Source organism: Schistocerca gregaria, chromosome 2 (assembly GCF_023897955.1).
Source record: "Schistocerca gregaria isolate iqSchGreg1 chromosome 2, iqSchGreg1.2, whole genome shotgun sequence".
NCBI lineage: Eukaryota > Metazoa > Arthropoda > Insecta > Orthoptera > Acrididae > Schistocerca > Schistocerca gregaria.
Window position 1 is genome coordinate 493,976,939 of NC_064921.1, and position 72,089 is coordinate 494,049,027.

The 72,089-nt window shown below is 42.0% G+C and overlaps 1 protein-coding gene across 2 annotated transcripts; it reads left to right on the forward strand.

Moving 5' to 3' along the window:
• Positions 1-26,516: 26,516 nt before the first annotated feature.
• Positions 26,517-58,018, forward strand: LOC126328071 (uncharacterized). Of its 2 annotated transcripts, none has more exons than XM_049995977.1 (2): positions 26,517-26,706; positions 55,492-58,018. In XM_049995977.1, exon 2 carries the CDS (start codon positions 55,559-55,561, stop codon positions 57,380-57,382), a length of 1,824 nt encoding a protein of 607 aa, XP_049851934.1. In that variant the 5' UTR covers positions 26,517-26,706; positions 55,492-55,558; the 3' UTR covers positions 57,383-58,018. The 2 variants fall into 2 exon arrangements, with proteins under 2 accessions (XP_049851934.1, XP_049851935.1); XM_049995978.1 differs by having other exon boundaries at positions 26,659-26,798.
• Positions 58,019-72,089: the final 14,071 nt, after the last annotated feature.

The window sequence follows — 72,089 nt, forward strand, 5'->3', positions numbered from 1 at the left end:
CAGGTGAAGTGCGACGGAATGAAATACGCCGGCTTCCAATGGGAATGTAGGACCAAGGAATTTTAAGTACTCTTCTGGGAGTCAAAATTTCAGAAAAAATGGTATTTTATGCAGATGCTGACCTTTATGGGTAGCCTGGGAGGAGCTACATAGCAGAAGTTGAGAGGAAGGGAAATTTTTTGAGAATTTGTTCACTTCCAGAGCAGGCATTGGCAGGGCTGGGAAGCAATACATAATTAACGCGACTTGTGCTGCAATTGGCGTAAGTGATTTTGCTGGAGGGGAAACCGAGGCGAAGAGAGGACTGGCAGAAGTCTCGGTAGGGGTGTTCCATTCCCAGATTGCGTTCTTTACGCAGCTTGCCTGAGAGAGAGTACAGTTTAGGTGTTAGCAAACGGAACGATTGAGCTTGGAGATAGAAAGTTTTCGTTCAGCTATGTACTGAGCAAGATAGCTAGGAGTGAATAGACGAGCGCAGTATTGCAGCACCACGAAGCCGGTCGACGTCCGCACAACGACACTATCCCGCTACGCTGAATTCAGTGATACTGGACTCTCTCCGGCTTGAGTTAGGCCACTAATCAATTTGATGGATCACGTTGGCAAAGTTTCCACGAGGGTTTCATGGGCCACATTACTCCTGGATCAGTTGATAGGAATTAATTTGATTTATCGCGCTTTACTCCACATAAACGCAATTTATTCCTACTGCCTATTAGGAGAGTCATATAATGTGATGATTGAATGTCATGAGTTAAAATAAATTTGTGCTAATCGACTGCATCTGTTTTCAATCAAATAGTTGGAATCCCAAGTCATTTTCTTAATTAGTTTTATGTTCAACATTTGCATCTGGTGTTCAATAGCTGAGTATAACATCAATGTGCACCCCTCTTTAATTGTAAGGGTTCAATTCTGTATCAGTTAATGTCAACACTGCCACCGCAGTTTGATCAGGAGTCACAGGGCGCTACTTTCTTTGCGTTATCAGATATTGTGGCAGTTTGGCACTCTCTGTTGAACTGTTAGTCAATTAGCTGGCGTGAACACACGCCAAAACCACATAAGTGATGGGTTGGATGTTACAATTCCATTTACGTCTAGTGGGAATCTGCTTATTATTGTTTCATTATTCATTCATTATTATTTATTTCATATTCATGCTGGTAACAGAATGTAAACTGCTGTACATTTTCCTCGAATAGAATGTTGTTAGAATAAATCTATAAGACGATAAATATAGTGACGATCTAGTTAAAACAAATGATCTGGATGTGTCTATGACAGTTTTAGCAACAATTCTTGGCTGGTTAGTGATGATGGTGCCTCTATACAACAGCAGGAAGATAATATTTTGAGGTTTTATGGCAAGTTCCAGGTTGATGTGTTAATGGAATGGGATCAAAACCAAAGAAAATAAAATTTGTTCTTATATGGGGAGCTGATTTATGAAGTTGGGGAGGCAATTTGTTAGGTTTTGTTCTGAGGACTGGAATTACTAGATAGGATCTAGGTATGCTTGTGATAGGGATTTGATATAGTAACATTACAAACGCCCTCCTGGTGGCCATGCCAGGTGGGAACGATCGCCGGTACCTGGCACGAATCTGTCGGCAGCTTTATGTCAAGGTCTGGTGAGCTGGCCAGTCTGTGGATGGTTTTAAGCAGTTTTCCATCTGCCTCGGCAAATGCAGGCTGGTTCCCCTCATCTGCTTCAGCTACACTGTGTCGGCGATTGCTGCACAAACAAGTTCTCCATGTACGCGTACATCACCATTACTCTCCCCACAAACATAGGGGGCCCAACTGCACAATAACCCTGGGTTTGGTGTGGGGCGGTGGAGGGCTGAAGTGGACTGCAGTAGTCGTTGTGGGGTTGCAGACCACTGCGGCTGTGGTGGGGACGGAGCCTCTCTGTCATTGCTAGGTCAGGAGTTTACATAACAAAAAAAAAATGAAAAAATGTGTGCTAAGGTCATCAGTCCCTAAGATTACACACTACCTAACCTAAGTTATCCTAAGGACAAACACACACACCCATGCCCAAGGGAGGACATGAACCTTTGCTGGGACCAGCAGCACAGTCTATGAGTGCAGCGCCTTAGACTGCACAGCTAATCCCACACAGCTTAACATAACATAACATAACAATATTACAAACGCTGCATGTGGTAGGCTCAAGTGGAATGAGACAAGAGTAGCTAGCTGGAAGAATGTGAAATGAGATTGTTGCTGGAAATAAGTGGCCGCAGTATTTATGTGATTTGGAGTAAGCAGTCAGTGTGGCCTGATGACCAGTATGTATCCTTCTAGGGGTAGATATGTTGGAAGGTAGTTACGATTAATTCATCACATTCATTAGACTTTTTGTGGGGTAGGGAAGGCATTACAGAGTTTGGGTCTAGTAGTTTTTCTATGGAATGTATGTGGGCAGTCATTTAATGTTGCTAAAATTATGTAAATTTGTGTCAATATTTGAAAGTAGCTTTCTAAAACCTTACTCAGAAGGTATGTTAAAAAAACATGGATAACAAAAGGGATTAAAATGTTATGTGAAATAAAAATGTAAATTTCTATAAAATGAGTTACAAGTCAGGACATGGTATTACTTGCATTCTACACCACTACAGTGTTTTAAGGAAAGTAATTAAAATGTCCAGAAGTATCCATACAATAACAGAAATTAGCTATGAAAATAAATATTCAAACTGTAAGAGATATTGTGAAATGAGAGACAGGACTATTGGCCAGCACACAAGATTCTATTACAAATAAAGTGAACAATTAAAGTTAACAAAAAAGAAACCCCTATGGTGGTAATCGAATTTGTACCGAATTCTGAAGAGTTATTCTAACTTAACAAACAACATCCTTAGTTATATCTGTGACGAATTGCTGGCATAGGGTAGTCTTCAGAGATATCAAAAGTATTATCATGCAATTTCCTTACTGATGTATCCAAAGTATTTGAAAAAAAGCACTCAAGAGCAGTTGCACATTTAAGAAGAAACCTTTTACTTATCATATCACAGACTGGATTCTGGAAGGACTGCTCAACTATCTACACATTCGCTCACCAGTTGTTAGAAACCTTCAATAATAAAATGATATTAGTTAGTATTTTCTGTGATATGTAAAGGTATCTTACTGTTTACATCATGCTGCTCTTGTAAGATATACTTCGTCTTTGAACCTTTTTCACTGATTGATTTAACTTGGAATCATATTATGTTTTTGCCTTTTTTTCAATTCTGTGGAATAATTCTGATGCCCAAAGGAAGTGTCCACGTAAACCTGCATTTTGTTTCAACTTTCAAGTGCCGTTTCTGATCAATAAATTCCAACTCTCTGATAGTTCTCTGTAGTGCATGAGGATGTAAGTTTAGGTGAGTGTTGGGATGTATTTATGCTCTTCCTTGGTGAGGGAGAACAGGGAGGTTCCAATGGCTTTTGTGGCTCAATAGCAAGATGGACTCGCTAAAAAAATGTAGGAACAACCAATTGCACAGTCCTGTGCGACCTACATAACTTGTAGCTGTGCGCCCATGCAGGAACAAATCTCCCTCCCATATTTTAGGAGGGGCAATTCATAGGCTCATCAGATTTTTCAGAAGAGGCTTCTAGAAGTTTCTGGTAGCTTTCTCTTGACAGACGAGTGCCAAATAAGGTGTATTCATATGCACTTTTCTCGGACCCTTATTTGTCTGTACTACTGTTGAGAGAATATTTAGGCCTCTGCAACTTCTATCAGATGTTTGTAAACATGAGTGTACCTACCTTCCCCCCATCTCTGCGCCTTAATGGGCAAAAACGTAGTGTAGGATTGGGACCAGGAGGCACAAGAGGAATTTAACGAGTTAAAGAATGCACTAGTCAGTGCAATCCCTTATGTCACATACTGATCTCACGAAGGAATCTTGGCTAATGATGGACACTTCTTTGCCTGGCTTAGGAGCAGTTCTCCTCTAAACAGATGGTGAGGATGACCCATCTTCTTGTAAGACAGTTACCTTGAGTGCTCTCGCGCTCGGAGAAAAGCTACTATTTCATAGAACTGGAGGCACTTGCAATCGTCTGGGCGTTCAAGAAATTTCGGTATTTTTTGTTTTTTTCGAACGACTAGAGTGTTTACAGACCACCGTTCTCTGCAATTTTTAATGAGTATAAAACTGGGGTACGGGACATTTCCCCGCTGGACTTCATTTCTACAAGAATTTGATTTCACTATCGAGTAGATTACAGGAGAAAAGACCGTGATCACAGACACGCTGTCATCCGTGCCCATAGGATTAGACTATGCACAAGAGGGCGAGCTTGGAAAAAACAGCTTCGGTGTTTTATACTTGAAGAATGTTGCTTTCTAAAACTTCGTGTCCACAACCTTGAAGAACGTCAGACAGGAGCAGGATAAGAAGAATGTATTGAAAACCAAAAAGGAGAAATGGCACAACCAAGATAATGCGGCGAATCGTCTGCATTATTTAGTTCGGAACGGGGTCTTGTATAAACGACGAGCCCCGGACGACTCCAGGTGGCTGCTGGAAATCCCGGAAGAACTCGTGGAAAAACTGGCACTTTAGCGTACGCAAATGTTTGCTAAAATTGCGGGAAACTTATTACTTTCGCGATATGCTACGTCGTATTCGGAAAGTAATTAGAGTATGCAGGCCCTGTCAACATGAAAAACCGCGCATGGAGTCGTATGCTGCATCACTTCATCTCGTTATTCCGAGTGAACTCCGAGATCGAGGTGCAGTCAATATTTTCGGTCCTCTAGTGCTCTCTAGTTCAGGTTGTAAGTATGTCTTTGTCGCAGTGGGGCTCATATTCAGATTTGTGTGCCTAACCATACTACACAAAGCCACAGGGAAGCCAGCTGCGTTCTCCAATGATTTCCTGGTAAAAGTAGGTTCAGTGAAGAAAGTCATTTCTGGTACTGGCCCACAATCCAGGTCGAAGTTCTGGGAGCATATGGTTTCCAGGAAAAATTAAAGCGGTGTATATCTCTTTATACCATGCTTCCTCTAGTCCCAGCGAATGCTGCATGAAGGAAATTGGCAAACTTTGTCGTGTATACAACATTCATGACCATCAGTTGTGGGATACACACATAAACCAGTTTCAGGATATGCTGAATGAGGTGCCGAACAGTACGACCATGCTCCCTTCTGTTTTGGTACTCAAAAACAAAGAGCCGCCAAGTAAAGTAAAGGACGTGGTTCTTGGCCTGCTGAAGTAAGGCATACTGAAATTGTGGTCTTTGCAATGCAAAACATTAAATGTGCAACCGAGAGAAGGATCAAAGATTACAAAAAGAACATTAGAAAGTGAAACTTCTTTATCTAATTCTGAAACTGCTGAGTGCAACTGAATGCAAGTGAACCTTCTTAATCTGCAGATGAAACTGAATGTACTATCTCTTTGCTATTTTTTATCATTTGATTTCTGATGTACAGAATTATTCCCTGAAAAATACAGCTCAAGTAATTCTATTCATTTATGACCCCACAATATACAAGGATAAAGCAATCTGACTATTAATTAACACAAAAGAATGCCCCTGAATTATAAGAAATCCTAACAAAACCCATACATTTCATAAGTCACTTCCCTCACAGGAAATCTTCATGACATGAAGTACAGCAAATACCGCAACTATACAGCCAGCTAAACAAAAATGTTCTAACTATTGTAGGCTCTAACTGCTAATAGGCTCGTGATTAGCAAAGGAAAGATTTTGTTGCAGAGCAAACAATGTATTTAGAAGATTTTACCTTAACCATGCGACATCCTGTTCCAAAAAGTATATAATCGTCCATGACATCCAGTTCCAAAACTTATATAATCGTCAATAATTCCATTATTTACATTTTACAATAAATATCCAACCAATATTAAATCTCAATGACAAACACAAATCCAGGCCATTTGCTTGCGCTAACACTGCTTCTAGCCTCCATCACTGCTGACTATTAACTTCTAACTGCGAGTCTGATCGGCTAAAGTGTCAGAGGGCGCACAGCGCTGTCAGTGATATTAATGTAGCCTATAGTGCTGCTTAGCGCTGCCAACATAGAAACACATAAATAGGCATGCAGTCTATAGCGCTGCATAGCGCTGCCAACATCCAAACACATAAACAGGCTGCTTACATAGCTGCCCTGCTCCTCTCAAGAATTTTACAAAGTGTTTTGGCAGTGGCCAAGGCTAATTTGTCAAAAAAATATTTTAACGATATCAAATTGATCAGATGCACACAATTAGTTTATACTGTAGGTCAATAAAGCAAAAATTGTCTCTCAGTCCCTAAAGACAGACCTAATCATTCATCAGAAGAGTAATCTATGACAGTTTTATGCACAAAGTCTGAGCAGGAAACGAAAATACGCATGAAAGTAGTGGATCTCCATTCAATCTTGAAGAAGTAGTGTTGTCCTCCCAACAGAAACACAGTGCTTACTCCTGACATGAAGATTGGTAATGGGTAACAACAAACAGACTCACAACAGCGTCAGTCAAAGCATTGAAGAATATTGGTAGAATTGGTAGTTCACCACAGAGCAGACCCACAGTATTCCTTCTAGAGATTATCGTAGTAAAGGGCCACCAAACGTGAAGACCCATTGTATTCCTTGTAGAGATTATGGTAGTAATGGGCCGCCATAGATGCAGATCTACTGTAGTCCTTGTACAAAGATGGCCAACAGCCATCCGTTGAGACTGTGTAGGTGCACCATCACAATTGAAGAGTCTTGAGGATAATATGACAAGTCCATGAACCACCACTTGTGCACCCACAATTTATTGTTGCAATGCCCTTAGAACCAGAAATGCTGTTAACCAGTCTCTTGCTGGATTATCAACACATGTACAAGCACTAACACAGTCATATAACCTCTGAGATTTTATACATAAAGTATGACCAACAGAAAAATGTTTGCAGAAAAGAGAATCCCTACTATTTACTTAACTTGAAGAAATGGTGGCTACACAATTACAATTTTGCAGCATAAGAATACAATTATAAAAGTGAAAAAGACATCGTTACAGTAAAGCACATGATACTGCAGATAACATTTGAAGTAATACAGGCTTTACAAAAGAATAGAAATAGGCATATGCATGAGTATTACAGGAATTATGACATAAATAAATAAATGAAAGATGAGAATATCCTTAGAAACATTAGCTTCTCACATGAGCATTAAAAGAAAACATAACAGAGTAAATAATGTCTGATCATCTTTCCAAAGTAAACAGTATACGACAAAAACAGATTAATTTGAGGATAACAGTATTCCTCATCATAGTGAATGCAGCTTAGTATTAGAAGGAAAAAAATCCTACAAAATCTATCTTGGTAAAACTGACTTAGCACAATAATTCAAAGAAAAATTCGGTAGGATGTTACGTGACAAATAACAGCAGCAGATGCAATGACTTATACCTGAACATGAGAAAGCACAAGAAGAAAAAATATTACAGTAAAGACAGCAATGCAGATAAGAGAAATGTTTATTCATATCTTAATGTCTATGTCACATCTTAACACTAGAGTTGTGCACCACAACAACTCATAATATCAAAAAAATTACTGACTCCTTGAAAAGAAAATTATGTATACTATTCCTGTTATTAGTCCCTTCTCCTTCTTATTGTTCTTTCCTTTCCAAGAGCACTTTTTTTTAAGAATGTGGGTCATAAAATTATTATTTAAGGGATCTGTTGCCAGAAAGTGTTTACATTAGCTTATGTACTGCTTTTTATTTTATAAAACCAATACTGCAGGGCAGCTAGAAGCCATATATCCAATAAAATAAGCAAATATGAACAAAGTAAAGTATAAAAACATCATTCACCAGTATATGGCATTTCATAAGTCAGTAAAAATTCTCTCAACTCTTGTAGAAAGACACTTGTCATAATCAGGTATGTAGATGTAAGAATATTTCTCATCACTTCATAAGCACTTCAGTAAGTAGCACAAAGTACAAGCTCAAGTGTATTATCATATGTTTCCAAGTAATACTGAGCTGGGTTTGTGGTGTGTTCTGCAGAGAAATATCAATAGTGAGGTCAACAGCCTGTCTGTTCTACAGCTGTGCATTTGAAAAGCAACACAACAATGTGTTTTTTCAGGTGGATAGAGCACAGTCGTGTGCAGCAGAGCATTGCGTCAAGGTCACATATACTCCTTACCAAAATATTTATGACAGCAGTTTGAGGTACAATACAATAATAGTTTCACACAAATAAAAAATTTCACAGGTTGAAAAATTACAGTAGAAGTGTGTAGAAATGAAATTTCATCAATAACAGTGTCCAAAAATTTCCATCGGCATTCTGGTACTCACATTCACTATGTACTCACTTTTCATAACTCTTGAAGTACGATTATTGGTTTCCAGCATTCTTTTCCACAAACCAGAGTCCCTAATCCCTACTCATTATTCATTGCCTTATTACACATATACATTGCCGTCGATACTTCTTCAATATTTCATCATAATAAACGCATAGCATTATCATATTCCTCATATAGTATCGCCTTATTGATCATAAACACATCTCAACATCACAATACACATAGCTTTTGTAAAAATATCATCATAATACATCAATCAAATCTCATAATCGTCTCAGCTTTCTTCAACAATCTCGAAACCTCTAAAAAATGCTCTCTGCTCGTTTCAATAGTGTCATCTACCTCAAACGTACTTCAAAAATCATGATCCCATACAAAATACATCTCTCAAACCTCTTGTAGTTTCACAATGGTTCCGAAAGTATTTGTGAACAGTTCACAAAATGCAGACAAAGTAGAACTTCATAAGTGCAAAGTAATTGAACTCTGTAATTAGGTAAATATGTGTCAGGGACATACTAAAAAAGTTTATTCCTCTCAGTTAAATGTCCAGATAGCTGTGTAATTCTATGTTAGAAAAATATGGTACTGATGTATAAAACTGTATAAGCAAACACCATATTAGCTAGGGCTCCTTCTGCTTGCTACACACATGGTACACAAAGTAGGTGTACCCCCATGATGGAGTTTAATCCTTTCATTTAAATGACCAGATAGCTGTGTAATTCTGTGTTAGAGAAATACAGTACTGATGTGTAAAACTGTGTATGCAAATACCATATTAACTAGGTCTCCTTGTGCTTGCCACAATCATGGTACACAAAGTATGTGTACCCCCATGTGGGACAATGTAGATATACCTCAGATGTAACAGATAACTGTGGAATGAAATGTATTGCCGAAAACCTTCTCTGCATCACTGTAATTCAAAAATATTTCTAAAAATGTTCCAATTACAAAAATTAAACCCTCAAATGCGTGTCATGTAACGCTAAACTATAGTTCTTGCTGAAAGAAATTTTCTGTCATTGGCTTAACTGTAAAAATGTGCCAAGTGTCGTACCTATCGTCGTTCATAAGCATAGTTCTCCAAAAATCAATGTACTTACCTTCGTCATACACAAAAGTAAAGTGCTATGCATATAAATATTGTAGTTTTTATGTTCATTCCCATGACCTTGAAAGTACTATACGGTAACACATTGTTGTGTTGCGAAAATAACTGTCCCACCCTAGCTATGCCACGAAAGTCACTACTAAAACATGTTTTACTTTTCAGAAGAATGCAGAAAACTGTACTGACATAAATCAGACACAGTACAAAAGCAATAATGAAGATTGTGTTATTCATAAGTAGCATCACAGTATAATCAAGAAGGTGTCAAAAAAACCAAATACTGTGTCATCTGTGACCTCTGAGAAAGTACTTTAAATAAAAAGAAAATGTTTCTTTTCAAGTAAACCAAAATGTTGCAGTAAAACCTCATTAGCAGAAAGTGTATATTTCAAGAATGTGAACCTTATAGTAGTGATGTAATCATGCAATTAACAAGCAAAAATGTACACACCACAAAACTGTGTAGTCTGTTCCCTATAAAAGTGAACTTGTAAAATTACTGCTTCTGACTAGGTTCTTGACTAGATAGTTGACTTCAAAACATCGCTGTATGCTAAATATGACAAAGCGTAATAGTAACATCAAGCGAAAAATTTAGTGGCAAAGTCTAAGTCAGAAGAAATGTGGAATAATCTTTTGTTAATTTTTTTTACTCTAATGACCAATTAGGAGGAAAGGAATAAGAAAATTAATGAAGCCAAGCCTGTGGATGTTTGCTATTACTAGAATTCTTGAATGCTTTAAATTTATGCGTAGTGATGAAGAGCTTATAGTCAAAGTCATCGTGACGCCGAGTCGCATACGGTCAGTCTTATATTGCGTCGGCGGTTCCATCTCAAGATTCGGTGCACTCTGCAGATTCCTTTCAAAATCTTTGAAATCCCCCTTGTTATTACATTGTGATTTCAAAATCTTTGAAATCCCCTGTGTTATTACATTGTGACTCTTCTGTATTTCTAAATCCCACTTCCCATGTCGAAGTGCGAGTATTCTTTGAGATATGTAATTCTTTTATCACATGCACCAACTGATCTTGCACTTCCAGCATTTCTCTTTTGTGTTGCATATTAATTAGTTTCTGACTCTCTTTGAATTTTCTAGTTTCCTCATACTCGTCTATGTCAGTAAAAGCTACCGGTCTTGTATAATACAAATCATCATCTACCTTCATCTACCTTAACTGATCCGAAAGTTCAGCTACTTTTTCCAATAATGTTCTGATTTCCTCTGTGTGTTTTTCTGAACCAAATTGTAGAATGTCGATTTGTGCCGAAATCGTATCTACTGTGTCCTTTAAGTTTCCTCATCTTTTACAAATTGCGAGACCATATCGGTAGATGCAACTGAGGCAGTTTTATCCTGAAAAGTGTCATGATTTTCGTGATCAATGATCTGCAGTTCTTTTATGGCTGCTTCATTATTCTATAATGCGTTTTCATGTCGCGGAAAAATAGACTAAATATGCTCTCAAATTTGTGTTTTTACATCTTTACAAATTTTTTGACATTTAGATTCTATTTTCACGTGTTTGTTCAAGCGTTTGCTCAAATATGTATAACTTTTGGAGTTGTTGCTGTGTTTGTTTCTGATTTTGTTCCAATATGTCTAACTTTTGTAGCTTTTGGTGTGTTTTTTTCCATTTGTTGCTGTGTTTGTTTCTGATTTTGTTCCATTGTGTCTAACTTTGACAAAATTTTTGTATGAATTGCAATAACAATGCATTAGTGACTTAAACTTGTTCCTTTGTGGTTTGCATCGGCAATAGTCGTATTTTGAAAAGCAGAGGGTGTGTCTTGATGTAACTGAGAGAAGTGCAATGATGCAAAACCTGAATCTCTTCTATGGTATTTGCAAGATTTTGTTCTGTCATTTCGCATTCCTGAGGCGAACTGTTATTGACTGATCGATCGACAATACTTCCCTGTTCACTGATTGTTTCAATGTCTACCCCGTTATTTACTGCCTGGTCCATGTCCCTATCCACTATCACCAAATTATTATCTTGGAGACATGTCACTTCATTAGTAGGGAGTGCTAACTGGCTATGCTCATCGTCACTGTCATTTCTCATTTCGCTTTGGAGCCTAGTTTTACTTTTTTCACACACCATGATTATCACAGTGTTTCACACGATAACACAGAAAAAACACAATTTGAAAAACAAAACTAGGAAGACACACTAGAACAGCACTGAAAATAATAAATATCTAATTAGTTGCAAAAGTGACTGCAAAAGACTTGGTGCAAATCCATGTGCATGCCACAACTGCTTTGCTCATTACAATACACTACAACAATAAGAAACTACAACTACAAAGGAAATTCCATATACAATTAGATGCTAGCAGTAAACAATAACTAATTTGTAGTCATGCACTGATTGTTCAAACTACAAGAAAATCAGAAGATTCCAGTGAGGTATCCATGGCTAAGGATCGACAGCTGAAATTTCTTTATTTATAATTTTTTTACTTAAACTGAAATAACTGAGAAGGTAAAACTTCTACATTACTACTTAAATTGGTTAATGCAAGTGAACATACTAAAACTGTTGAATGAAACTGAAGTACTGTCACTTTGCTTGTCTATATAGTTTCAAGACTGACCTGCAGAATTATTCCTTGAAAAATACAGCTCAAAGTTATTCTATTCATTTATGACCAACACTATACAAGGATAATGCAATGTGACTATTAATTAACACAAAAGAATGGGCCTGAATTAGAAGATATCCTAACAATAACCCAAGCTCTTTATAAGTCACTTACCTCACAGAAAATCTTCATGACACGAACTACAGCAAATACAGCAAGTATGTAGAGAGATAATAAAACGGTTCTAACTACTGTAGGCTATAAGTGCTAATAGGCATGTGGATAGCAAAGGAAAGATTTTGTTGCAGAGCAAAGCAGATTCTACCTTAATGTTGGGAACATTCACATTTTACTCTTTGATGTGTTATATGTATGGTAGTTTATGATTTCTCCTTGATCTTCGTTATGTACATCGCTGAATAAACAGTCTCTAAAAATGTGTGTTTCTGGCAATATGGTGTATTACGTATTTGATTAAAAGGTCAACTTTATAATCTCACAGAGGACTAATTAGAGTCAATATCTAATACTTAATCATGTGACATCCAGCTACGAAAATTATATAATCGTAAATAATTCCATTACCCACATTTTTCAATCCATGTCAAACCAATATTAAATCTCCGCGATTGACACAAGTCAGGACCGTCTGCTTGGTCTGACTGTTTCTAACCTCCATCACTGCTAACTATTAACTTCTAACTGCGATCAGACCAGCCACAGAGTCTCTTACCGTAGGCGCACACCGCTGTCAGTGATATTAATGCAGTATATAGCGCTGCATAGCACTGCCAGCATACAAACACATAACAGACTACTTACAAAAGATTTGGATCTGGAACCTTAAACTGTCGAACAAGCGATTTCTCTTGTGCATGAAAATTTTCAATTTGTGCAGTGGTCCATATCGAGTGAAACGCAGCCCACATGGAAATGCACTGCATTATATTTCAAATATTAAATAATCATTTATTGAGTGAGCAGTGCAGCAAACATGGGAGAGAATTTCGTCATTAACGAATAATTTGATGATTATGGATAATAGAGTTCTTGGAACACACACACACACACACACACACACACACACACACAGTATATATATATATATATATATATATATATATATATATATATATATATATATATATATATATATATATATATACTGGGTGGTCCACTGATCTCACGAAATAAGTGTCAAACCAAAAAAGTACAAAGGATGAAACTTTTCTAGCTTGAAGGGGGAAACCAGATAGCGCTATGGTTGGCCCGCTAGATGGCGCTGCCATTGGTCAAACGAATAACAACTGCGTTTTTTGAAATAGGAACCCCCATTTTTAGTACATTTTCGTGTAGTACGTAAAGCAATATGAATGTTTTAGTTGGATCACATTTCTCGCTCTGTGATAGATGGCGCTGTAATAGTCACAAACATATGGCTCACGCCTGACAACATCCATCAGCACGTTGTCAATGCATGTATTGCATTAATGTGGTATTTACAGGTAATCACACTGTAACAGCATGCGTTCTCAGAAATGATAAGTTCACAAAGGTACATGTATCGCATTGGAATAACCGAAATAAAATGTTCAAACATACCTACATTCTGTATTTTAATTTTAAAAAACCTACCTGTTACCAACTGTTCGTCTAAAATTGTGAGCAACATGTTTGTGAATGTTATAGCGCCATCTGTCACAAAGTGACAAAAGTGGTCCAACTAAAACATTCATGTTTCTTTAGGTACTACACGAATATGTAATAAAAATGGGGGTTCCAATTTTAATTAAACGCTGTTGATATCTGTTGGACCTATGGCAGCGCCATCTAGCTGGCCAACCATAGCGTCATCTGGTTTCCTGCTTCAAGCTAGACGAGTTTCGTTCTTTGTAGTTTTTTCGTTTGATGCTTATTTCGTGAGATATTTGGCCCAGTCACTATCAATGGCCCACCCTGTATGTGTATGGGTATTATATATATTGCCATTCTTTCATGTGTTCATTTATAGTGTAAAGTACTTTCCCTTTCTATTTTTTCCTGTAATTTGCTTTATGTCAGTGTGGTACGTGATTCCAGGTACGATGTATATGAATTGTTTTGTGTCTGAATAACTATAATGTTTGCGAGACGTTTAAAAACCGATGTTTCAGCAGTTTTCTGTAAACTATCAGATGTGTACACCACAGAGGGACAGTAAAACAAACCATGCTAGCATTGGTATTAGGTATGAAAATATTTTCCTCTTTGTTTATGTGTGGGTATCATAGTGGTTGCATCTATTTGTAGTAGATTGTTCTGATTCTGTAGACTGCAGTGTATGGGAATGTAGTTAGAAGTAAATAATGCTATGTGTTTGCAGATAGCAGCAACACCAAGTCCACCCCATTTCCTTACCAAATCTTATACAAGACATATCCTGACCAATTTCTTAGTAAAAATAATATGTTTTATCTATGCTACATAAGAATTCACTTATTGTCAAAATTTTCAGTCTCACTCTGGTAACATTAAAAGAGCTTTTATGTGAATTTCGCTAACATTTTGATCAGACAAGTAATTGTCTGAGGAGTAAATTCAGTTCTTTTTCTCACTGAAATATTTTCAAAAGCTTGTAATTTAGTCATATAAGTTGTCTTAGTTCTTTTATTTCATATTGTTGAGAAGGCCCACATCGTAAAGCAATTTTTGGGGCTTGTCAGGGTGTATTAGTTTTAAGTCTGTAGTAGAAATTTCCTTTGCAAATTCTGTATTGCATATATGATATTACCGTGACATATTTCTCCGTGCAGTTCGAAATGAGCTTCCCGTGTGGGAAGCATCTGCCAGAGGTTCTGCAGTTAAGAGCATGGAATCTCTAGCTAGCGACGGATTTCCCAGGTGCACTAATAGAAGGTGGAGTCCGTCCAGTGGCGAGGAAAGCAGACTAGCAAGAGAGGACTGCTCGACTACCGTCCTGCTTCCCAGTACCAAACGATGGCCGCAGACTGAGGGGTCGTGGCTACCTGCCGATCTGAGACCTACGGCCTAGCTCATGTCCGTAGGAGGGGATGCCAACTAGCCAGACAGGCCCATCCAAACTCGGCGCGCTCCGTGTCAGGGATGCGTGCTGGTCAATGGCGACTTAATGTCAACAGGCGACTGCATGTCGATCGATGTCTCTGCTGCCAAGGGTGCCACACAGAAGATCCAATTCACATCTCCCTTGCAGCTCAGCGATATCATAGACGATCGAACGCGTATCACAGGTCGACATTACTGACGTTGCATAAAGACTTGTGCCAGTCCCAACGGCTGAACCAAGGGCGCATGCCAATCAATGGCTGCTTATATCATAGGGCAACTACGTGCACTTGTCACGAACTGCCAGAATGACACTATCGCCTTGCTCAGACTTCAATACAGTGGGACAACTGAGTGTGGAAACAACACATGTGTTGCTCTTTTCTGTGCAATGTAAACAAAACCTATGTGCAAATTTTCAATAAAAGCGCTGAAGACATAGAATTCAAATTTAATGATTTATAGAAATAATTAACTTTTTCTCAAATTAGTTTTTACACTACTATTATTTCTCATGTATAAAGTATTACCTAGGTTGAAGTATGGAACTATGCCCAATGGTGCCTTGAACAATTTTCTTCATTTTTCATGTTATTGTTCTGTTTATTCAGTATGTACTTATATAACCAATTTGTTTATGTCTGCTTGGGCTAAATTTTTATGCTGATATATTTTGATGTGTTTCATTAAGTAATGTATTGCAAGTTCCATTCATGTTCTATGTATACTCAGTTTTTTCTGTGACACTTTATACTCACTTTTAGCTCATTGTGTTCTCAAGTTGTACATATAAAATAGTTGTATTTTGGTTTGGCTCTTGGGTAGCTCATCAACTGAACATTTTATTAAAATTAGTGACCAAATGAGGTCAACATTTAAATCAGTATATTGCAGTGTGACAAAGCGGTTTAATTTATATATATATATATATATATATATATATATATATATATATATATATATATATATATATATATACCTTCAGGGTGTTCCATTTTTCCTTTCTTAACGTTTGTTGCCTGTTTGGCTATTTATTCGTAACTTGTGTACTTTGTTGGGTGTTTTTTTTCTCCTTGTTTCTTTTTTCTCTCCTTCTCTTCTTGTGGCCTTTTTCACAAGAGATGGGGGTTATGATACCTCTCTTTTAGATTTGTCCCTTATTATTTAACTTGTAGTTTGTGCTGTCATGCTCAGTCATTTGTAATTTACTTTTGTTCTCCGTGTTTGTCCCTATTCAGCGGTACACAATTACATTAAAGTATCAGTTTTTCAGTGAGCACGTAATTCCATGTAGATAACCTACATTTTATGCTCCGAAATTTCCTTTCTCTCTTTATCATCAGCATGAATGAGTGAGTGAGTACTTTTGCTTGTGCTTTTATCTTGTGGTTTTGCAGGGTTGGCCTGGTTAGGATCCGATTTGACAAGGTTAATGTTAAGGGGTGGCCAGTTGCCGTTCCTGTCGCCACCCTGTACCCCCTGGGACGGAATTAGTATATTCCAGCTGTCTGCATCCAGCATAATCCATGGAATACTGCGAACATGTTTAGATGTCTCCGAGTTATGTAACTGAGGAGGAACGTGGGGACCAGCCTGGTATTCATCTAGTGTGATGTGGAAAACCGCCTAAAAACCACATCTAGGCTGACCGGCACACCGGCCTCCATCGTTAGTCCACCAGGCTGATTCGATCCGGGGCCAGAATGCCTACCCAAGTCCAGGAAGCAGCGCATTAGCACTCTCAGCTAATCTGGCAGGTCGAATGAGTGAGTGAGTATGTATGTTGAATTTGTCTTTAGTATAGTATTAGTACATCATCTGGCTGTCTGCTGTAGCCAATATAGCTTTCTCAGTCACGGCAAAGAAATTTGTATCCTTTCAGCCGTCATTCGACAGTAGTTGAGTTGGTGGCGGAAAGGGCCCCTCTGGTCTCATCTGGCCTGCATGGGGGAAGATCGTTGCAGGGAGAGCTTGCTCTCGGTACTCAGGACTGGACCTTGGGCGAGTGAAGATGGTAGTCTTAAGAGTGACTTGGCGTTGATGACTGTGTTAATGTATGATGGAGTGTAGCAATTCTGATGTACACATTTGATTTGGTAGTCAATTTTTAAGTTCAGTAATCGAATCCTTATATTTTTCAGAGTGTAGTCACGAGTATATTTTCTGTATTTAGTAAGTTTTTCCGGTCCTTGTTTAATGTAACCAGACTGTGTGGTGTAGGAAGTTCGTTACTTCGGCACAAGTTTGAAATTCAGTTGCCTGACGTCTCTTTTAACTGGATGTATGTGTGAATTTTTCTCGTGTGTGTGTGTGTGTGTGTATGCGTGTGCGTGTGGGTGTTTGTGAATGTGTGTGTGTGTGTGTGTGTGTATGTGTGTGTGTGTGTGTGTGTGTGTGTGTGTGTGTGTGTGTGTGTTTTACCTCTTCTATTTTTCATTTCATTTCAGTTTTAAGATTGTGTAGGATTTTTCACAGCATGTGGCGGTGATTTCACCATGTGTAATTTCAGTACTATCTTGAATACTTTTATTCTTAATGTGTCGGTAGAGTGCATTCGTCTAAGACACACTGGCCACACCCCAGCCCTTGTGGTGTGTGGTGGAATAAGCCACAGCTCTCATTCAAATTTAGTGTTTGTGGAGAAGATGCTAACCGTCGCTCGGTACATGCAGAATATTGTTAGACCCGTTCTTTTGCCTTTTTTGCAGCAGTTAGTTAGTTACTTTTTCCGTAGATCATTTGAACGATGCTGTTATCGAAATGATGTAGAACATGTCAATTTACAGGACATGTATACATGCTTAATGTTAACATTAATGAACATATTATCGCTTTATTACTACAATTTTTCATGTGTATGTATTTGCCAACAAGATATTGCTCGTTTAGACACTGCCAGTGAAACTCAACGTTCTCTGCAGCACATGCAGCAACTTCCCTCGCCAGCACGATCTGCGAACTTGTATCTGATCATACGTATGTTGGATATGATGGGATGAGAAGTGTCTCGTTTGACTCGTCAACCAACTACGCTTACAGAACCACGTGAACAGATCCACCGAGCGTGGCATAACGTTTCCCTGGACAGTATTCGCCATCCGTGCGATCAACTGGGTGACACAGTATAGATTGCCACCCGTGGAGACTACAGCACGTACTAATATGGGTGTCTCAGAAAGGATCGATAACTGGTATCTCAGAACCGCTTGTGCTATTGATCTGTAAATGTAATCATTTCTCTTATTCCATATGCACTGTTAGAGCAATGAATCTTGAATGAACTGGAAACCTCTAAAATGGTGTGGTCCTGAGTGTATTTGGGATTCAGTTTTCTTTCATGTAATTATTTTACAATTTCTGACTGCACACTTCTTGTATCTGACTGATCAGTGTCTATACGCATGTCACGATTCACTGTTTGCATACTGTCACTTTGTGCCAGTTCAAGGGGAGCTGCATTTCTGTCAACATCAGCAGGTTGTGTTGGTTTCGTCGCCTCCTGATGGAAGTCAGGTACTCGTGACGGTTGAGCGCAGACCATAACATTATCGTCAATCGGATTACTGTTCGTGATGCTATTTCCACAGTTGCAGTTTGTGTTTTCGATGAATTGCTCATCACAGGCCTTCTCAGTTTCTTTGATGAACTTGCATCAGTCAGAATCTTCGCATTATTCAACAGAGATGAGTTCTTTGGATTTGTCTTCTAGTTTTTTTTCGTTTTTATTTTGGTACATGGACAAAATCTCAATACCCAAAAGATTCATAAGTGACTCAATTTATTCGGCGACCACTTTAGAATTCCACAGGAGTAACGTTCTGAACAGCTTTTGTTCGAGATAGATTCTTCAGACAAATCGTTGTATTAACGACTTCAATCCAAAACTATTTGCTTAGCCTTCCGTCTGCCAGGTGTCTGTGTTTTTCAATAATTGTCCGATTAAAGCTTTCCGTAGTTTCATTTTTCTCTAGTGTGTAAGAAATTGTCGTTTCCAGTCGAATTCTAATGGCTTTTAAGAATGACTTCATACGCTGATGGTTAGATGATTTTCCATTCCCTATTCGAAGTGTTTTAATTTTTCGACTTATTTCATTTTGTACTTATGATCTAAACCCAATGAAAATGTCAGGAATGTCTTTTGTGGATTTTAGCTTGTAAGTGGATGACTTTCTTGAAATAGATGTTGTCTATAACTTAAGTTTCAGTTACAATACGCTTTCGAAAGACAAACATGCTCAGGATGACATCAACTCTGTACAGCATTCGTAGTATTCAATGTGCACGACTGCATTGGCAGTCAACATTTGTGTCAGTGTTAGTTAGGTAAGCCCATCCACCACAAGCAAAGTTGCACCACATCAGATAGGAAAAATCGGTTTTTAACAGTTCTGATGCCAAAAACCACATAAAAAGAAAATAAGATCTATTTTTGTCTCGGAGCCAAAAACCGTATAAAAACCACGTTCAGAATGCATTGCATAAAGCATGCCTTCAATTCACCTTCTATTGTTATTGGAGCACTATTTTTCAGATAACCCCCAGCCAGAAATCACATAGATTAAGTTCAGGTGATCTGGAATGGCCATGTTGTAGGAAAGCAATGGAGATAATTCCAGCATATCCAAAGCGCTTCTGGCAGTGCAATATGCAGAGGAGCGCCATCTTGCATAGAAATGGTCCTGCCCTCACGTCCACGCTGTTGAAAGATTGGAATGACTTTGGGGTCCAAAGATTCTCATAGTGCTGACCAGTTAAGGTGCAGATAATACGATCCACAGGACTCATCTCCCAGAATAAATGCTGCCCAATGGTAAATGTTGCTGTCAACCCACGCCATGCAGAGACCTTTGCAAAATGAACTGGTACTGGTTGATGTGCATGCAGATTTTCTTTTGTCCGCTTTCTGCAATTCTGTATACTGACATATCCTTCGAGACAGAAATGAGATTTGTCTATCGACAGAATGTTCCATGGCTGTTCATTGTCCACTTCCATGTGAGCAAGAAATTCCTGAGTGTACTTCTGTCTTGCTGGCAGGTCAGCATGAAGCAACTCCTGAGCACAGGTGATTTTGTAAGTATAGCAATGTAGAATAGTTGTAGAATTTTATGCACCATTCTTGGAGGTTTGTCAAAAGTTCAGGCAATTCACTGTGCAATGCATGTTTGCATACAACTGTTCGACCCCTCTGCAATACCGTGGCCACATCTTTGACAGACATCTGATCAACTGCTTGCCTCCCACTCCCAGACGGCGCTTCAAAAGAACCTGTCTTTTCGAATTTTGTAATTATTTTCTCCAGCCCCTTAGCACACAACGCACCAATGTTTTTTTCATACCCCTTAGTGTCCAGAACTTCTGTAGAGCTACAGCCGCATGGTCACTGTTCTGGTGAAAACGCTTTAAAAGTCCACACAGGATATGGTGGCCGATGTGCAGTGACCTCTTTTCGTTTTAAGCTCTAGGCAACTTCATTCCTTTCCTTGGAAGGGGAAGCAGACACTGTCTGCCCCTTTCGGCTGGTTGCCAGTGCACTGGAATGACAGAATCGCGGTGTATGGCCTGCAGTCTTTCTCAAACGATTTTAAAGAAACTATAAGGTCAAAAAAAAAATAATTTTGAGTTACGTCTAGCTTTATGCATCAGCTTCATGATGAAATGCCCGTCATTTCGTTATTGGTCATAGTTATTGTGATATTTGCATTTTAGTATTACACTGCGCAAAATTCTAAAAAGTTTGCAATGAAATAGAGGGATCACTATGATTTTGTGTTTGGTGCAAATTACATAACAAGTTGCTGGATAGGAAATTTAGCTGAGATACTGCATTTTTCTTTAGACTTGGTTGGAGGTCTCTATGTCACCAGTGTCAAGATAACTGGTCTGATGTAGCATACTCATTTTCTATTGTGCAAGCCAATGATAAAACCAGAATGAACTGTGTACAACTTTCCTCTTTCATATTAAATGAGATTTAGGTAAATGATAACATTCAGAGAGAAGAGTATTTTCCCACATGGTTATTATGCAAAATTTCATGTGTTATTCCACTAACTATAGAATTTTTCGATGAAAGAATGTAATCTTTATGGACCAGTGATAGCTGTTGGAACGAGAAATGCAGTGGGTTTTGGAACAGCATAAGTTAAGACATTACACGTTAATTTTTGTATATAGGATCTATCATTTTGTGAGCTATTGACACTACTTTTCCTCAGTTCCTCACATAATAAACCACTGTTTCAGTATACGCTCTCAATGGCATCTGCAAAAGATGTTATTGAGGTGACACTGGGTAAACTCCGCTGTGTTTTAGGAAAAGAAGCAAATTTTGACATGGGAACAAGAGGAATGTAAGTTTTCTGTCAAAATTCGCCGCACACGATGCTTCTCTGAAAGTTACAAATGATTAAAAAGCCAGAAGAATATAAATCGCTGTTTTTGTTGAATTTTCAGCGGAATTCTTTCTAGGTACTTACCAAAGCAGAGGCGACAGAAGATCTTTTTGGATGGTCACCATGCAAGTTCGGGCGTGGAGGTGCTCTAGTCAATATTTACAGAAAATCTGAGTGCAGGTTTCAGTTTTGAACCCCACTTCCCCTCCAGCAATCGGCATTTCACTTACAGCACCTGCCCGCAGCCCCCACCACTGCCGCTACCGGTCTGCAGAGCGCGCGTCTACCAGTCATGTTATTCTGCACACACTCCACCAGCAGCGTGTTATCCTTCACGGAGACAGTCATGCTGGCCATCTCGTATGCAAACTAATGAACAGCCGTGTGCTGCGTGTCTGTCTGTGATCATATTCTGACCCTTTCCTTAAATTTGATTTCTATGACGTTTCCTCCTTCGCTAACAGTATGTTATTCAAATCTGACGTGATTCTGACCAGTGGTTCTACTTCTACAGCGATTTTAACACTAGAACTTTCATTCTAGACAGGCCCTGTATCACCCATAAAAGTGAGAAGATAATGTGCACCTCCCACAAAGCCACGGTCACTGGTACACTAACATCACATTCCACAATGTCTAGAAAATCTTTTACTCTTCTACTTGATGTTTTAGCGAAAAGTTGAGGAGACTGTTTCCCTTTTATGCAGGACACACAAGGTCTGAACTGATGTTCATTCAATTCAGTCTATCACTTTTCCTTTAATAAACGCGTGATTACACAATTTAAATGTCTCAATCTTCGATGCCACTCTGCTTATTTTTGTCATCACAGATAACTTCAAGATGGAAGTTGACCTGTCTCAAAACTGTTGTTCAGGTACATTTTCCTTAGTGCGACTATCACAGCTACTTTTCAACAATGAAATGAAATGATTGTATGGCATTGTTGGCCAGGATGTCCCATTCGGTTTCGGCCGCCAAATGAAAGTCTTATTTTAGTCGGCTCCATGTTGGGCGACTTTCAGCCGCTGATGAGAATGAAATGATGATGAGGACAACACGACACCCAGTCCACGGGCAGAGAAAAATCTCCAACCCGGCCTGGAATCGAACCCAGGCCCAGCGCATGGGAGACAAGCGCGTTGCCAACCAGCTAAGCAGGAGGACTTTTCAACAATTATTGTGCAACAATAATTGTGGAGCACTATTGTTTTGGATTTCTTATGGAGCTACGGTGCTTCGAGCGTCGATCAATGCAGTTGTTGAGTTGAATAGTCGTACGGAAGAAGACTGACTGTAATTGTCGGTATCCAGCGATTTCTGTAATGAAAGACCACGTGCATGAAGGCTCCTTCTCTTTCCGACGCAGATGACGAAAATCTTGTCCGCGAAGTGGCGACTCATCTGCCACTGTGGCAGCTGTCAAATGCGTCCAATAAAGATTAAAGGGTCAAAGACAATATTTGGGCTGGGATTGCCGAAAAGCTGGAAAACCAAATAAGTTGTTCTTTGCTATTTAAATACCTGTACTTATTTTTAATAATTACTCACATAATTTGCAGTGTACATTTTTTTGACGAATAGGCATCACATAATGAACAAAGTTTTAGTACACTCTGTAACTACATAGAGGTGACAAAAGTCATGGGATAACAATATGCACATCTATAGATGGCGGAGATTTGCGGACACGAGGTATATAAGGACAGTGCATAAGTGGACCTGCCATTTGTTCTCAGGTGGTTCATGTGAAAAGGTTTCCGAATTGATTATGGCCGCAAGAGGGGAATTAAAAGATTTTTTTATACTGAACTGTAGTTGCAGCTAGACGCATGTGACATTCCATTTCGCAAATCGTTAGGGAATTCAATAGTCAGAGATCCACAGTGTCAAGATTGTGCCGAGTATACCAAATTTCACGTATTACGTCTCACGACGGCCAACACAGTAGCCAATGGTCTCCACTTAACGACCGAGAGCAGAGGCATTTGGATAGAGTTGTCAGTGCTAACAGAAAAGCAACACTGAGTGAAATAACAGCAAAAATCAATGTGGGACATATGATGAAAACATCCTTTAGGACAGTGTGGCGAAATCTGGCGCTAATAGGCGCTGGAAGCAGACGACCGACGGGAGTGCCTTGGCTAGCAGCACTAGATTGACTGCAGCGCCTCTCCTTGACTAGTGACCATATCGATTGGACCTTAGGTGACAGATTTCAGTTGGTAAGGGGTGACGGTAAGGTTCGAGTGTGGGCAGACCCCACGACATCATGGACCAGGGTTGTCAACAATGCACTCCTTGACTCGCGACCATATCAATTGGACCTTAAATGACTGGAAAAAAATGGCCTCTACTGATGAGATCCGATTTCAGTTGTAAGGGCTGATGGTAAGATTCGAGTGTGGTGCAGACCCCACGACGTCATGGACCAGGGTTGTCAACAATGCACTTTGCAAGTTGGTGGTAGCTCCGTAATGGTATGGACTGTGTTTACATGACATGGACTGGGTCCTCTGGTCCATCTGAACCGATCGTTAACTGAAATTGGTTATGTTCAGCTCCTTGAAGACCACTTGCAGCCAATTTTTATGGATGAGAAGGCGCCATGTCACTGGGGCACAGTTGTTCGCAATTGATCTGGAGAAAACTCTGGACAATTCGAGCGATTGATTTGGCCACCTATATCGCCGGAGGTGAATCCTATCGAACTTTTATGGGACAAAACCGAGAGGTCAGTTCGTGCGCTAAATCCTGCATGAGTAACACTTTCGCAGTTGTGGGCGACTATAGAGGCAGCATGGCTCTATATTTCTGCAGGGGACTTGTTGAGTCCATGGCACATCGACTTTCTGCACCACGCTGGGCAAAAAGAGACCCGACTCCATATTAGGAGGTATCCAAAATGGTTCAAATGGCTCTAAGCGGTGTGGGACTTAACATCTGAGGTCATCAGTCCCCTAGACTTAGAACTACTTGAACCTAACTAACCTAAGGACATCACACACATCCATGTCCAAGGCAGGATTCGAACCTGCGACCGTAGCAGCAGCGCGGTTCTGGACTGAAGCGCCTAGAACCGCTCGGCCACAGAGGCCGGCCAGGAGGTATCCCATGAATTTTGTCGCTTCAGTGCACAATATGTAATGTGCAGTTCGTGTATAATAATAATGATAATTACGATAGTAAACTGTTAACAATAATAATAAAATAAGACAGTTTTAAACCGTTTTGTGACATTTTGGTCGTAAGTGAGAACAATGAAGCAACGTTTCTCAGATATCAGTAATAGACAGAAGAAAATAATACTACTGTAATTCATTTAGATCGATTCTATTTACTTGTTGAACCTGCAGGCCAACCTCCCATCGAGGCTGAAATATGTAGCAAATGAACCTCTTACTTCAAATCCTACAACATTAAAATACTCACGGGCTCGTGCCGAACTAATCAACATGGTTATGAGTCGATCTGATTCAAGATCAGATGATGATGTTATTATTACAGCAAAAAGTCCATCCTTCATCGCAATGTCATTTGCTAAAAAACTCATTAGTACCTTCAACCGTTAACGAAATTTTATAATGTCCGCCAAAGGCCGAATATCGAACATAATGCACGATTTAGCGGTGATTTACACCCCAGGAGTATGTTTAACGCCCTTCCACACGGACTTCATCTGTCGACCGACCGCCCGACTACACCCAGCGATCACAGCGCCGTCATATTGTTTTACTTTGTTTATATTAAGTTCATTGTGTTTATGTAATACGAAACCGCACTTGTTTTTACACTGAAACAAAAACGGGTGTTTGCCTTGATTGTTTTAGAGGCAATAAGGACACATAAGCCGAGAGATAGCTGTAGCCGAAGAAGTGGCTAACGCACGAAACGAAATTCACCTACGTTCTATTACTTAAGCAGCTGGGATCCGATGATTTTCATAATTATCTAAGAATGAATGAATCATGCATTTTGGAACTGTTGAAGATCATAGAACCATTCTTAAAGGAAAAGAATACAGTCATGAGAGAGGCTGTAAGCTGCGATGAGAGGCTGTTAGCTACGTTATGATTTCTAGCCGCTGACTGAAGTTAAGAGGACATCAAAGTCAGTGGTATTGTAGCCCTACAATTTTCAACTAAAGTGATCCCTGAAACCTACAACGTGATTTATATTTTTATGAGGAAATACATCAAGGTAAAGCAAAATAAATAAAACAAAAGTCGTTTGTGTAAACGTTATTAATTTATTTATATATGTAGCATAAAATTACACCTTTATGTTTGAGAAACTCACTACAGATTCGAAGAAGAAAGACTACATATGGTGCTGGAGCACATCGTGTATGAACTATAACAACAGATACATAAGAAGTGAAACACTGCACAACTGTTAGACCTTTAAAAGAATCCCAAACTTTGCTTTCCATAGCAGAGGGCTCGGATATAGGCTGGACTTTTTTTTAACACTCATAACAATGAAGCAAGTACATTGTATGAATTAACGTCCATCGAATGTTGATACTTTGGTTTTTAGATTTCATTTCCGATAAGTATCGGAAATAAAACCTAAAAATAGAAATACAGAAGGTCGACGGATTTTTATTTACCACACGAAACAATTATGGATTCGTTAAAAAAATTAAAGAGTGCTTCCTTTCTTGTACCTGTATTGCTGTTCTCGTCTCATGACGTGTTCCACAAACAAATGCAGTTTTTAATTTTTTCCAGAAATTCTGTCCTTGCACTTTCGGCCGCCATACATCCTGTCATGTGTATGAGAACAGCGCAGTGACAAAAGGCGGAACTTTTGTTTGGAGGCTGGTACGACAGCGCTATAGACGGCTCCGTTTTTTGGGTTGAGTGGGGGGTTGGGGGAGAAGGGGGAGTTGGCTGTCGGATAGTCCAATCGGCCCAACATCCCGACAAGGGATGTTTGTCGGTCGGTCGGTCGGTCAGTCAAAAGGCTTACAGACGTACAATGTTTGTCGGTCGGTCGGTTGGCGTTTGTATGTGGGCCTTTTACTCTAGACAGAATGTCTTAGTTCGTATCACGGACACCAGGCAGCGTGACCCCAGGTTTTCTGTTGTGCTGGAGAAAAAACCAATCTCCATTGCACTTTCTCTAGGGACACGGTGCACGCCGTTTAAAGCGTCATCAGAACTGCAGGTGATTATCTTCCGTTATTTAATCAGGACCACTGTAGGAAGAGGTGTGCTGATATATTTGCAGTACACGGCTGAGTGTTTATAAATTTATAGGTAATACGTAGAAACCTCATTAAATTCCACTGTGCCATGTAGCTGCTGTTCGGCGAAACGCTCTATACTCACGGGAAAATAAGCAAGTATTTGTATGTATCATGACCTCTTGACGAGCTTACAATCCGTGTAAAAACTTCGTTCTGTGTAAAGACTCTCAGTACTTTGTGAATTATTTTTGTAGTGAGAGCAGAGAGCCATTTACACAGATTTTGCATTCGATGTGGATCTAGTAAATATGGGCTCTAAAGCGAATACATCGACCTACTAGTTCAGCAGAAAATGTTACACAGTAACGAAGAAAAGTGCTCATAGCTCTTAAGGCATGCATTTGGGTCCATGTTTACTGGACTTTTTGCTTCGTTCCTGTCATATCCCTGAACATTAACCATTCCGGTTTCCGTATCAGAATAGTTAAGACACTGGCGTGAAAGACTGTTAGCTCAAAGATTTTTCCTACATATGGCTGTTGTGTAGTACTTACATATCATTTTAAACACATTTCTCAGATGCCTGTTTTCAGTTCGAAATGTCAAAATGATAGTAGAGCGCATCCGATCATAGAGATTTAATTGTAATCATTGCGTGTGGCAGATTAAGGAATGGGAAGATAATTAGGAACCTACGATACAGGGATTTAATAGACAATGTCAGTCTGTTAGTATTTTCGTTCGTCTATTTTGAGCTGTGTGCATCAACACGGATGTTCTTTACAGCATTAGTGCAACGATTCTCACATGCTTCTGTAAGTGTTGAATCAGGTTTAATGTAAGAAAAATGTAAGGCATAGTCCAGTCGATAAATACCTAAGCATGTAGACATAGAATGAAACCATGTGTATTGAAATAATTCTCCAATAGTCTTACGTCCCATGTGAACCCGGTTCAGGCTATACACATTTGAGAAGGCTTTCTTAATAGTCATATGAATAAATCTGTAACATAAATTTGAACGTTAGATCACAATCAAAAACGGAAAAATAGAGCACTTGGAGGAATAACAGTTTAACCTCTCTCATGACCATGTCTCTGGGGGAATGCATTTCACTAAAGAACGTAACCATTTTCACTCGTCCTTTGAGCTGTGTACATGTCATTGCTCCGATACGGTACCTAGATAATATTCTTCGAAGTGACATTCTCATATATCTGCAACGTTTTTATTCTGATTATAAACCACAGTACATGACTGATACAGGAAAGTAGACGTCTGGTAGAATTTTCGTGCGTCAAACGCATCATGGGTTGGAGCGGTTGGTTCTGTCGGCAATTTGAGTAAAGAATAATTCTGTAACTGCGCAAAACGAGAAACTAGGGGAACGAATGGCTGAACATAAGTCCTGCTTGGCCTACCTGTGGATTTACGAAGTAGGACAGTTTGTTGTGCTCGCGCATAAATACAAATCCGATTTAGCGATAGGTTGCTGCGTACAAAAAACTGGACTGAGCCAAACATGGCATGTTTGGCTAACGAAAATTGATGGCAGGCGCTTTGACGTTGCTGGCAGCAGTAAAAGTGCTACCAACTATTCACGCTTAGTGAGATGTCAACAACGCGTGCTTTCTCGTGCTGTTGGAACTGCTTGTTCGTAAGTGTCGCAGTGATTAGCATCCTGTACTAGTATTCGGTACGAAGTTTCAAATCCTCGTCCTGTAATCGTTTGATTTCTTCGTGGTTTTCTTAAAACGCTGAAGGTGGAATAATCCCGAACAAGTGCTTATCTAATCTCGCCATCGAAGAGTCGTTAAACAGCCAATTTCCTGCGTTCCTCTGTCTATTGGAATAACTGACAGGCTTGTGGCAGCTAGCTGGAGGAGCATTACTTAACACTTCAAAACGGCAGCTGCAAAATCTTCTCACGTCTTTCCGCCTGCCTGTGCAAGCTGATTAAATTACGTTAATACTTGTTCCATGGATCATGAATATATTTCGTATTTATGTGGAACGTGTCAGTTTCGATTTCTTGTAGTAATCGATATTACATAGTAATTATCAACGTACATTGTGGTCGTCACGTGTTACATAACCGATGCTCGTAGAGAAGTTTCTTCCTCCAGGATGTCAAATTTAACACCTTTCAGCCGTCTAATTTACAAACTTATTTGGCTACCAGCTACATCGTTTTACTACACCATCTTCAGGCCCCTGACCGACGTGTAGGAACATTCTACCTCGGTTCTGATCAAACCGGGCCAGCAATACTGGTATTATATTATTGCTGGCCCCTGTTTTGATAAGAGGTAGAATCGTCCTAAACTTCGGTAGCCAAATATTTCGAAACTAGACGGCTCAAACGTGTTTGACATTGTGTCGAATAGCAGTCTCGCAACCATCTCTGAAATTGACATAGTTTCTTCCTCCGTATCTCGTTCCACCATGGCACCAGGGTAGCAGAGCCTCACATGCAAACTGAGAAGGAACACTGCTTAGGAACCAAGTGCAGGGCCGCAGTGATCAGATTAGAGACTTGCATTTGTGAGGACCACAATTAAAAACCCTCTGACTCGGGTTTTCTATGGTTTCCCTAAAACGCTTAAGGCAAATCCTTGCTTAGCTCATTGCAGGACGACTCGTAAGACTTTCTTTCCCACACACAACCAATACGACCTGATGCAGTCTGACAAGTCATCGATGGCACGTTAAATCCCTATATTTCTTCGTCGAATGCTCAGACTGTGACCATTAAGTTCCATGACCAACGTACCGCACTGTAGTAGAGTGTCCACAGAAGCTAACGTCAGGACAGAAATGAACTTCCTGTAGAATTCTGCACGAGAGCTGTCGTTAATTTGCTCGGTGATGAATTTGGTGTGTGGTCCGTCATTGACACTAGTGTTATGTCTGAGAGTAAATGCTGGAAAATAGGCGTAGCAGACTGTATTAGCTGTATTAAGTTTGCGACGTAGACATTAGTTCCGTTCAATGTACAGATTTGGCTACCTGACTCTTAAACGTCATTGTGCCGTCAATTTTCTTATCGACCTCAGGATTAAAATAGCGTCATCTGAAATGTCGTTTCGATATCAGATGTAAATCAGCAGTACACAAACAACCGTACACTGCGTGGTGGGTGTGCTACCTTCATACCTATAAACAGGTGCGACACGGGATCTGTCGGTATACTTCTGTACGTGATCGAATTTCCATAATTTTATAGTTACGTTGGAGGGCTACTACATAAATTAAATGTCCGATTCGTTTTGTAAAGAGCGCTTTCGGAATTTTAAACTGACATTTACTCAAAAAAAAAAATTCTCTGGTGTCTCGCTCAACGTTGTATGTGCAAACGTTTTGTTAAAGCTCAGTAAGACTAATACTCGTTGTTAGCAAATTTCCTTTAATGTAATAACTCTCCCTAAATACTGGTGTTAGTGGACCACAGTATCATTGCACCAGGGAATGGGGGCGCTTCAGTTTGTTTGCTATTACCTGCGTGCTTGAAATCGGTCGGAATGTGGTATGCTGTTTCAACAACTTGCTATTGAAGACATTTGGACTTCCAGTGTATACAACAGTGGAAGAACAGATTTTTTCTTCTACTGCACTGTCACAGTGCATTTCTGATAATGACCACGGGATGACAAGTGCCATATCGTGGTAAGATAGTACTGCTGTCTGCATTAGACTGGCTTGATGCAGCTCTGAATGCTTGTCTATCCTGTACAAGCCTCATCTGTGCATAAGTACTGCAGCCTAGATCCATTTGACCTTCCTTGCTGTTCAATAAGGATAGAAGCTGAAGTAAAAAATTAAAATTTTTGCCGCAGCAAGGGCTTGAAATCTGGTCTCCTGCTTACGAGGCAGATGTGCTTACCACATACTAGCGTAACAGGGACTATCCTAGCCCAGTACCCTCCATAACAAAAACTTCAGCTCACACCTTTAGTCCATTCCCCTTTTTAAATCGTCAGTATTGCCAAGGCTATCAGATGTTGGACTAGCACCGTAGCTTTGAATGCAATGGGGAAATAGTATCACTATTTCTGAGGCTAGAATTTCCCAATTACGTACAAATCTAGGTCCTAAGCAAATATAGGACAGCCTCGGAAATACTGGAGACTTAAGAAGGGGAAACGGGCTGAAGGTGTGAACTGAAGTTTGTTAGGGAGGACACTGGGCTAGGATAATCAATGCAGCTGTGTTGGCCACAGTGGCACAGTAGTGTAGTGGTTGGCACATCTGCCGAGTAAGCAGGAGATCTGGGTTAAAGTCCGAGCTGTGGAGAAAATTTAAATTCATTACTTCAGCTTCTCTTCATTGAAGACAAAGTTGACACATGTATCTCCAGGAAAATGGTATCTCATTATGTTCGTGCCTAGGACACCCCCCCCCCCCCCCCCGCCCCCTTATAGTTCTATAGTTCTTACCCTCACACTTCCCTCTGTTACGAAACTATTTCTTGATGCTTCAGGATGTGCCCTATCAACCAATTCCTTTCAGTATGTGCCATAGATTTCTTTTCCTGCATTCCATTCAGTACCTCATTAGTTACTCGAGCTACCAATCTCATGTTTAGAATTTCGAAAGCTTCTATTCTTCTGTAGGCTGAATGGCTTATTATCCACCTTTAACATCCGTACAAGGCTAGACTCAAGAGATACCTTCAGAGGAAAATTAAAAATACTCAAATTTATATTAGAAGTTAACAAATTCGTCTTTCTTCGTAAATATTCCTTGCTTGCTAGTATGCATTTCATATTTCCTCTACTTCCGCCATAGTTATTTTGCTGCTGAGTGGGTGGTTGAATGCTTGCAGGTGGTGGGGCGAGGAGTGGAGAAAGAATCCTGTTCGTACCTTCCGCACTGCGTTTGCAACAGATCTGTTACATTGACAATCCGTAAAAGCATAGCTTTGTCTCCTACTGACGTCATTTTGTTTCATTGTTTACCGTGTACAGTCTGTTACTCTGATTTTCAATTTAAAGCATCAGTGCCAAAGGATAAAACTGTAGTGAAACATGAATGTGGAAATCATACCCACATTAAAAGCAATAAAGACGAAAATAGTAACATTGACAAACTTTTAACCGAAAATAATGAAACGTATAACATTACGAAAAAATTCCATTAGTAGCATGCACAGTAACAGTATTGACGCATGTATTTAGACATAATTTGCCGGATGTTTCTGAAGCATCACTGCGCTGAAGAGATTAAACGATATACACCATAAGACGCACAACGATGGAAGTATCCTAATGGGAAGGAAATCGGTAGACGGGATGTAAAAGTACAAACAAATGATTAGTTTCAGACGTATTAGATGGTTTATTCAGGAGTACCACAAATTGAGCAAGTCAGTAACTTACACCTTTGGCAAGTTTGAAAACAAGCAGTAGAAACTCTGTAGGGGCGGACATTATTTTACTGAAATATAAGCCCAGGCTGACTTGCCCTGATGCGTAACAAACTAGGGCGTAGAATACCGCCAATGTACCGCGTGCCGTAACGGAACCACAGAATACTACCAAAGTGGCCCTACTATTGGAAGAAATGGCACCCTCAGACAATCACTCTTGGTTGTCAATCTCTGGCGAACGGCGGTCAGGTTGGTGTCCACCGCTGTCAGCATCGTCTCAAGACAAGTCTTCGGTCCAGAATCTTATTTACTGGAGAAGAATTGTCTGCAGTGATACCCACTCCGAACCGAGCCCTGAACATCAAATAACTTGATTGGAGACGACCCAGACAGCAGTAGGATACCAACCTGCCTGTCACTGGCCATGTGGCCAGACAACCAGGAGTGATAGTCTGGGGTGCCATTTCATTTGATAGTAGAAACCCTTTGGATGTCCTCTGCAGTAACCTCACAGCACAGTGGTACATAGATATGCTACAGCCAGCTTTTGCCCTTCTTAGATCCAATTGGTGGACGTTACGTTTTTAGACTTATCCCTTTTGCCATTCCGCCTCTCCCGACTTGGAGGCATTCTTTTACTCTGTAGCTGCTTTCATCCTTAGTAGAATTGGTGGGGATCGGATGAGGGTGTGGTTTCTCTGCCATGGCTGAGCGCTGGGAGACCACTTGTTTTTGTAAACAAAATATCGATCCGATCCATATAGTTTTACTTCTCTGAAAGTCGTATCCAATCAATGGTACCAACCAACCAGCTAAGCAACTAAATCTTCGTCCCCTCCCTTTGTGTTTCCATCTTTTGATCTCCCCACCCCACTCTTTGTCCACCTATGATCCACACCCCCATAGGAGCTAGGTGGCTCTTACCCTCAGTGTTTTATTGCAGACAATGTGTCGTGTACAAAGTTCGACTGAAATCGATCCAGTGGTTCAGAAGTGGAACATGGTAGTCTTCAGTGTTAAGACTATTCGTAAAAACAGAATTATGTAAATCTGCGTTGGTAGCTCTATAAAATTTGGTAAACGACATAGTAAGAACATTCCAGTATACCACAGACGAGGAAAAAAAGGGAGACTCGGAATTCTGACATCCCGCTTCTTACAACGTACGCAACGCAGTTCAGTCAGAAATGATTGCCGACGCGTTTGGTTGGGAAAGCATGTACTGTTAATTTGAAAGCATCGGCAAAAGCACCGTAATGCATCAGTAATTCGAGCGCCTATGTACAGAGTGGGCACAAGTGAAGTCGCACGTGATTGGCTGGTGAGAAGCGACGTCAAGTCTTGTTCGATGGCCTCTTGATTCCTTTGTAGTGTTTCCTGTGTTTTAATGTTGTTCAAGACTTGTGAAAATGACTAGTATCTTTCGTATTTGGCATGTCCTCTAAAAGTCTTCGCACTTCGATCAGACAGCAGGTGGTGTAGAGTTCACGCCTGTGAGCGTAAACATACCGTTTTGTGTCAAGCGGTGTTATGGACTGGCCTTGGTAGCTGAATGCGTAGTCTAAAATTGTTGGTCGAAGACTGATTCGCAGCTAGTGACGGGACAACACTATTTTTAATAACTTTTCTTTGTCGGTTTTTAGTGTAATGAAACTAGTCTCTGCAGCCATGTCAGCTATATGAATGTTTTCACTGTCATCGGATTTGAGTGATTTCACTCAATGCGAGACGACTGAAACAAGTCTCCGTCAGTTGCAGCTGTGATGTGGATGTTTTCACTGTCTCTGGGCGTCAGTGATTTTATTCACATACTTTCTCAGTCTTTTGTCATACATGAATTACTAGGGTTGACAACTTATTAGACAAAGTATCTTATTTCAAGATGATAAAAGTATATTCCTAAACAAAAAGTATTTTTAAAATATGTATTTACTTTGGTCGGTTTTAAAAGTTAAATATTTGGTGCTGCACTGTAAACTTGCTACATAAGGCAAATTTTTGAAACGCTTTGCTTAGTTCGTTTCCTTGTTTATTTGTTCGATACAGACTCTGCAATCGATTTTAAACTCCTAACTTCCCGACAAGCTAGAGACTTGTAACTTTAATTTTAGCTAATAACTGGAAGACAATAAAAAAATTGTTTCCTCATGTGTGGCGCAGAGTACTTGGTGTACCACTATTTCCATGTTTTCCTGCTCCTGTCGAGAATGTTTGACAGTTAATATTGCTGCTAAGCTGCGGTGTGAGCTCGATTCAGAGTGCAGTGAACAATAATTTAACAGCACCAAAACCATCTATTAATTTCATCTAAGGACTGAATGCACTGGTGGCCAAGAGAGTCAAATTGTCGCTCCCAAGGTGGTAGAGGGATGCCAACTTCGTTACTGTTTGCAATGCTGCCTTGAGATAGCCCTAAATGTGAAAAAGAAATACCATTGCTCGAATGTTAGCAGTACTTCATACCCGTCAAATACTAATAATGCATGTTCATATAGCCTTAAGTGTACCATTACACTCGCCTTTGTACCCCAACTGGAGCTGCAAATTGTCCAGGTTTCTCTAGGTTGGTCCTAGGTTGATTGGAAATACTGTAATAAACCTTAGTTAAATCCATTAAATGAAGACCATCCCTTAAGTAGTTACTTCGTTTTAGACTATTTAAAAGCCAGCAGGTAGTGCGCTTAGACGCTCTTCTATGTATAGACAAGATGTTGCAAAATGATTTTCATAATTTTGATTAAACATGTCAGAAATGGAAATAGAAAAATGTCGTTTTCGGCATAATGTTCACTTACACGCAAAGCTTTTTATTTTCTCATGTTACTGACAGCCCCCCTCTCCCCACCCAAATAGTTGGCACAGTTTGTCGAAGATTTGCTACAGACCAAATCTGACACTGTTTCTGCAGAACCCCATTCATTTTTTTCTTCGGCGGGACCTGCAGAACTCTCAGCTCGTATCAGAGCAGCAACAACACACGTTAATTAAGGACATGTTAGGTCAGATACGGAACTGGAATATCGCTTAGATAGCCTGCGTGCTACACACGGCGCACACGTTTGAAGTGACCATATGTCGTCCCGTCCCCCCTTTCTTTCGTGAAAATATTTTTGGAGCTCTGTTCCGAATTTTTTCATAAGTAATTCAGGACATCTATTTGTCCCAGATTTAACGATTATGAAGTGATTTATCTCAAATTACTCATTTAACCTGTATCAGAATGCAGCTACTGAAAATGTTTTCCCCAAATGAGTAATGTATGGAGCAGACAGTTTATTGTAGAAACTACGAAAGCAATGTTAATGACGAGTGATTTATGACTTGAATTTTTTCACCTGCTGTTGAATGACATGCAAAAGAAAATTTATAGCATTGATAGTCTGCTTGCACTCGTTCTTAGAAGTACGAATAAAATATAAATTAAGGTACTTTTGTAACAGATCAGTGACTGTATCCATTTACTACATTTAAAATATTTTTGCGACATCAAATGTTTCCCGAATTTGGGTCTAGGAAATATGGTTCTCTAAACATATTGAACTTAAAAGTGGCTACTAGAACCATGGATATGTATGAACAGTATGGTTCAAACCCGTTTCTACCTCTCCATTTCTGAAATATGTGTAAAGATCATTTTGGAGCAAGATCATTTTAGCAGATGGGACGACTGAATATTTTAAATGGTATTTGCCTTATACTCATTGAGCTGCATTAAAACTTACGCTCATATTCCTTATGCGGGTTTCTCGCAGGGACTCCATCGTTTGCTGGCTCCGCATTGGCCATACTTTGCTGACTCATGGATATTGCCTCTGTCAGCGAGAATCCGCTCCGCTGTTGTAGCGCTCCTTTGATGGTGGTCCACATTTCGCTGGACTGTCTGTCCTAACTTACTCTTTGACTAGCTATCGCTGGTGTTGGCGGTCGATACCTCAGCGGCTGACGTGCTTCTGCGGTTTATTAGGGAAGGGGTTTTCACCTTCGACTCTGAGGGCGTCTCAGCCTTGTCGCCCAATTGAGAGGTTGGCAGGACGCCCTGTCGCCGCCTCTACCACAAACGGGCAGTGTCTGTCTGAGCTTGGTCTGCCACAGCTCTCGCTCTACATGCTCTTTGCTCTTCTTCACTCTGTCTTGCTGAAAAAACATACGGAACTTGGTAGCCTCTTAAGACAGTAAAACCACTGTGGAACAGACTTCATGCAGAGCTCGAAATACTGTGAAAGTTTATGCCTGGTTTAGAGCCATTTTGGATAAACTTGCCTCTGAACGTAGGTTTAAAGAACTATTTTGAGAGGAAAAAAGACTTTAAATGTGGCGCATTTCACGATAACCCATATAGAGGAACTAAAGTTCTGATAAACACAACTGTTGAATCAGCTTATGACGTGTTATACAGGGTGTTACAAAAAGGTACGGCCAAACTTTCAGGAAACATTCCTCACACACAAATAAAGATGTTATGTTGACATGTGTCCGGAAACGCTTAATTTCCCTGTTAGAGCTCATTTTAGTTTCGTCAGTATGTACTGTACTTCTTCGATTCACCGCCAGTTGGCCCAATTGAAGGAAGGTAACGTTGACTTCGGTGCTTGTGTTGACATGCGACTCATTGCTCTACAGTACTAGCATCAAGCACATCAGTACGTAGCATCAACAGGTTAGTGTTCATCATGAACGTGGTTTTGCAGTCAGTGCAATGTTTACAAATGCGGAGTTGGCAGATGCCCATTTGATGTATGGATTCGCACGGGGCAATAGCCGTGGCGTGGTACATTTGTATCGAGACAGATTTCCAGAACGAAGGTGTCCCGACAGGAAGACGTTCGAAGCAATTGATCGGCGTCTTAGGGAGCACGGAACATTCCAACCTATCACTCGCGACTGGAGAAGACCTAGAACGACGAAGACACCTGCAATGGACGAGGCAATTCTTCGTGCAGTTGACGATAACCCTAATATCAGCGTCAGAGAAGTTGAGGCTGTAAAAGGTAACGTTGACCACGTCACTGTATGGAGAGTGCTACGGGAGAACCAGTTACCATGTATAGCGTGTGCAGGTGTTATCAGCAGCCGATTGGCCTCCACGGGTACACTTCTGCGAATGGTTCATCCAACAATGTGTCAATCCTCATTTCAGTGCAAATGATCTCTTTACGGATGAGGCTTCATTCCAACGTGATGAAATTGTAAATTTTCACAATCAATACGTGTGGACTGACGAGAATCCGCACGCAATTGTGCAATCACGTCATCAACACAGAATTTCTGTGAACGTTTGGGTTGGCGTTGTCTTGATTGGGCCCCATGTTCTTCAATCTACGCTCAATGGAGCACGTTATCATGATTTCATACTGGATACTCTACCTGTGCTGCTAGAACATGTGCCTTTACAAGTAAGACACATGTGGTTCATGCACATTTCAGTCGAAGTGTTCGTACGCTTCTCAACAACAGATTCGGTGACCGATGGATTGGTAGAGGCGGCCCAATTCCATGGCCTCCACGCTCTCCTGTTCTCAACCCTCTTGACTTTCATTTATGGGGGCATTTGAAAGCTCTTGTCTACGCAACCCCGGTACCAAATGTAGACTTCGTGCTCATATTGTGGACGGCTGTGATACAATACGCCATTCTCCAGGGCTGCATCAGCGCATCAGGGATTCCATGCGACGGAGGGTGGATGCTTGTGTCCTCGCTAACGGAGGACATTTTGAACATTTCCCGTAACAAAGTGTACGTTCTGTTGCTGTGTGTTTCCATTCCATGATTAATGTGATTTGAAGAGAAGTAATAAAATGAGCTCTAACATGGAAAGTAAGCGTTTTCGGACACATGTCCATATAACTTATTTTCTTTCTTTGTGTGTGAGGAATGTTTCCTGAAAGTTTGGCCGTACCTTTTTGTAACGCCCTGTATAGAGCCAATTTTTCACAAACTGATAATGTTTGGTTAAGTGAGCTATTAAGCATTTGTGAACTGTTCAAAGAATTATTCATCAGATCCTTCTGGTTACTGTTCCACTATCGTCAGCATACTGTCATTCAGTCCTTGCGACCTCTTAAAACTTGACAAAGTAGAAGTTGCGCATCTGCCCTTCGTTCATAAAGACAGTATGGGAAAATAGATCTTCTGGATGTCAGTAAAGAGAAAGAAATCTTTTCTCAAGTAGATAGCTGCATAGAGAAGTTGAGTGCTGGAATTTGTAGGGCTCTGAAAAAGTAACGTATATTAACAACTCTGTGGAAGTGAATGAAAGCGCGGGACCATGTTGCCAGAGGTCTGTCGTACATAGAAAGGTGGTCACATAGCGGGAGTTAAGCATGGCTACAGTGCAAAATGGGGTTGGCCGCGCATCACGATGCAGTTGAAGGCACTGTAAGACACTGTCAAGCAGCGTGGATTTGCTTTGTGCTGTAGGGGTACTCTTAATTACAACGCGGACCGGAGAAATTTGGATGACTTCACACGGGGAAGAACAATCTGGTAAGTGGTAGGACGATGAAGCGTGAAGAGTATAGTCCAGGAATTTGGTACTGCACACAGCATGGGGAGCGTTAGGAGCCTTAGGCACTGCTGCTCGAAGTAGAGCAAAAGAACCACGGTCAACTACAGCAACAGATGACTGCTACATCGTGCAACAGGCAAGACGGGATCCACGTTAAAAAGCGGATGTAATTACAGCCACTTTTAACAGAATTCAAAGGCACGCAATCTCACCCTCCGCAGTGGCATAGTGATGCGTGGGGATAATCCCGTTGCCGACGACCTGTACGTTGTGGTCTGTTGACACCCGCACATGGGCAGCACAGTTTTTGATAGTGCCGAGGGCATAGGGATTCGACCAGCGAAGAGTGGGGCTGTGCGCTCTTTTCGGCTGAAAGCAGACTAATGATTCTGGACGTAGTCATACGGTCTGAGGTGGGAACACACAATACATCCACAAACATGATTGTTTTGGTGGTTCAGGTATTTTTGTGCGCGGAGGCGTAATGTTGCATGAGTGTACTGACCTCGAAACATCTGAACACGGCACTCACCAGTGAAGGTAGCGACACTACTTATTATCCATGTGCGTTTTGTCAAGGCCCCCAATCGGCCCTGACTTGATTTTTATGGATGGCAGCGCGCTGCCCGTTTCCCTGATTTAAATCCCATCGAGCACGTGTGGGATGCCTCGAGAAATGTAGTGTAGCACGTGCAAATCAACCAACGACCATCCAGCAGTTGTCAGCTGCTCTAGTGGAGGAATGGAACGCCCTGCCGCAAGAACTAACAACCTTGTGGCCAGCAAGGGAGCATTGGGCAGAATCTCTGTGATCTCTCACACACTACTGACAAACATGTCCCGCCTTTGTGTTGCCCTGAGGACCATCATGTATCGCGATTACTTCCGTGCAATTATTTTTGAGTTAGTCGTTTTTCCTCGTCTACTTCTGTATTTCTCTCCTGTAGTAATTTCTTTGTTGGTTTCATTGTGATGTCACTTGGCAGTGGAACATAAAGCGAAAGTTACTTTCGTCCTTAAGTTTTGCATATTACTGTAAAACTGAAGTTTTGCGTAAAGGAAGCGCATAAAGATTGTATATCTTGTTTCTATGTATGGATTGGACCTACATGAAAGTTGTCGGTATGATGGTTGTGTAAAAAAACTTAGGTCGCCAGCGCTTGTTGCGCTTCCCCACAGTGAAGTGTGGATAATAAGCTAGACAATTTACGATTTAATTGAAAATGCTCATAAAGTAATTGTCAAATCGTTGAAAGAAATTTTCAGCAGCTGTAGGCCCATACAATCACTTTGGGTATCGCTCAGAGCGTCTTTAGGAGTAAGTCTCCAACAAATATTCTTTCCAGATGGATGTTTCCATTATGCACATACTGTATATGATCAGTTTCTGCATCGTCAGCTCGTAAGAAGTTTGAGAATACCGAGCACCTTATTTGGCGAGATATTGTGTGCACCTTTAAAAATTACTTTACTAATAACGATTTTATTGGGCATTCACTAATGTGGGTACCAAATAGAGTGAAAGAAAACCTGGCGCGACATCTGACTTCCCCCGAGCTAAGACTAACAGACCGTAGGTCTCAAGAGCCAACCGTACTGTAATGTCAAGAGAACAATTGACAAAACGCTTTTATTGGCAGTATTCCTTTAGCCTGTAGCTGTTAGTGTCATTTATCAAATACTACAGGGCTGCTACACAAAGTACAGTATAGCAAGACAGAGTTGAAAGGCTTATTGAAAACAGGATTACTGGATCTTAGAATGTTTAAAGATTATGAAGTCCTTAAAATATGTTTCTTAAGCAAACGGTACAAACGCGAACTGATAACAGTAATTAGGGAAATTGTTAGCAGGTCTGTAATGTCTACAGGGTGGTCCATTGATAGTAGCCGGTCCAAATATCTCACGAAAAAAGCATCAAACGAAAAAACTACAGAAAACGAAACTCGTCTAACTTGAAGGGGGAAACCAGATGGCGCTATGGTTAACTGGCTAGATGCCGCTGCCATAGGTCAGATATCAACTGCGTTTTAAAGAAATAGGAACCCCCATTTTTATTACATATTCGTGTAGTACGTAAAGAAATACGAATGTTTTAGTTGGACCAATTTTTCCGCTTTGTGACAGAAGACGCTGGAACAGTCACAAACGTGGTATCACGTAACATTGTCATTTCGGACGGTATTTGTTTCGTGATACAATACCCGAGTTAAAATGAACCGTTTACCAATTGCGGAAGAGATCGATGTCGTGTTGATGTATGGCTATTGTGATCAAAATGCCCAACGGGCGTGTGCTATGTATGCTGCTCGGTATCCTAGACGAGTGTCCGGACCGTTTGCCGGGTAGTTATTTAAGGAAGTAGCAACGGTTCAGCCACATGTGAAACTTCAGCAACGACCTGCAACAAATGATGCTCAAATAGGTGTTTCAGCTGCTGTCGCCGCTAATCCGCACATCAGTAGCAGACACTGCGCGAGAATCGGGAGTTTCAAAAAGTCGGTGTTCAGAGTGATACATCAACGTCGATTACACCCGTACCATATTTCTGTGCACCAGGAATTGCATGCCGACGACTTTGATGGTCGTGTACAGTTCTGCCACTGGGCACAAGATAAATTACTGGACAATGATAGATATTTTGCACGCGTTCTATTTAGCGACGAAACGTCATTCACCAACAGCGGTAACGTAAACCGGCATAAAATGCACTACTGGGCAACGGAAAATCCACGATGGCTGCGTCAAGCGGAACATCAGTGACATTGTCGGGTTAATGTATGGTGTGGCATTATGGGAGGAAGGATAATTGGCCCCATTTTATCTATAGCAATCTAAATGGTGCAATGTATGCTGATTTCCTACGTAGTGTTCTACCGATGCTACTAAAAGATGTTTCACTGCATGACAGAATGGCCATGTATTTCCAACATGTAGGATGACCGACGCATAGCTCGCGTGCGGTTGAAGCGGTATTGAATAGCATATTTCATGACAGGTGGATTGGTCGTCGAAGCACCATACCATGGCCCGCACGTTCACAGGATCTGACGTCCCCGGATTTCTTTCTGTGGGGAAAGTTGAAGGATATTTGCTATCGCTGTCCACCGACAACGCCTGACAACATGCGTCAGCGCATTGTCAATGCATGTGCGAACACTACGGAAGGCGAACTACCCGCTGTTGAGAGGAATGTCGTTAAACGTATTGCCAAATGCATTGAGGTTGACTTACATAATTTTGAACATTTATTGCATTAATGTGGTATTCACAGCTAATCACGCTATAACAGCATGCGTTCTCAGAAATAAGTTAACAAAGGTACATGTATCACATTGGAACAACCTAAATAAAATGTTCAAACGTACCTACGTTGTGTATTTTAATTTAAAAAACCTACCTGTTACCAACTATTCTTCTAACATTGTGAGCCATGTGTTTGACTATTACAGCGCCATCTATCACAAAGCGAAAAAGTGGTCCAACTAAAACATTCATATTTCTTTACGTACTAAACAAATATGTAATAAAAATGGGGTTTCCTATTTTAAAAAAATCGCAGTTGATATCCGTTTTACCTATGGCAGCTTCACCTAGCGGGCCAACCATAGGCGCCATCTGGGTTCCGCCTTCAAGCTAGACAAATTTCGTTCTTTGTAGTTTTTTCGTTTGACGCTTATTTCGTGAGATATTTGGCCCGGTCATGATCAATGGACCATCCTGTATACGTTGAGTAGCAGACGTATAGTTGCGGAAATAACTTACGAAAACTCGCTTACCTATTTTTCTCCTGCAGACTCTGAAATTCCCATTCGGATAAGTTTCCCAGTGGTGATCGTAAAATTACTATTAACTTTAGCTTCAACATATATTTTCTGTTGAATAATTGTATTCAGCTCTGCTAAATGTGTTTACTGTGTAGCTGTGTAATAGCATTTATTTGTGCTACATAGAATTTAACTAAATCCAGGAGGCTGATTCTATCAGGTACGTGGTGAAAATAGCTCGGATGAAATCTGTGTAGCAGAAAGAATTCATTTGGGGAAGGGTTTGATATAAGATTCGATGTCTCGGCGGTACCCATTAAAACGCGTGAAGACGTTCAGCAACTGGCTTTCCAAGAAGAAATTAAGCATTAGCTAGCGAAATAGATAACAGGATTCAATGAAAGACGAAATACACTGAAAAAGAGCGGAGTTGTCGTGGCTTCAGTGTTAAACATGGCTTCTACTGATCCACAGAATAACTGAAGACAAAGAAAAGCTAAAAAGTTTAGAAAACAATGTAAAATGCCAGCAAACAGCCTTTCCTTCAGTGTGCGAGTTGCTATTTGTGGCAGCCGGTCCAAGGATATTGCCCAAAGTAGCAACTTATTTTATTTTCGCGGAGCACGCTGATGTTCGCGCTTCACGATCTTCTGTCTGCGTTGACTGCTCTTTGTTTTACTGAGCCGTTTTGGGAACCTTCGGCGGCGTTTCTTCTTTCCCCCGTCTGTCTATCTATCTGTCTTTGACTGTGCTGTATCGGGAGAAGGCAGAGTAGCCGCTCAAACTTGAAATATGAGGCCCACCTCAGTGAGAGTGTCAGCTTTTTTTTCTTCCGCCGTCGCAGCTTTTTTCTTCTCAGGACTTGGGGAGCACGGCACTGCAGCAGTGGTTTGCCACGTGGCTCTCGTGACACTTAAGGCAATGCGGCTTCATGTCCGTGTCGGACAGTAGAACTTTCAATGGCTTCAGGAAGCCTAGCAGCTTCTTCTGGGTGAAAATATTTGCTGTTTGCTCGACCAGGACACACGGCGGGGGTTCATTCGGTTATGTAATCTGATGGATCCCACCAGGGAGCTTGGCTACGATGGGGCCCCAGCCTTTGTAACATTGCTTCCTCTTCCTGTGCTGCAAACCTACATTTAGATTCTTTCCTCCTGACTTTTCTGCTTGGACTTAGTTCAAGATTTTGGGCCTTGATTTAAAGTTTCACGCCCAGCACTATCTTCATCTTTAATTAACGATTATATGGTCCCCATTATTGAGTTTAACCTGCCATCATTTCCAAATTTCACAGAAGTGCAGGGAAGGTCGTCCACTGGGATATTTTCTCCACCTCTGTGCCCTTCCAACCTGGCACCCTTACTTTGTCATCAGTGTGCCCAAAACCCAGACAAGTAGCTATCCAATTGTGCGGGGGAAGGGGGGGGTGTTCAAGTAACTGCACCCCGCACCACATGGGGATTGCACTGTCGGTGCCTGCAATGCACGCTCCCCATGTATACCACACAACGTATGTGCCCTTCATGAGTGGGGTGTCGAGATTCCTGGCAACAGATAACTAGCCAGGTAGCTGTTGCTGTAGCTGGATTGACTCCATCAAGAGTCCCTTCTCACAGTGGGTGGCACCATGGAGGATGGATCGCACTTTATTCTCCTGGTGGTCACGATTCCAACAGTTTCTTCAAATGGAAAGTCCTTGTACAATGGAACAAAGTAAGAATCCAATGTGTTTCCTTCCCTTGCCACAGCGTGTTAGGAATGCAGGACTAAACAAGGAGCAAAATCCTCCTCACCAACTACTGGTCTACACTAGGACTGATTGGAACATCTTTTTGGCCACAAAGCCTTTATTTTTTGTGGAAAATATTGATAACAAATGTGGGGTAGTTGCACCCATCTGAGATGAAATGATTGACTCCTGATTAAAACGTCATGTCCTGCCCAGTCACACACTGCACTCTTGTGAAAAACTGGGTGTTATTCTGTGACGCACTCCCTAGGAGTCTCAAAATATCCAAGGTGTCACCTCTTAGTGATCTTCTGCAATCTGATGATGCACTGTGGGTCAACTTAGTGATATGGTGTGTCCACTGCATCTGTCATGTCCATAGGAGACCAATGGAAAACAGCGTTGTTACTGGGGACTTCAATTTGGCTTTATAGGGTGTTGAATTGTCTGAGAAGGTCAAGGTGATGGTATGCTGGTGTGACATGGAACTGTTCTTCCTCCTACGAGATACTTCAGGTGTATAAAGTTAAGACATATGTCTTCCCAATGCACTGCTACCCTTTTCTGCAGGGCTTGCGGATTTCTGCTGCATCTGAACGCTCCTTATGCCCCTCCCCACATCTGTGCAAACTATGGTGAGCTCCACTCTACCTCCCCCCCCCCCCCCCCCACTTGCAGTTCAGGGGGTTAGTATAGGCCTGAATTATTCCTGCCTGTCGTAAGAGGCGACTAAAAGGAGTCACTCTCTTTTTGGCCGTATGAGTTTAGGTCCCATTATATGGTTTGACCAACCACTTTCAAAATTCTACAGAAGTGCGGACCATATGAGGAAGAATGCCTTATGTTTTGCACGAGTTATCCATAGTGCCCTTCGATTCGATCTCCTGAATCTCTTGTCATGGATTTGCATCTCCAACTGCGATTCAACAATTTGGGCGAGGACACTTTCTGGGGTATGTCTTCTTCTGTTGTCTCCTGTCCTCCTTCGCCCCATGACACTATTGGATTTCTCTGCGCCCAATATCCAGCATGGTAGCCAGTCCATTGTGGTGGGGCTGTCATGTACCCATCTGGTGGTCGCCCCTCTGACAACACAGGGATCGCACTACTGATGCCAGAGCTGTAAATTCTCCATATATGCCAAGGAGCAGAAGCCTGTCTTCCTGTGGCATCAGAACTCCCAGCAAAGGTCACCATGCCAGGTGATCTTGGCTGTGTGGGGAGAACCCCTGATCGGGGTGGGTGGCATCAGGGCGGATGACCTGCAACGAAGTCATCTCTTGCTGGTGGCTATGGCACCAGCAGTCTCTAAGAAGGGCAAGATCAAATACAATGGCGACAGATACGACCCTAAATAGTTTCCCTCCCTCCCTCACTACACCATTGGAGGAACGTAGGGCTACAGAACAGCCATATTCGCCTCAGTTTTTAGTTTGTACCAGAACTGATACTCCTTTCTAGCTATGAAGCCTCAATTTTTCGTTGAACACCTTGAGGATAAGTTTAGAGAAGTGACAGCGCTGTCAAAGATGCGAAATGGCGCAGCCTTGATTCAGGCAGCATCCCCAGCCCAATCCTGAGCGTTACTAGCCTGTGACAAGCTGGGTGATAGTCCTGTTTCCGTCACTCCCCATAAAAGCCTCAACATGGTCCAGGGGATCATTTTCCATTTCAATCTCCTCTTGCAGTCTGACAAGCTCCGCGCCAATTTAGAACGATGGGGTGTTCATTTCATCTGGCGCATTTACAAGGTACCAAAAGGCAACAGGTTTGCTACTGGTGCCTTCATCTTGGCCTTTGAAGGCGATTGACTGCCTGAAAATGTCAAGGTGATTTTCCGCCGTGACGTTAAACCATACGTCCCTCCCCCTATGTGGTGCTTAAAGTGCTGGAAGTTCAGGCACATGTCTCCCTGCTGCATTTGCAGTGCCACATGTCGAGACTGTGAACATCCACTGCACGCAGATACTCCATGTGCGCCTCCTCCCACTTGCATCAACTGTGGAGAGTACTACTCCCCCTGCTCACCAGACAGGCCAGTACTAAAAAAGGAACAGAAAATAATGGAGTAACAAACTCTGGACTGGTTACCTTACACAGAGGCTAAATGTAAATTTGAAAGATTATGCCCCATTCGGTTGATGTCGACATATACTGCAGCTTGTCACCGTCGCCATCCCAAGTGACAGTGGTTCCTGAGTCTGTGCCACGAACAGTGGGCCCTCTGGGCCACCAGAATACATTCATCCCCTTGTTGGTAGGGGGCAAATCTCCCTCTGTTGCTCCCAAAGCACCTACTTTGGGAGCAAAGCCCACCACAAATGCAGGGGACATCAGTCCCCTCCCCCTGTCGGAGATGAAACAGCCTCCTCTGGCTCCACTCGTGTGGAAGGGGTCCCTTGAGGCCCTCACTCCCAAGGTCACTACTAATGCCATGGCATACACTTGCCAGTGGCTCAAGGAGCCAAAAGCTGATGGACAAAGAACTTCATGGTCTTCCTCTGTGTCTGAAGCTGCTTTGGAGAAATCTTTCCAGCACACCCCTAAAGAGAAGTGAGAGAGCAAGCAAACTTAGTAGTAGTCTGCTGAGAAACAGGACCCTCTGGTGATTCCAACATCGCCACTCCCTATCAATTCTGAATATTAGGATGTGATGGAGATCTTAGCGTGCCCTGCAGACCTGGATCTTACTGATAATTATCCACCATAGAAATGTCTACAGATACTTAGTTGGTGGCAGCAGGTGACCCTGAGGCATAACCTGCCTCCTTGGGTGCTTCATGCCTTCCCAGCCTCACGATAACGTCATCCTCCAGTGGAATTGATGCGGTTTTTTCCACCACCTGACTAAGCAATGGCAACTCTTAAGCTTTACCCCTGTTTTCAGCATTGCCCTTCAGGAAACCTGGTTCCCAGAAATGCAGGCCACTGCTCTCCACTGCTGTAGGGGATATTACAAGAACTGCAGTGACAACAATAGTGTCTGGTGGAGTTTGTATCTGTCCTGAACTGAGTACGCAGTAAACCTGTGTACCTTCAAACCCCTCTTGAAGGTGTGGCTATCAGGATAAGGACGACACAGGAAACAATTGTCTGTAACAAATATATTCCTCCAGATGGAGCAGTACCCCTGAACTCATTGGTTGCACTGATTGATCATCTCCCTTAACCTTTCCTACTTCTGGGATGTTTCAATGCTCATAACCCATTGTGGGATGGCACTGTGCTTACTGGTAGAGGCGGAGATGTCGAAACTTCACCATCTTAGTTCGACCTCTGCCCCTTAAATACTAGGGCCGCCACACATTTCAGTGTGGCTAGTGGTAGTTACTCGGCCATTGATTTAGCAATATGCAGCCCAGGACTTTTCCCATCTATCCACTGGAAAGCACATAACGACCTGTATGGCAGTGACCACTTCCCCATCTTCTTGTCACTACCCTGGCGTCAGGTTCATGGACGCATGCCCAGATGGGCTTTAAACAAAGCAGACTGGGACGCTTTCACCTCTGCTGTTACCGTTGAATCTCTCCCACATGTTAACATAAATGTCGTGGTTGAGTAGGTAAGTGCAACGATCGTTTCTGCGGCGGAAACGAGATCCCTCGTTCTTTAGGGAGCCCCCAGCGAAAGACTGTCCTTTGGTGGTCGTCGGAAGTCGTTGAGGCAATTAAGGAGCGTAGGTGAGCTCTACAGCGGCATAAGTGGCACCTTTCCTTCGAGTACGTCATAGCCTTTAAGCAGCTCCGCGTCCGCGTTCACCAGCTTATCAAAAGACGGAAACAGGAGTGTTGGGATTGATAAGTCTCGACCATTGGGTGCTACGTCATCTTCCCAAGCCTGGGCAAAAATCAAACGAATTTTTGGTACCAGACCCCAACAGGTGTTCCTGGTGGTACCAGAAATTGCGTGTTATCTACCGAGGAAAACGAGATTGCCAAGCACTTTGCTGAGTACTATGTTCGCCTTTCTATGTCGGAGAATTACACCCCCCTCCCCCCCCCCCCCAGCCAAAGTCCTCTCATTCACTACACGCCACAGTGAACCCTATAATGTCCCGTTTACAAAGTGGGAGCTCGTCAGTCCCCTTGCACATTGTCCTGACACAGCTTAAGGGCCATATCGGATCCACAGATAAAAATCTCTCATTTGACTACAAGCGACATCTAGTGATCTTCAACCAGATCTGGTGCGATGGCATCTTTCCATCGCACTGGCGGTGGCGGGAGAGCACCATCATACCAGTGCTCAAACCCGGCAAAAATCCGCTTGATTTGGATAGCTATCGGCCCATTAGTCTTACCAACGTTCTTTGTAAGCTACTGGAATGTATGGTGTGTTGGTGGTTGGATTGGGTCATAGTCATGTGGCCTACTGGCCCTGTGTCAAAGCGGTTTATGCCTGAGTTGCTCTCCAACTGATCTTGTGTCCCTCGAGTCTGCCATCCGAACAGTCATTTCCAGACGCAAACTCCTGGTTGTAACCTTTTGATTTACGAAAAGTGACACTACCTGGCGACATCATATCCTTGCCATATTATACGAGTGGGATCTCTGGGACCCGCTCCCTATTTTTATCCGAAATTTCCTATCACTCTGTACTACTTCTGTGTCAAAGTTGGTGCTTCCCATAGTTCCCCCCTCCCCCCCCCCCCCCATATCCTGGAGAAAAGGGTCCTGCAGGGTCCTGTATTGAGTGTCTATTTTTAGTGGCCATTAACGGTCTAGCAGTAGCTGTAGCGCAATCCACCCCACCTTATCTGTATGCAGACTACTACTGCTTTTCGTACTGCTCCACCAGTACTGGTGTTGCTGAGTGGCGCTTACAGGGAGCCATCCACAAGTGCAGTCATGGGCTCTAGCTTCCAGTTTTCGGCCACAAAGTCGTGTTACGCACTTCTGTCAGCGTCGTACTTTTCATACAGACCCAGAACTTTACTTTCATGACTATCCCCTCACTGTAGTGGAGACATAGATTTTTAGCACTGTTTATCGATGCTAGATTGAATTGGCTAGCTCATCTTCGTCAGCTTAAGCGGAAGTGCTGGCATGGCATCATCTCAATGCCCCCTGCTATGAGAGTAACAGTAACTGGGGTGCAGATTTTTCTACGCTGCTGCAGCTCTACAGAGCACTAGTTAAATCCCGTCTTGACTATGGGAGTCTGGTTTACGGTTCGGCGGCGCCCTCAGTGTTGCGTTTACTAGACCCAGTGCACCACTGGCGTTAGACTAGCGATGGGAGCTTTTAGGACGAGTCCGGTGAATGGCGTCCATTACAGGTCAAGTGTGCACAACTGCTCGCCAATTACGTTGCACACGTTCGTAGTTCCCATGCACATCCGAATTACTGTCTCCATTTCCCCCCACGAAGGTTCATCACCAGCATCGGCGGCCCAGGTCATGGCTTAAAATTGTAGTTCGTGTCTGAGTCTGACCCCCTTCTACCTGGAGTCCTTGCCCTTACCAACTATACTCGAGGTCCATTTGTGTACACCTCCATGGTGTACTCCTAGGCCGCTGCTTCGCCTGGACCTTTCACATGGCCCAAAGAACTCGGTTCTCTCCACAGCTCTCCGCTGTCACTTCCTCTAGATTCTTGACATGTACCGAGACCATGAAGTGGTCTACACTGACTGCTCGATGGCTAATCGTCACGTCGGCTTCGCGTATGTCCATGGAGGACATACTGAACAGCCATCGTTGCCCGATGGCTGCAGTGATTTCACTGCAGAGCTGGTGGCTATATATTGTGCACTTGAGTACATTCGTTCACGCCGCGGGGAGTCGTTTCTTCTGTGTACTGACTCATTGAGCAGCCCGGAACCTATGTACCAGTGCTACCCTCATCGTTTGGTAGCGACCATCCAGGAGTCCATGTATGCCCTAGAACAGTCTGCTCGTTCAGTGGTGTTTGTGTGGACCCCAGGACACGTCGGAATCCCAGGAAACGAACTTGCCGACAGCCTACGCATGGCGTTTCTCCCGCCAGTTACTCAGGTGGGATGAAGTGACACACACACACACACACACACACACACACACACACACACACACACACACAGTGGCGTGCACATCTGACCGCAGTATTTTAACAGAGTGCATTTTATATCGTGCTGCAAGGGTAGAATCAAATATTGGTTGGGATCTGCCCTCTAGTTTAGCTGCTGATAGGAGTGTGGCGAAGGTTTTAAAGTTTTGTAATGTCTGGACTCTGGCCTAAACTTTTAGGTTGGAGGTTTGGGTGTTGCAGAGTGGCTGACGCTTTTTATTATTGTGGTCAGCCAGTCACGTCCATTTGCTATACTGTTTTAGCTCCTTATACCACTTTTCTTCCTGTGTCGTTTTACTACTGACACAATACTTCGTTCCGTGGTTCTGTGCGGGTATGCATATAGTGTTTCCAGTTTTGTTACCTAAGTTTTATGTACTGTTTTATCATCCTGTGTTGTGTATTTTACTGACACTCGTCTCACTCTATTTTCACGCGGGCGCCCATACAAACACGTCCGTCCATCCATCCTTTTCGGTGTTCTGTCTGGTAAGGACCCCATACAGCACAGCAATACTCTAGCAGAGGACGAAAAAGCGTAGTGTAGTAAGACTAGTAGACTTACTGAATCTTGTTAGTATTCTACTAATAAAACGCGGTCTTTATTTCGCTTTCAGTAAATTATCTATGTGGTCGGTCCAATTTGTTGTTCGTAATTGCAAGCCCTGGATACTTACTTGAATTCGGTCTTTGGGTTTGTGTGATTCATGATGTAACAGGTACTCAGTGGATTCCCTCATTAGGCATGTAAATAATCTTACGCTTTCCACTATCTAGTCGGTTGCCACTTTCGCAGTCCATACTTGCCTTGCGCACATTCTTTTGCAATTTTTGACCTGACTGCTAGACTGGAAATATCATCTGCAGACAATCTGAGGTGCCCAGATTGTCTTCTAAATCACTTATATAGATCAGAAACAGCAGAGGGCTTATAACATTTCTTTGGGGACACCAGTTATCACTTAAGTTTCACTCGAATACTTTAAATGACTATGAACCGTGTGAGGCCTAACTGATAGGAAGTGATGAATCCGGCTACACAACTGAGACGATTCTCCGTAGAAACGGTTTGATTAAAATTCCCTTTTGACGAACGATGTCAAAAACCCTTCGGAAATATAATACTGACCGTTCGACGTTTACGCTCGAGATCACTAATTACTTCATGAAAATAGAAGTATTAGTTTCACAAGAGCGGTATTTTCTGAATCTGAGTAGGCTGCTTATCAATGAATCGGATTAGCAGCAATTTAAAATGTTCAAACACAGTATGTTGCGAAAATCCTCCTGCAAATGGACGTTAGTGATACGGATCGGTAATTAAACGGCGTACTCCTGTCACTTTTATTGGGTGGTAATGCGACCTGTGAAACTTCTGGTCTTCAGGCGCGGACTTTCGTCGAGCGAGAGGTGGTAAATGATACCTATGTACAGAGCTGCTGTATCAGCATATTCTGAAAGATACGTCAACGTTATACACTGCAGACTAGGGGCCAAGCTTTTGATTTAAGCTGCTAGCTACACTGATGATATCTAAGTTACTGATGTTGGCAACTGTTCTTGATTCGAAATCCGGAATATTTATTTCGTCTTGTTTGGTGAAAGAATTACAGAAAATTGTTTACTAACTGTGCTTTAGTGGTACTGTCATCGGTAACGCTACCGTTGCTATCGTGTAGTGAAGGTACACTCTTGCTGCAGTTGTACGTTACATAGGGCCAAAACTTCTCTGCATTTTGTCGAATTTAGTTTTGTTCTACAAACTATTAAAAACAATTCGCATTGAAGTACATGCTAAATTTAAAGCTTCAGCAAAACATTGGCAATCTTAGACCTGTATTCTAAATTTGACGTAACTTTTTCGTTGCTTCTGCAACAATGTTCTAACCCATTTCGTGTACCCTGCCGGATCAATACCACCTCTTATTAATTTATTTGGTGTACTTGTCTTCCAATTTCTGTAGATACTATTCTTTGCATTTAAGCCAAATACGGTCTGCGCAGGCTGAAGGACAGGACTCTCGGGAAGAAGTCAAGGAGAATTATTGTTCTTCAAATATATTTTGCTTTTATTTTTTGGAAATTACAGTGCAGTCTTCCTACAATGCCCTTGTGGTGACTGAACCCTGTTAACGTTATGAAGCTCCGTATTTGCTCATGATTCGTTATTAAAAGGTCAAGTATGCTCCTGAATTAATTCAACACAATTTTCTGAGAAAGTGTTAAGATTGACTTTAGTGCCTACCACAGACGTGACACGTTTTCGTCAACATATCGATGGTAGATTCAAGTCCCCATCAATTTGAAACAGTTCAGCTATTGGGATCGGGAAAAAGAACGGATTATGAATACGACTTATGAAAAATAACCTATACTCTCACCTTCGTCCATCCTACGGAGAAAAGGGAACAAAATTTGAAGGTACCCCAGTCTCGTGAAACGCTGAACCATTCAAATTGCCATGAGTTGGAGTGCTCACCCCCAAGCAATTACGTACGAAATCAGGAAGACGCCTACCTTGGCTATTACTCAAATACCCATGGTGGACATTAATAAAACGGGCAAACTGCAGGGACGGATTCCTGACTGGAAAATGAGGAAAAAAGGTCCCATGAACATGGGTCCGGAAATGCGTTAGTTTCCCTGGTGGATGTTGCTGACTAAAGGAAGTTCCTCTGACCACGATCCATGTGTTGCTTGTGTGTTGAAAGCCCTGTGATTGACGCAGGCTTCTCTAAGCGGCAGAATGGTCTGGTATCCATGTCTGGAACAATGAGAGACTGTCTTCGTGTACGGCCAAGCAGATGGAAAAAGTCGAGAGGCAACACGGCTATACCAAAACAAGTAGTCTGACACCAAACACATTACTTATTTCTAGCCCTTTCTGGATATTTGGGTGCTCATGGATCCTTTCAGACAGACGAAAGTGCAGGGAGGTAGCGGACTGCACGCACACCAGATTTAGAGGACAGGTTTTGGTACAGCTGTGCTGCCTCTCGGCCGTTACCATCTGCTTGGCCGTACAAGAACGCCATCTCGGCTTGTTCCCGACATGGATACTGGACCATTATGCTGCTTACAGTACGCTGCGTCAATCTCTCAGCGTGCAATACAGAAGGAACACACGGTACTTGGTCAGAGCAGCTCACTCGTTAGTGCCATCTACTGTGGCAACGATGTGTTTCCGGATACATCGTCGTATAATCATTCTTTCTCCACTCCGTCAGCAATCCGTTTCTGCAGTTGGTCGGTTTTGTTAATGTTCACCCTGTATAACGGAGAGATAATGGAGCATTATGTTGATGACGAACGTACTTTTTGGGCTACTGAATACACACATCAAAAGTTTTGTATCACTCCGGTTCCCAGAACTCCTGAAGATAGACGCTGACAGGATATTGTATCACACAGTCCCTTTGACTGTTCGGAGATGTCACTAAACCCGCCCAAAGATGTAAACCACGCATGAGCAGCGCCTATTAGTCGGAGGGGCTCAGACAACCGATCAGTTCCAGTCGTTCCACCAGGAAGGAGCTACATGGCCCGTGTTTGTAGTTTAACCATGCTTAGACAGTCAATACCGCGGTTCGATCGCATATACAGTTACTTTGTGCTAGGAAGGGCTCTCAACAAGGGAAATGTCAAAGCGTCTCGAAGTGAACCAAAGCGATGTTCGGACATGGAGATACAGAGAGACCGGAATTGTCGATGAAATGACTCGCTCAGGCCACCCAAGGACTACTACTGCAGTGGATGACCGCTATGTATTGATTACGGCTCGGAGGAACCCTGACAGCAACGTCATCATGTTATGCTTTACGTGCAGCCACAGGACGTTGGGTTAAGATTTAAACTGTGCGCAATAGACTGCATGATGGCCAACTTCACTCCCTACGTCCATGGCGAGGTCCATCTTCGCAATTACGACACCATGCAGCGCGGTACAGTTCGGCCCAATGTCATGCAGAATGGATCGCTCCGGATTGGCATCACGTTCTCTTCACCGATGAGTGTCTCATATGCCTTCAGACAACCGTCAGATGTGTTTGAAGGCAATCCGGTCAGGCTGAACGCCTTGCATACACTGTCCAACGCATGCAGCAAGGTGGGGTTTTCTGCTGTTTTGGGGTGGCATTATGTGGGGCCGTCGTATGCCGCTGGTGGTCATGGAAGGCGCCGTAACGTTTGTACGATACGTGTATGCCATCCTCCGACCGATAGTGCAACCATAGCGGCAGAATATTGGCGAGGCATTCGTGTTCATGGGCGACAATTCGCAACCATATAGTGCACATTTCGTGAATTACTTCCTTCAGGATAATGACATCGCTCGACTGGTGTGGCCAGCATGTTCTCCAGACATGAACCATATCGAACATGCCTGGGATAGATTGAAAAGGGCTGTTTATTGACGTGACCCACCAACCACTCTGAGGATCTACGCCGAATCGCCGTTGAGAGCCAACAGTGCCTTAATGAACTTCTGGATATTGTGCCATGACGAGTAAAAGGATGCATCAATGCAAGAGGTCGTGGTACTGGGTATTAGAGGTACTAGTGTGTGCAGAAATCTGGACGAATACCTCTGAAAATCTCGCTCTATGGTGGTAGAACAAGCAATGTGTGGTTTTCATGAGCAATAAAAGGGCGGAAATGATTATGTTGATCTCCATTCCAATTTTCTGTACAGGTTCCGGAAGTTTCTGGACCGAGGTGATGCAAAACTTTTTCTGATGCATGTATTTCTCATTCTCGTATAAACTGAAAGTCTATTGAATTAAGCTTCAGTGTACGAAATTATATTGACGGCTCTGACAAGAACTAAATGTATCATCCTGTCATCATCATCAAATGGTTCAAATGGCTCTGAGCACTATGGGGCTCAACATCTGAGGTCATCAGTCCCCTAGAACTTAGAACTACTAAAACCTATCTAACGTAAGGACATCACACACATCCATGCCCGAGGCAGGATTCGAACCTGCGACCGTAGCAGTCGCGCGATTCCGGACTGAAGCGCCTAGAACCACTCGGTCACCGCGGCCGGCGATCATCAACCCGATGTGTACTGATGCCGTTTGTCCAATGGTTTTGCTTAAAAAAGACGTAATCAGCACAGGCTTTGAGAATGAATTTCTAAATGGCCAAGCCGGTCATGTAAATAGTGTCAGTTTGTGACATTTTTGTAGTATTTGTCTGATTGTAAAGGATTAGGAAGGAAAAATTTTCAATATTATTATATGCAGTCATTTTTCTTTAGTAGCTACTTGAATTAAGCTTTATTTTATGTGCTTAAGGGAGAGATGTGCCGTTACCACTCACAACGGAGTATTTTGTTTACAGATTCCCGTCCGTGACACGAAGCACCAGTTGGAGGCAGCAACCGTAACAACTAAGATTTTGTTTCACGATGGAAGGTAATGGTGCCGAGCACACAAACCAGCCGTTAAAATCTACAGAAAGTGAATTTGCGGATGGAACGCAGCGCCCGGAGCAACGTAATCTATCGGAGAGCAGTCGGGCGACGACAGCTGCCGCTGTGGAGTATGTCGCACAGGAAGTCTCGCTACCTGCCGAAGGCAACCCGTGTCAACGGCAAGCAACTGCAGCGGCCGGGGATGTGGGAGCAGTGGGCAGCATCGGCTGCAGCCACAGGGACAGCGATAGCAACAGTGGCAGTGGGTTTGGCACAGATACCGAAGAGACTGACTGCACATCGTTGTCGGACCTTGATGAATATTACCGCAGTGCTTTGGAAGCACTTCGGACGGGTGATGAAAAGGAAAGAAACGTTTCAATTTGGCTCGACAAATGTCAGGTTCTGGTGATAGCAGAGAGCAGTGAGCTTCACAAGTTTGCCACAGGTGTGTTAGGCACTGCTTGCATTGGAAACGTCGAGGTGCAGTCGATCGTCAGCGAAGGTGGAAACACTCCGGAGGGAGACAGCTACGAGCAGAGGTTCCAAGCAGCTGAAGATTACATACTTGCTGCCGACCAGTATTTTGCTACACGCGAGAATGCGAGGATGGGAAAATTTAAAGACACGATTGAAGAGACTGAAGATCTCTCTGAAGCTATCATGGCAAATAGTAGAGATTTTATGGAGAGCATGATACTGAATCAGTGTTATGATGAGACATGTGGAGAGACGAAAGCGAACGTGAATAAAAATGAGGGAAGGTGCGAGAGGCCACAAGATGAGTTGGAGGCGAAACGCAGGAGAATGAATAGTAGCAGTGAAAGTGCGATGACTGCACTAAGGGATGGACGGACTGCAGAAAAGAGCGATACTGGGGGTGTAGAAAACACGGTGGCCCAACAACGGGAACTGATGTCCGAACATGTGATGCACAGTAAACATGTAGGCGAGAGGGAGAGCTTGACAACAGAGGGTGGTGCTGAGAATCCTGATGATCAAACTAGCACCAGCAGAAGAGACAGTGAGGGTGGTGCTGTAGAAGGCCTTAGCGAGCCTACAGCTACCAGCAGCTGTAGCGAGACAGAAGAAGAAAGGCGCGTGGAAGTTGATAAACAGCATGCTGTAGAAGACGCTTGCAAGAGAGCTCAAGTAATACGAAAGCTGGTCACACGGCAGCGGGAAGCACTCTCGAGGATGACTGCCACGTCCGAAGCGCGCTTGTATAAAATGTTTTCGGAGTGTCATTTCCTGCTTACCTGCGTGAAAAACGCAGGGTACGTGTGCAATTCGGCTCTAGAAGCGCACGGGATGGCCCAGATTGCACTGAAAATAGCAGCGTGTTTAGGCACGGCAGATATAGACACCGTGAGGGGGGCTGCCGTCAGTGCGTCACAGAGCGCAGACCTGGCTGTGGTAAACTGCGAGAAAGCGGTTCAGCTCCAGAAGGAAGCCGTCAGCGTCATGGAGCAGGCCATGGCGCCCCTGTTCGACGTTCACGATGATAAGTTCCTAGCTGAACGCACTGTCCTGCAGGTCACCAGGGCCGCTGAGGATGTACAGCAGTTCGTCGACACAGGAGCCGACGTTAATCTGGACGAGCTAGCAAATAAACTCTATCAAATGGAATCGATGATTGACAAACTCTCGGAAGCTTTCCAAAGGGCAAAGAATGTTGATTTCATCACGAAACAGCTGGCTAAAAAGTTTGATGATGCCGCGTTCCATACTTCGGTCATAGAGGCCGTGTTTGGGACATCGTACTTCGTTCTCAAAGCGATGGCAGCAGCGATAAATGCTCTTGAACCCCTGTCTTGAGACCGGGTGCTCAAATAGCGAAACATTCAGGTCGACAAAATACTTCGTAAAACACGTCATCTGTAAGTCGTGGATATTTTCCACACGGTGACGCACCTACAGATCAGGCAGATGATCGCAGAACGTGAGCTCTGGAAGGTGCATGTTAACACTATTAGTTTTAAACATCAGAATCTAGTTAAATTCGTTTCGCAGTAATAAACGACCATAACTTTTGTCATAAAAAATTTTATGATTTAGTGGTGACTTAAATTTTAATCGTAATTCGGCAATCAGGAATACTTTGTTTCCTAACTGAAGACATATTCAGTACTCCCTCAAACCTGTACGTAACAAGTCTTAAAATTTACCTTTATAGTAAAAAATTTAATGGGACCTCCAGGGAGATGACGGATCATGTTACTAAAAAATGACGTTGTGTTTTTAAAAACCGCTAAAGAGAGCCATCTTGGAGGAAACACTGCATATAATCACAATTGTTGCTCATGCTTTCTCTGAATCCGTCTGGTGTACGTTGAAATTTTTGAAATGCTACTTCCAACAGGTAAACTACACAGCTATTAGAATAACATTGGACTGTAATGTTGAAGAATAAACCGACAATGTTGAACGCAACTGTAATTACTTGTATTTGTGAACTATTTAATAAAACATAAATGCAATGCTCATAAAATTGTTTCGTCTAACATGTCTTCGTGTCTACACCATGTGCCTCTCTCTCCAACTGAAATTACACAATGGATTCGAAATGCATTTTTGTCACAGTTACCAATGAGAATAACCGTTCTATTTTCGTTATCTCCAAAACATTCATAAAAATTTGACAGTCAGCGCATTAAATTTTCCACTAGATGAGAGCAAATATTTTGAAATATTGATTATATTTTGCAGACTGGAGTTGTTATATTTCAGCATTTCACGCAAGATATCACAGCAGATAGAGAAATTAGTTAATATTTACCTCGATAACTTGGCGAAACTCGCCTTACGAGGGATTGTTTAAAGACCGGTTCGGTTGCGAAATGGAAACTACAGTGACCACCAAAAATAGTTTATTCGCAATAATTAGCTACACGTTTCATCTAATTCTCTAGTCACTAACTAGTACTAACTGTCCAACACATTTGTCACAGAAGACACAAATTATACGCTGACCTGCAGTTCGTTATGTGCCAAAATGTTGTAACCAAGCCAGGGGTTCATGTGAGCAGTCTGATTGAAATCTGAGGGTTTTAAGTCCGGGCTGTAAGGTGAGTGATGGAACGCTTCCAATCGAAAAAGGTGCTGGAGCAGTCTTTGATGCAACTACAGTGTGTGGTTGTGCATTATCATGGTCATTGTCAGACAACATTCCTCTTCACATGTTCTGAATTGCACTTCATAGACGATACTTCTCGAATCGTTCGATTAACGTGCTGAACGAGATCTGTCGCTACCTTCCCTGATCGCTGCGTCACGAACGTTGTACGTCCTGCTTCAAAGTACCCGCACCACTGCCTCACTTAGACATGCATAACAGTAACTTTGTGAGCTGCGGGAAGTCGAGGAGAAGGCATTAGCAAGTAGAAGCCGAATGACAGCATGCACTTCACACTTTGTGGGAGACCCTTATGTTCTAGGTATGTTCTCGTGTTCAATGTGCGCTCAGAACTAAAAAACGTGACGTAGCCCGATCGACGGGCGTAATAGCAGTACATCTGCGCAAAGTTTCATCGGACTATCACTGTGGTTTTAATTTCGCATCAGACTAAAACTTAAAGTAGTAAAAAACAAAACTTTTATTACTAAACACATCCTTCAGGGAGTATTGATTCTCAGAGACGCAGACATAACTGCAGAGATAACCTTATTGATGTAGAAGGAAAATAAAATGCACTAAAATTGGCGGAACAGTACACAGAGCACTAAAAGTCTTGTAAATCTTTTGGTTTTTCGAATGACACTCTGCAATTACTTGTATGCTGTAATTAAATTGTAGACCATTGCACTAAGCGGGCAGTGCTCAGAGTTTAGCAGGTACGCGTTACAGTCGAATTGAATTTGTCAGTATCTACTTAGGATTCTGTTCTTTTCTTTTGTTAACTTTGTTTTCCTGTTCCGCGTGGAACATTAAGAACGAATTGAGCTCCTGAATGTTGCTGCTATGTTAAGAGCTGTTTATTGACTTCACCTTTGAGGATGACGCAGAAAATGGAAAGGACAAGACACCAGTGGACTGTTTGCATTTCATACTTGCGTCTTTCTATATGTCTAACCAGCGAGGAGGAAATATCCATTTTCATTAATTTTCTTGCAGCCTGATTCCTTCTGACTCTTAAATCGTAAACAAAACGTGTATCGAAACGTAAATGTTAAGTTACGTTAAAATCACATGAAGTAATGGAAAAATTCCACAAAACTACCGATAAAGGTATTAAAACAGTTGCTATCAATGAGAGCTCAGACTACACAAAGCTACATTTTAAAACTTCTGTGATGGTGTGGTTTGTGACTGTCATGTGATACTTGAAGTACTTTTCATACATTTTTTTTTTTACAAATCATGCCTGAAGTTTTAATGGAAACCATTTTTTCCTAAAGGGAATTTTGAATTACTTCAAAATTTATCTGGTTACCGTATACGAAATCACTATATAATTAGAGTAGATAATGGTATATGTTCGCTTTAAGTGCTAATATTTATTTTTAAAAAAAACATTAATGGTTGGTGACTTTTCCTTTGCTGACTTCACGGCATTGGGTGTAATTTATGTTCCTTCATTCTGACCCTTAACCAGTGTCCTTTCTGTTTAGCGTAAAACAATAGTCAGATACGTTTGCCTTCAAACTTCCCTCATACGTCTTTCCCATCGCTTTGATGTCCTGGTGGAACCATTCTTGTTCTTCACTGCCATCGCTAAGGATCGCAGAGAAAGATCAGTACGTGAATGAAGCTCAAATTACACACTAATTACATGAACCTCTGAAACATTGTTTTCACCAGTTTTGTAAGTTGGATGTTTATTGTCAAAAAAGGTGACCACTATTTCTTTGCACGAAACCCAAGCTATTTTCCATTGCATTTATTGTACTTTCAGACACTGTGTTTAAGTTTGAGTTTTTCAGGACTAACTGTTGTGAGTCTTGTTACTAGGTACTGGTGGCAGTCACCATCTTTCGGAATTGCTTTAGTGAACTGTTTTATTAATCCAAGCTTGATGTGTAGAGGAGGTAATAGTATCTTGCTTGGTTAAACAGCTGGTTCATTTATATTCTGCAGAGGGTTTTCTTTTGGCCCAATTACCTTCTTGATCCGACTGTCCCTCTCCCAAGTAAAAAAGGATATTTTTCTGTGGCCAGATAGTTGAAAAGCAACGTGCCAACTGCATTCAAATCCCTTACATACTGTCAAAGCCTCCCTGCAGTGGCGGAGGCCAGAACAGACCTGCGGCCCTCCCTTGCCTGTTGTAAGAAGCGTCTAACCCTTTTTCATTGGGTCAAGTCTTCCTCCTTGACCTTGACTATAGTTACGAATTGTGAAAATTTCTCGTTTTTCACTTTCTAATGATTTTTCCGTCACATTTTTTGGCAGCTTAAATTTCTGATTCCTTTTTGGGTTTTCAAATTTTTCCAAAGTGTGGGCCGTTTGGGGAAGGGCGCCACACTGTGGTGTATTACCTCTCCACAATGTGCTGTTATCTTTTGCATCTATCAGTCAAGTCGACATACCTCTGCACCCGAGCGGAAGCCAGTCTGTCATGGTGGGATTGTCACGAAACCTCCCAGTGGCACCCGCCTAACAGCGCACTGCCGATGCCTAAACTGTGACCCCCCATGTCAACCAATGAGTAGGTGCCTGGCCACTTCTGTTTACCAAGACTCCGGGCAATGACTACTGCGCCAGGTGACCTTCGACATGTTGGGGTGGCGCCCATGTGGAGAGCCTCCGATCGGTGGCATTCGAGGGGTGATCCGCAATGAAACTGATAAAACTTTCTGGTGGCCATGGCAACATGGCCATCTCATCAGTCAGGAAAAGTGGTTTTAAAGCAGTTTCACAATCCTATGGCATTTCCGTCATCGACCAATCCTCAAGACGAGAGTCAGGTAATGAGAAATTAAGTTGACAGTTTGGCAAGTTCTTGGTTTGGTCCCGCACTGACGGCGGCTCTTTCGCTTCAACAAAGGCAATGTTTTTTATTGAAGACATTGAAGATTGGTTTGAGGAGGTTGCGGCAACAGGAAAGATGAGGACATGGATGTTTGCTGATCAACCACTGCGCGCTAATCACGGGTGCTTCAGACCTGTGTAAAAATGGAAGATATACCAGTCACAATTTCTCATAACAAGCTAAAAAGAATTCAAGGTGTTACCTTCCATCGGGATCTAACGCTACAAACTGATGAAGAGCTGTGTACTACTATGGTGTGGAGTAGAGTTCATTTTGTTTGTTGCGCCCAGAAGCGACCCAAAGATGATAGCTGACAATGGAGCTTTTATCCTGGCCTTCGACAGCAACATTTTGCCTGAGAAGGTTGTCACAGTTGACAGGTGCGATATAAGGCCTTATTTTCCTCCTCTAATTAGGTTTCCCGCTGTTCTAATGAAGCTATCTGTAGGGCATGTGGACAGGCAGCCCTTGTGACCAACACTATCAATGTGTCTACTTTCCAGAATCGCAACCCCTCGTTCACTGCAATTCTGTGTTCAAGAGGAACAAGAAAATTAGCGAGTATAAAACGCTTGACAGCCTGTCTTACCAAGATGCAAGGAAAAAGTCTGAAAGACGTATAATGTCTCCAATCTTGCGACTGTCGTGTCAGTCCACACCACACACGAAACCGAGGCCTTGCTTGAAACCTCCTGTCCCTGATCGTATTCCAGGACCTGCCGCAGTTCTTTGAGGGAACATAGGTTCCCTCATCCCCTACACCATAGCACAAGTGGTTCCCACACCATCAGTACTACCAGAGATGCCTAGTCATCATCTGACTTCAGGGATGAAGGCACCTGTTAAGGTGGGTGCCCCTCAAGACAAGGATCAGCAGCAACAGGCTGCAGGCCGAAGTAAAATACACTCTTTATTCTAGAAGATAAAATGGGGATATACTCAGAAATCGAAGTCTCAGAAGGATAAACAGAAAGATGTTATGTGACTTCTGAAATTTTCCCGCCGTATTTGTTCTTCTAATAATTTCCGGGTATGCAGCCGGATCCCATCGACATTATGCCACGATATTTCGGCCCAGAGACGTCCGGCCATCATCAGGAGAGTACACAACTACTGAAGAGCCCAGATGCAGTCGCGGTATTTATGCCGAATCTCGCGCATGCGAAATGTACTGGCATCCTACAGCGCATGCGTCACGTGTTGACATGCGCGGAATAGCCGAGTTGTACGTGCTGCCCTCGGTGGTGAAAGTAAAACATCATCTAGTCATTGAGTATCGAATGACGCTGTCTATTCCGCTGTGATTGTATAATTTTAGCTCCGGTTTCCGGATTTTGGGATTCCTTAATCAAGGAAATACGTCTTGCCGATAATCTTATAAATCGTGACAACGGCTTTCAACTGGATAAAAATTGGAATCCTGTTATTTAAATTATACAATCACAATATCTCCTCCCCAACAACCCAACCCCCTCTCTCCCCCCCCCCCCCCCCCCCCCCGAACCCGGCCTTGGCAGTAGCAGACGATGTCATCGTGGACACTATTACTTTCATCAACATCTTGGGCCGCCGTTTTGCGGAAATATAGAGCTCTTCCCACTATCACCCTATCTTCCTCCATCGGAAACGAGCGGAGGCGGCTCGGGTGATATCCGCCTCTTATCAGAATCCTATCTGCTACAATGCCGCCTTTACTATGAGAGAGCTAGTCATGCTGTCACTTCATCCCGATCATCCACCCCAGGGCTAGACGCTGTTAACATTCAGATGCTGCAGTACCTTTCTCTTGCAGGCAAGCCCTTTCTGCTTAAAATATATACAACCACATTGGGCAGAGCGCACATTACCCAGACGCTGGCGTAAAGCAACTGTCGTAATCATACCTAAGCCCGGTAAGGACACACAACTTCCTTCTTCATACCGCCACAACTCTCACCAGCTGTGTTTGGAACGTATGATTCATGCCTGGCTGGTATGGTGGCTAGAGTCTCGCAATTTCCTAACCACTGCACAGCGTGGATTTCGAGCGCGCCATTCTGCAGTTGACCATCTGGTGTGAATGGTTTTCTCCGGAAATCCCAGACTGCGTTTTTCGATTTGGATAAAGCATAAGACACCAGTTCTTTCGTACTGTGTACATGTGGGGCTTATGTAGCCGCCTGTCCTGTTTTCTTGAGGAATTTTAAAAAGACCGAGTTTTCAAGGTCCGTGAGGGTTCTGCCTTGTCAGACATCTATATCAAGGAAAACATTGTGCCTCAGGGTTCCATCCTGAGCGTAGTACTCTTTGCTATCACCATTAACCCTATTATGGCCTGTCTCTTGCCGGGCGTCTCCGGCTCACCTTTCGTTGACGATTTTGTCGTGTATTGCAGTTCTCCATGGACTTCTCATGGAGCGACGTTTTCAGCGATATCTCGTTGCTCTTTATAGCACAGGACATTGACAATGGCTTTCGTTTTTCCAATACAAAACCGTCCGTATGCTGAAGCTGGTGAACTACCATTGTCCTACCGCCATGACTTTCTCCTCAGCATGTTTGCATGTCGTTTGTCTGCCATGTGTGGCCAACCATCCTATGCCTTCTTCAATAGTTCCTTTGATCCCCAGTATGGGGCGCTTTCCTCTTATGTTACCATCTGGAGTCCACTTTCGGCACTTGCTGCGGCGGCTTAACGTCACACTACCTTCAACTTTCCCAGTGGGTGTGAACCCTTCAACATCTTGGCTTCGTGAAGAGGCCACGTTAGCCTTGGCCTTCATTCGATTCCTAATGACACTACTCCAGCCTCGCTCTATCGCCTTCAGTTTCACGACCTTCGCATAGAACTTTGTGATAGTATCTTTGTTTACACTGATGTCTCTCGGACTGACTATGGTGTTGGGTGTGCCTTCATCATAGGCACCCGTGTCTTTCGATATTGGCTTCTTGCAAAATGCTCAGTATTTACAGCCGAGCTCTTTGCCCTGTATCAGGCCACAGAGTACATCTGGCGACAGACTTTTCAATTGCGTCCTCTACTCAGACTCAGTCAGCGCCCTTCAAGGCCTCTGTGCGCTATATACTACCCATACCTCAGTCCAACGGGCCAGGAAAACTGTCACCTGCTCGCTCCTGATGGAGCCACTTTGCTGTTTATGTGGGGTCCTGGTCATGTCTGTCTTACAGAGGAGGAGGCTGCTGACAATGCTGCAGTCCCCGTACCTTACCCCCCTAGTTTTTATAATACCTATGGTCGCAGGTTCGAATCAGGCCTCGGGCATGGATGTGTGTGATGTCCTTAGGTTAGTTAGGTTTAAGTAGTTCTAAGTTCTAGGGGACTGATGACCACAGCTGTTAAGTCCCATAGTGCTCAGAGCCATTTGAACCCTTTTTTTTTATAATCCCTCTGATGACTCATGTGCTCCCGCCTGTCAGTTGGTGGTGTCACTTTGGTATCGCTAGTGGTCCTCCCTTATGGGAATAAACTCCAGGTTATTAAGCCTCTCACAGTGGCTTGGATGACCTCGTCTTGGCCCTCCCGCCGCGAGGTCATTTTAACTAGGCTGCGTATGGGCACTGCTTTTTTAGCCATAGTCATTTGATAAGTGGCGCTACCGCACCACTTTGTACACATTGTGCTCAAGTTTTAACTGTCTTCCATTTCCTGACGGAATGCCCACGTTTTAAGCGTTTATGTTACCGCTTGGATTTGCCGTCTGAATTATCGGATGTTTTAGCAAGTAATGTGTGGACTGTTGACTTTATCCATCACAGCAAAAAGTTGAAGGCAATTTCAGTTTCAGTTCTGAATCACCGTTTCTTTATGGTGAATTTTATAAACCTTTTCCTACATCACTGTTTTTATCTGTCTTCTCTTGTGTCAGTTGGGACTGACATGGTCGGTAACTCCCCTCGGTTTTCGTGTCCTATAGATTTGACATGGGCTCTAATGACCCTAGTTGTTTTTGCGCCCTAAAACAGAACAATAAACAACGCATTCATATTGTCAGATGCCTACCCACCCATGTTGCTCAACTCTATTCCCCAACCAAAAACAAACCGTTTGCCCATTGTCAAAACTGGGAAGATCAACTGGGATATGACTCAGTTGCGCCAAAGGACCTCCAACGCCTCTATTAGTCTGTGTTCTTAGAGCTACAGCTCGACGTCTCACACCCCTCCCCCGCCGTGGGTTGAACCCTGTTCAGTGATACGAATCTCTTATGTGGCCCCAAGAAAGAGGCAGATCCTCCGACACGTGTTTCTTTCACTCCACCACCATTGTTCTAATGCCATATGCATCTACACAGATGCATCGAAAGTCGACGGGGTCGGTAATGCTTTTGCACTTGCAAGGGGGCACGAAAAGAACTCTGTGCCTAGTGGCTGCAGTCTATACCCTATAGTGTTGGTTTCCATATCTCAGACATTGCGCGACTTCAAATTCCTGGCCACTACGAACTTCCGGATCTGTAGCGATTCCATGAGTTGCTTAAGAGACATATACCTGTGCTTTCCAAAAAATCTTTTGTCTCAAAAATCCAGGACCTGCTGGCAGCTCTCTGCAGCTCTGGCCACCGAGTCACACAGACCTACGAGAAAATGAACTTGCCAAATGTCTAGGTAAAGACACCACTACAAGATATCAACTTGACGTCGCGATACAGGTCACAGACTTCAGATTACAACTTCGACGTAATATTTGGAGGCTCTGGGAATCGGAATGGCAGGCTACTATGACCCAAAATAAGTTAAGAGAGATTAATGTGTCCATTAAGGTGTGGCATACATCTTTCCAAGCCTCTTGGAAAGATGCCATTGTGTTGTGGTGACTACGCATCGGCCACATGAGACTCACCCATGAGTTCCTTCTGCGTCGGCAGGATCCTCCTCACTGCAGCTGCGGTAGTCTACTGACGATAGCGTATGTTCTTGTTCAGTGCGTCCTGCAGGCCTATCTGCGTGACGCTCTGTTTGTCTACATCACTACCTCAGATGCTTGCGGATGACGTGATAGCCACTACCAAAGTGTTTCGTTTCCTGAGGGAGAGCGAATTTTACTCGAATCGGTAACAATTTCACTTCCAGTGTCAGGTTTTTTTGCGAGGGGAGGAGGGGAGCGATCGAGCGGCGAGAGCCGCCTCCTGTGATGGGTACCCACCAAGCAACTGCAGGTTACTTTCTTCCTCTCTTACCGTGTTGTGCCTTTAGACTCTCTTGTGGAAGATGCTGCCTGGATTCTCTCCATTTTTTTTTACCTATCTTGTGTTCTAAATTGACTCCTTTATATAACGTGAGCAACCAATTCCACATTTTTTTTGCTTTTTGTCTTCATTACGTGTTTCTCTCACAAGGAGGGACTGATGACCCAGTAGTTTAGTCCCTCAAATCATCATCTGTATTGTCAAAGAATGCTTTTCATAGTACACATATTTAAACACAGCTTTGAGAACAAATTTCCTTCACATTAAAGAACACGTTCTAGGGTACTTTGTGGTGAGTCTATAATCCACCTCCACTAACTTGGATAGTAATTTACGTTAATCTAATTCAATAAACCCACATCACAAAAACCATATGAACTTCTTTAAAGCATTTTAGTAACTCATTTTATCTGTTCCTGCACAAAGAGAATGGTACTGTGTAGATGTTTCGATTTTTCTTGACCCAACCAATTTGGCAGAATCTATTGTCACATTAGTCAGAACTTAAATGATTTAGTTCGTTTTGAATAAATAATTCAAGTGGACATTATTCTTTCGGTTTGTCGTCGCTATCATCGCATTAATTTTTTTATCTGATCTTCCGTTGCAAATAATGAAGAATTCGAATAAGAAATCGCTGAGTGGCTAATCGTAATATTAACCATACGTATTCCCTCCAAACCATGGGAGTTTTAAAAGGCATTGATCTCCTCTTCCAATGTGTCCTTGAACACATGTAAGGCATAAGAACCTTGTGCGGTGCCCAGCTTTTGTCTTGATCACCGAGCCTTATACCGAAGTACCTGTAGTAGACATTTCTCACGAAACTATTAATGACCAGTCTTTGCTTAGCAATTGCGTAGCTACCACGAACATAATTGAACACTTTTAGGTTATTTAAACACTTATGGCAACTGATTTCTAGGAAACTGCAAAACTACATATACTATCACAAATATAACCTTAAAACACTGTACCACGGCAACAGTGTTTTTCGCCATATAGCCAGATGGGTGTGGCAAACGTGGTCAACTACGATTTTGTTAAAGTGTCTCTCCTGCAGGCAATCAAATTTATTTCCGTGGAACATAATTCACCTGATTTGTGAAAAAACCTCTACGTGACAGAAAACACATCTAAAATCAGTGCAAAAGCACTTCAAGAACGGTGAAAAACTAGGTTAACAAAAAAATATTGCATAGTATTATACAAGGCAACATGAAATTGTGACAAATACGGGATTAAGATGTTCAGCATATCATTTTTGCTTTTGGGATCTTAAACTTACAACGAATGTCATACATCACACAGTTGTTACATTTTTAGGATATAAGGTAGTCGTTAAGAAGTGTAACTAATTTGTACGGAGGTATGCTTAAAATACATCTGGTTCCCTCTGTTCTTTGTAACATTTTAGGTTTTTTAGTTCCATTTACCATACTCAACATTTTTATGCATATCTTCGTTGACAGTGTTCCACGATCTCTACATTTAACTACTTGCAAAGTAAGATGAAAAGTCTGGACAGGTGATGTGGCTTGATCCACCGATACCGGCTTAAGCAGATAGGCTCTTGTAAATTTTATTTCACTACCTACAATGGCTTCAATGTATAGCGTCGAATTAAATTATTGTATGTTACACATGGGCGACATCAAATTGCAGATGGATAATCAACGTGTTGCAAACAGTCTGTGTTTTGCTGGGTAATTGCCCTGAAAGTGATCTAATTCATCTATTTGAATAAGTAAAATCTCGTTACCCATATTTCCAGACATACACTAGAAGGGGTGGTGTGTACAGTACTGGTGTGTACAGTACTGGTGTGTACAGTACTGGTGTGTACAGTACTGGTGTGTACAGTACTGGTGTGTACAGTACTGGTGTGTACAGTACTGGTGTGTACAGTACTGGTGTGTACAGTACTGGTGTGTACAGTACTGGTGTGTACAGTACTGGTGTGTACAGTACTGGTGTGTACAGTACTGGTGTGTACAGTACGCCATTCTGGGTGACAGTGAAGGCACCTCTATCAGATATTCTGTTTTCAGTGTTTAGACACTGAGACACTGGTGGAATCCGATAATAATATGGTAAGCATACAGCATAAATACATTGCACGAAATACTTGACAATGTGGAAGAAAATAATTTCTTAAATGGTTTAGTCGTTAGTATCGTACTCGAATGAAAGCTACTGTGCTGAATTGAAGGTCCAATTAATTAGGACATACAAGTATACTGTGAAACTGGAGTAAAGGCAGCATCCCTCTCAGTAGTCGGAGGGGCAACAGTGTGGATGATTCACTGATTTTGCCTTGTAACATCAACCTGACCAGTCTTGCTGCGCTGATACTTTGAACGGCTGGAAGCCACGGCAAAGTACAGCCGTAATTTTTCTCGAGGGCGTGCAGCTCTACTGCATGGTTAAACGATGAGGGCATCCTCTTGGTCAAAGTATTCCGGAGATAACGGTCCCTAATTCGGATCTCTGGGCAGGGACTACTGAAGAGGATGTAATCAGGAGAAACAAAACTGGCATTCTACTCGTCAGAGTGGGGTGTTAGGTACTTTAATCGGGCAAGTAGGTTAGAAAATTTAAAAAGACAAATGGATAGGTTGAATCTAGAGATGGTGGCATTAATGAAGTTCGGTGGCAGGAAGACAGACTTCTGATAAGATGAAGACAGATTATAAATACAAAATCAAATAGGGCTAATGCAAGGATAGGTTTAATAAAACAGGAAAGCGGGTAAGCTAACATGATAAACCTAATGAACGCATTATCGTAACCAACATATAGACGAAGTCTGTACCCACCACAAGTGCATAAATTTTTATGCCAAATAGAGCTGTAGATGAGATTGAAAAATCTAGACGAGAAAAAGAAATCAGAGTTCATGGAGATTATTTATGATAGGGGGACTGGAACTACATAGTAGGAAAACGAAGAAAAGGGAAATCTGGTGAACGTGGACTGAGGGGAAAGGAATGAAAGAGGATGACGTCTGCTAGAATTTTGCACAGACCACAATTCAAACATAGCTAACACTTGAATTAAGAACCACGAAAGAAAGTTAATACGCGGACGAGAGGTTGACTCCAGAAGATATCAGGTTGATTATGAAAGGGTACGACAAAACAAATTTTAAACTGTAAGGCATTTCCACGGGCAGGTGTGCGCTATGACCACAATTTATTGATCATGAACTGTAGATTAAAACTGAGGAAACTGCTAAAAGCTGTGAAATTCAGAAGTTGGAACCTGGATAATTCGAAGTATCTAGAGGGTGAATTTGAGGAAGCATTAGGCAACGATTGACCATAACGGGGGAAAGGAATAGAGCAAAAGACGTATGGGTAGCAAAAGGAGGAAAAAATGGAAAGCAGTGTCAAAAATTGAGACTGACATGGAATGGAAAATGCTAAGCAGAAATTGATAGAGGACAAATGTAAGGATTTAGAACCATTTTTCACTAAGGGAAAGCTCTCAGGTAGAAAACCAGTACTATGATAAAGATTTAATCTGTTGATTTCCTAGTGCAAAACAAATATGCAACTTTGATCTGTGGATGGCAATACTGTAAAAAAATTAAACATAATCTGGACCAATGTGGTGCAGAAAATGTACTTAAGGTACTATATGTCCACGATACTATTGCACGTGGTCTCCCGTCGCCATTGTAGGAAACGCACAGTGACGTTGCAAGAAAAAAAACTAAGAAAAAGCCTTTCATTGTGAATAGTTTTTTATGTATGTGCTCCTGTCATAATTCCTGTAACACTGATGTATATGTTATTTCGATTCTTTTGTAAAGCCTGTATTACTGCAAATGTTATCTGTACTATTATGTTCTTTAATGATATATTTAGTATCTTTGTTATTGTATTCTCATGCTATAAAATTGTAATTGACACCGGTTCATCAAATTAAGTAACTTGTAAGTTACATTTCACTGCACACATTTCTGTTGGTCGTAGTATATGGGCAATATGTGAGAAGTAGGGACAGACAGTGTTTGCACGTGTGTTAATAATACATCAGTGTTACAAAAATGACATAAGTACATACATAAAAGATCAGAATAACTTTTGAAACATCAACTTTACACATGAGCATTAAAACAGAACAGATGTCTAAACATCTTTACAAAGTAAATAACATATTATTAATGCTAATTATATTTGAGGGTAACAGTATTCCTCATGATAGTGAATGTAGCTTAGTATTAGAAGAGAAATTCTATGAAACAGTACACAGAGACAGGAAGAAAATAAATACACAAGGGAACACAAACACATAGTGGGATAACACAAAAGGAAAGAACAGGGTTTGTTTTCAGGGTAACATTTGGTACTGCAGTTCAACCCAAAACTTCATACTATAGATCGTCCCTCTTATTTCAACATTTGCTCCAACCAAAAAAATCCTATCCAAGCATGCTTTCTGCATTCTGTTCTCATCCTCTTTCAAAAATAGTTTTTCTCCACTGTACACTACTTTTTTGGCCAAACCATTTTCTTATAGCTTCTCAATGCATTTCTTCCAATTCCTCATAGTCAGTTTCTTATATAGTCTACCCCCTCTTAAGCTAACTTAAACCATCTGAGCTCAGATGATAAACTAAGGGACGACACAATGCAGCAACACCAAACAATTAATACAAGCAGCAATAAGAAAAAAAATAGAAATTGGCAAAGCAAGCAGCAGTAAATGTAATAACTTATATCTAAACATGACAAACCCACAAGCAGAAAAAAATATTACAGTAAAAATGTTTAATACCTATGTCACATCTTAACACTAGAGTGATGCATCAAGAGAACATACGCTAGCAAATAAGTTACCAAACCGTAAAAAAAATTATTTTTGCAATTCCTGTCAAGGGAAATGTCTTTTTGAGCTACTTTTTTATTTTTTTAAGTGCCTCATACAGTTATTATTTACTGGATCCGTAGGCATAAAATATTTATATTAGTACATCTATTAAATTTTATAGTAACCAATGATGGAGTGCAGCTATAAACTAGATATTAAACAAAATAGGCGAAGCAAGGCGTGAAACGTCATTCGCTAGCCATATGGCGTATCATAGTGCAGTAAACAATCTTTCAACTAGCAAGACAATAGACATGAAACGTTTCTCATCATTTCATTTCAGTAAATATCATAAATTATGTTTTCAAGTTTGAGGGTGTCGTACTGGGTGCCCACGACGCATTACGTGCAGGTGATCACTTACCTTTCTTACTGAAAAATTTACGACAGCAGTTTGCGCTACAGTGACAGTCTCATATAAAAATATTTTCACAGGTTGAGAATTTGCGTTAGGAATCTGTAGAAACAAAATCCTTTAAATATAATAGTGTC

Bases quoted from the DNA above. Each gene is read 5' to 3' on its own strand.
- LOC126328071 (XM_049995977.1), top strand. From the start codon at position 55,559: ATGGAAGGTAATGGTGCCGAGCACACAAACCAGCCGTTAAAATCTACA.